Consider the following 72,089-nt stretch of genomic DNA (forward strand, 5'->3'; position numbering starts at 1 on the left):
GAGGTACATAGCTTCAATGCATGTTTTCAGTTGCTTGCCTTCCCTTGCTTCTCTTCCGTTTTTACAAAAATCTATCTATCTGTTACAATGGGTACTACTTTTCAAAGCCAGGGGCTATATATATATATATATATATATATATAGTTTTTTTAGGGGGGGGGGGGGGGGGGGGTAAGAGGACACTTTTTTTTGGGGGGGGGGGGGGTCACAAAATTTGACATTTTACATTTTGCTCCGTTGTGGGGGGGGGGGGGGGGGTAAGGTCACCTTTTTAGGTCAGCCATCTGCATTTAAAAAAAAAAATTAAATTAAAAAAAAATAAAAAATTTGGCCGGGGGGGGGGGGCACGCCCCTGTTTTTCAGTACATTTTGGGCAAATTTAGGGCTGATTTTAACATATTTTTTGGCCGGGGAGGGGGGGGGGGGGGGGGGGGGCACGTGCCCCCTGTGCCCCCCCCCCCCCCCCCTGGATCCGCCGCTGAAAGATATATAATTTCTTTCTAACTCTTCTAAGCTGCGATTCTCTGATCAACCATACATTTCCACTTTTTCTCGTCTTCAACTCTCGCTCTCTTTCTCTATTCTGAAGTAATATTCCTTTCTATTTCAAAATGTGTCTGTTTAATTCCACAGAGAATGCTATTTTTGTCTCTGCATCTCTCTCACTAGCTATCTTCACCTTCGTTACCTTGTTTTATTTCATAAACTTACTCCTTCAATTTCCCTCTTAAATTTTAATCTGTTTAATATGAAGAGCTGCCTTCATTCAACCCTCCACCCTCTCCCTCTTCCATTTTAGAAATTCAACATATTCATCATTATTTTCCTTCTTCCTCATTTTCTTCTTTTTTGTTTTCTTATTATCCTTGTACTTATTATCATTTCTATCATTATTATTTTAATGTTGTTATTATTATCATCATTATTATCTTTAATAAGTTTTTTTTCTTATCTGTCTGTAAATAATACGAGTTTAACTTATTAATTTTGTATACGTATGTCGGGGACCTATTGGAAATGAGCTCTCGAGCTTTCGTGGGTTATCCTGTTGATCTGTTAGTCTTTTATATTGTTGTATGTTGAGGCTTGGCGAATAAAATCAATCAATCAATCAATTCTTTCTGTCTCTGTCTCCGTCTCTCTCTGTCTTTCTCTCTCTCTTACTTCCCCATCTCTCCTATATCTTTCAACTCCACTGTTTGTTTCCTTCTACATTAAACACGAGAGTCAGTTAAAATTGCCATCTTACACAAGATCCATTCACCTAAAATACAACAACACGGCAACGCTCATTTTCAGAAGTCAAACAGAATTTATTATCAATATTTTAACATTTCATTTTTTAGTGTGATTTCATCAGTGCATTATTAACATCACCCTACCATTTACAACTACACAAAGTTCAACTGGACAACAACAAAGCGAGAAACAACTTTCGTGTCAATGGAAAAAAAAATATTGAAGCAGTGACCACAGATAGAGTAAAAGAAAATCTTAAAAACAAAAGTTAATGGCTAAATACTTCATATAAATTTAAAATATGCAGAAGAAAATAGTCTACTATTTCATTCTAGTGCGGACATTTGGTAGGTGTTCATAATAAGTAGAAATCTTAGTGCACAATATTGCAAAAATTGTTTTAAATTACGAAATAGAGAGAGGCTGCCACGATAGAAGCGCCCATTTCACAGCAATCTTACTAGACAACTATTAATTGAATAAATAGTCAAAACAAGCCTATATAAAAAATATGGGCATTATAACACCTTCCTCATATATTATAGTTGGTGCTGTTTTTAGCAGAACAAGACACGACAGTCAACTTAAAAGAGCACATTTCAAGGAAAAAGAAACAAAATAAAACAAAGAACATCTTAAATTTCAAATGTGATTGGTCCATGGACAAGTAAGTCTATACAAGAACGACAAGTTGTAAGGACATATGAACTTGTTCACATGATTGGCAATTGGAATCTCACTGCAAAAAGGTCGTACGTGACAAGAAAGCTGATTCTCCCCATTATGCTAGCTGTTCTTCTTCCCAAAGAGATGTATCATACTCCTTTAATATCGTTCATCATTACAAAAAGAATTCATTGCAGTTTGAAAATGTACATTAAAAATCTTTGCTAAATCTACGACCATTCAAGTTCATCACACCATCCTCCCTCTCTTTGGGAGGAATAACAGCCAACATAATATTGGGTCAGTTGTTGTTTATTTCTTTAAAATCATAATTTCTCTACGAAATAAAAAATGAGAGGAGTAGATAGAACACCTTTTTACTATCTCAATAATTTGTCTATGTTGCACTTTTTTTCAGGGTCTCATAAATATTCCCGCTCACTCTGTTAAAGGACTACACTATTTTCTGTCTATTACTTAGATTGCCGGAGGCATCTCCCTACATCCTATCTGCATGATTAGTCTACATTCCAGCCCTCTGATGAATAAAATGTCAATAATACATTTTTGGTATCTTCTCCATATGTACAATTAGACATAAAATTATTTCATTTCATTTTTTTTTCAAATTTTCATAATATTAAAAAATCCAGTCATCATAGATCACAACATTCATATTTTCCCAGATATGTGATCTCCACTTTTTTATAAATCCCCGTCATTTGTTCGAAAAGCGACACAAAGATGTTTCATGTCTCTGTTTACATTACAGCTTTTCTCACAATATTTGTACAAAATATAAGGATACCCGTGATTTGAAGCTCGTGTCTATGACATCTCAAATAATAAGATTCACAAAGACCTACCAATTTTGGAAACAAAAAAAAAAAGGAGAAAAACTATTAAGGAACCTCCCATAATATCTGATAGAACCTTCCTTCCCTCTCCCATAAAAAATAAATAGAGTTTTACCAAAATAAACAACTAAGAATCGTCTCCTTTTTAAGATGCCTGCTTTTCTAAAACCCTACATGATATCAAGCCGGCACCCTGTGAACAAACCGTGCTCATAGCAACAACCAAAAATGGACTCAATTGTATACCATACAATACGATATATATAATCCACAGTATATGATTGTGTGGATATGTTTCATGAATGACCATATACAAACATGGATGCTATATATACCCAACATTATTGAGAGGGGAAGGCTAGCTCGATAAGCAGAATATAAATATGTACGAAATCAGTTGTCTTGCTAGTGAGCTGCTACATATACAGGCTTCTTGTACAAATTGAGAAAAGCATGTTGATAAAGCAATCAGTGTACACAGTCACCGTAGATGTGGATCAGTGGTTGTCCATCGTATTAATAGTGGCGGAATTGAGGTAGCCACGGTTTTTCTTCTTCTTAATAATGAGGTACATATGATATGGTTGCGCTGCCAGCACTGCTACAAAAACACTTCACCAACTTTCAGTCCCATCCTATATTCCTTTCCACAATATTTCCAGTCCATCCCTACCAGTCTGTCAATCCTGCTTCTTCTTTGGATGTAGAAGACCATTCTTTATTCGACATCCCAGAGACATTTGGATCAAAAAGTTGATTGCTAAATCTCCATCTTTCTATCATAAGGCACGCATGCTACATGATTCACTCTAATGTTAGCCGCTGTGTAACCGCAGCAATGCTTCCTATCATAAATAAATATTCTGGAGATTTGTTATATCATCTCTTATTTTTGGTTTCTATATCCAATCTACAGATACTACACATCTGAGTAAAGATAATAAAAGAGTTATCTCTCACCATGCTTACTCTAAAACACTATTCTTTGACGCATGCACTCTAAACATTTCCAATAAGGATATTTCAAACTTGACCGTTTCATATTATTTTACGTCGACTTGCAAGATTTTCTTCCTCTCAAATCATTTCCGTTCTCTTACAAAACAAGCCCTGCTATCCATGACCTTTGAACTATGACCTTGGTGGCAGTTTCATGTCAAATTTTTCATAAAATAATTCAAGGTCCTGTGCTTCTGTTCCATGTGATGCAAACTAACATGCTGTGAATCGACATGTTAAGTTATCTATGCCATACACAACCTTCGTTGTCATGGCAACTACTGGCAGTCGGAACCATGTCATATGTGCCATATAATTCTTTTTCTCTTGTCTTAGACAAGAGTATAAACAATCTCCACAAGCTAATTAAGATATCTGAAACTGTGCATATATAGAGATATAGACAAAGCAGAGATTTGATATAAACTTTTTTTTCCAGGGAGGAGAACAGGGAGCAAAAGACAATGAAGAAGGGGGGTACGCCCCCAGTCCTATGTCACTTCAAAATCACAAATTTATCAGATTATCTACACTTAATTTCTTACACTGACTTAGACATGGTATACCTACTACTTAGTGCACAATCTACGATCACCACAACCACGTAATTACAAGTACTTCTAATCTACCTTACTACTTCTACCTCCGATACTAGGTGTCATAGCTACAATAACTTACCGATAAATGTACAAGAGAGAGTCAATACACAACCAAGAATAAAATGAATAGCAGAACCTTATTATATGCTTCACAAGTAATTGAGTTATATATATATTTATATATATAAAAAATGAGAGAATAATTTAAAAAGCCATGATACAACACATACGAGCTAACAAAAAAAAATGACCTAAACAAAAGATGTGAAAAGAACAAGACTGAGTGTAAAGAATAAAATCAAATGAAATCAAATCTTAGAATGTTTGTTGATAACAAAATAGGTCAATGAATGACCCTATTTCGGTTAACAATTACGTTGGCACTTCTTAGAATATTGTTTTTGTTGTTGTTGATAGTACAACTAGATTGGATCTTTCTTCCAAGGGGAATTAACGAACCTAGAGGTCAACTCAGAAGAACAGAGTGGAAAGATTTGGCTCCTAAACACGGAAACATAACAACTCCACTACTTAGTCGTAAAATCAGTCTACATTACAATATCATTCATTCCATTTCAAACTTATTATTTCTTATAATTTTTTTAAAACGTTCAGTTGATTTCACCTTTTTTCCAAACATCTTTCATAGAAAACAGAATCAATGCTGAAACCACTGTTAATGTATTTTTTTTTTTTTAAAATATTTTCAACCCTGAGTTGAGAGGAAGGAAGAAAACACACAAAACATACAACAAGAGATATAGCTCCATCGTTACAATGGACAAACAGAGAGGACAAGTCAAAATTCACACATTTACCCAAACACTCTCATACACATTCATCAAATACACGATCATCATTGAAACATCACAGTGGTTACACATCCCTTGGAGTCAGAGGATGGATGCAGAGCCAATTTGGATTCTTCGCCCCATGCCAGATATATTACAGCTATTTCTTCGCACCTCGCGAGTGCAAATTCAAAATTCTGATAAAATTTGTCTCCTGCTTCTTCCTTTCTATCGCATACAACCAGAGTACCGGCCAACCTGAGAATCATTATGTACAGTGATATTTTGAACCCACCCCGGAGCTTCTTTCATCGTTTCATTTGACGTTTCTTACAGCAGCCTAGGTAATAGAAATTTAGTACATGATTCAGGCAAAATCTGTCAAATTTTGGTTAATTTCATGAGTACATTTCAGACAGACACTGTCAAAAAAAGAGAAGAAAATGTATGTTCTTCCACGCTCACTCCAAGAGATTCTCAAATTTCATTATAATCCATGATTTCAATTTTGAAATTGAAAGCAGAAAGCATAAACTGACTCTTTTTCTAAGCATAAAATAGAATGCGGAGTGTATGGTATATACCAAACTCCTGTAATCAACTCATTGTGTATGGCATTTGATTTGCGTCTTCAATTCTTCGAAAAGACAGCCTTGTGAAAAATTTAACTCAGAGAAGTGTTACAAAGAAACAAAGAAAGAAAGAGAGAGAGAGAGAGAGAGATGACTACAACGACGTTTCAAAAATAGTTCTCAATTAAAAAACACATAATCACATAGCTAAGCAAAGGATAATCAATTCACACAAACAAATTTTGGCAATTCAATTCTTTCCTCTTTTTCCTTAAATATTGCTGAGAATTACAAAACTTGTACAGAATTCATAGATTGAGATTGTCAATTAGATGATACAAATATTGATGGAATTGTGCAATTAAGTGAATAAAAATATCTCCAATCTTCCGATTTCATGCACTTTACTACAAGTCACATGCTATAGGCAATGTGGCAAGTTTGTTTATCTTTCTGTTTTACTCTCTCTCTAGCTTCTCCAACAATGGCACATGTTGCTCGAAAAATATTCTGCCTACCCAATTCCTAACTATCCGCCCTTGGCCACCATCAACCTTCACAAGCTAAGAAACAACAATCCATATTCGTAACATCAAAAAGTAAGTAGAAATGTCCGATGAAAATTACCACCATAAGAAGCCAATGCTAGAAATCTGAATTCCTGAATGGATTGTGTTTCTGAGTTGTATGAAAAGGTCTTACATATATCAAAAGCCTCTTTTCTGTGACTTGTGCCCGAATAGCCAAAAGCACCTACGGAGAGAGGACAATCCTCGGAGGTATGTGTTCTTCACAGACACCCTACATGCATGCTGCAAGTTTCAGAGATCCGGATATCAAAAAAAAATTACTGTTTCAAAACGGACTTATCTGAAACCAGACGCATTTTCTGTTCAGAATAAATAATCACATTTAATATACACTGGTTACTCCTTTACCTCCGAAAAACATCTGCATCGGGCGATCGGCTACAATGCGATTTCACAAATATTCCATCTTTAAAATGTCTCGTAACTTATTCTCTTTCATAATTTCATTGCATTGAGTGCAGACTAAATTGGCTGCATAAGTTTTAAAAAAAAACAGATGTGTAAAGAAAGCAAGCAAAACATATTTAAATGCAAGTATTCATAACAAAACTGAACAAGATAATATATATATACACTAATATCACCCTAAATTGCCTTAGATTGCTCAGACCAATGTTATCATTGAGAAAAAAAAGAACGCATCAGCCAAAAAAAAAATGATTGTCGGCTGTGACATATCATAGCAAAGATATAAGAGCCATGCAAAGTGCAAAATTTAAAAAAAAAAGATAAGTATTTAAAGATTTTAAAAAAAAATGATTGAAATAAAAACCATCACATCTTACGATACAGTTCATGAACATATTCCTTTCAAAGTTTAAATTAACAGGATTAAAATTTGGAGAAAAACTTACACTGTAATATTGATAAATAATGCTGGTTTTATGCTAACCAGCTGATAGTATACATAAACCGTTCTTTCTCCACAGTGTGTATCAGCAAAACGTCCATAGAGATAGATGTGTGAATGAGTAGGACCGTTGTTGAAATGAAGCCAGTTGAAGATATCATCCAAGAACTAGACGAAAGGTTTAGTAGTTCCTCCCATGTGAGACTGTGTTATAATGACCAGATCCATACCCTGTCTGTGGAATCAACAACAAAACATCAAAATAAGAACATTCTTGAAATTTGCTTCCCTCTTTCCTTTTCTGTCAAGATTGGTCTATCGAATGGAAAGCATAAATCTTTGCTGAGGGTGTTTCACAAAGACTAAGATCGACTTGAAGTTGGACTATGGCAGGCCGTTCATGCCACCGTTTGCTCTCACCATTATGATCTTTATATAATAATGTTTCCTTCAATAATCATTATAAAAAAAAGTAGATTTGTTACCATGATGTGTACTTCCCTTGAGAAACCAATGCCAGTAAATGATGAGAGCAAACAGTGGCATGAACGGCATGTCATAGTTGAGTCTGACTTAAAATCGACCTTAGTCTTTGTGAAACGCCCCCCCCCCCCCCCCCCCCTGGTCGGTTAGTCATTATTCATCCTGTCTGTATACTCCTTGTATACATAAAAAGGATACAAGGAATCCTCATTTGAAGATCATATCGTCCGATCGGAGCTAGAAGGGCAGTAACTCATATATACTTTAACATAGAGTATATATCCCTTCTGGCTCCAAATGGACAATAACTTTTTGAATAATGATGAAAGGGTACAAATTTAGCATCAGTTTAGACATTATTACAAGCATACTGTAACACATATTTACCATCAATCTAATGTTAAATTCTGCTATCTAAGGATTGTTTGTCATTATTTATTTATATATTTAATTTATTCTTCTTCTTAGGAAGGGGGGGGGGGGGATATTTTCATTACCTATACTTCGGTTACATCAATGAGCCTGACACCATACCAACAATGGACTAAACAAACAATTACATCAGCCCTGTTGACTGTTGTTAATTTTTAACAATTTCTTTTTTTTTGTGAAGAATTTTTTAGCTTGCACCCAGTAGATAAAGATTGCGTGCTCGATCTTGTAGTTGAAAACAAGTCAGAAAAAATCTTGGGAGGAGCAGGATTTGAACCTGCTATCTACTGCTTGCCGGGCAGCGACTCTACCACTAGACCATCACTGGTCCATGGGACAGTCACTATGAACTGGAAACAATTACCTCAAACACATTTTATGAATAATATATCATAAATAATGTTTGGTTGATAATGAATATCAACCTTTTCAAACCTGACCAATAAAATTCAAGAATGTAACTGATGCAAGTTTAAAACCCTTGTGGGCACCCTGCCACTGAAAAGCCACTGAAATAGCTTGATGAATGTTAGTATTAGCATCTGCTATGCAATGAATCTACTTAATAAAAAAAATAGTACTTGCTACAAGGAATTGGAATGATGGATCCCCATGCCAATGAGTCAAATGTAATTAGCATTACCGTTACAAATTGCACAGATGTGTTCGAATAAATGAGAACATACATTTAGTCAAAAGCAAGAACAAGAAATGGTAACATGCTATGGTAGCAGTTCCTTTTGGAGGCATTATGTAATTGAATATTCGCCTCATGAAATCCATTTTATCAAATTGATAGAAACAAAAATGATTGCACCTTATTGAAGCTCGACAGTTATGGATCTCTAATCTGTTTTTGCTGGTATCTCTCCCCCCATAAAATAAGTTTCGCTGAAGAATTATCTATTCACCCGTTTTTTTAGGGGGGGGGGGGGGGGGGGGCTCAGCTTGCGCCCCCCCTCTTCTGAAGAGAAGCTTTGATCTGCCATAGATTCTAAAAAACTCTTTTACCTTTGATATGGAGTGCTCTATGGTATCTTGGTTTCTTAAATCTACAAGGAAAATTATATACTGCACAACTACAAGGATGTTTTGACCCCTCCTTGCATGGCATGTTGGGGCAGGGAACTATTAAAGTAGCTCATGCGTGGGTACGTAGAGGGCAGCACACTGAGCCAACGGGTATTACGCTCTCGCGCGTACTAGCGTCCCTTGATGCGTACGTCCGTACGGGAGCGTAATACCCGTTGGCTCAGTGTGCGCCAAGTTGCCTACTTCACGAACGATTATATAGCCACGCATGAACGTCTTTAAGCCGGAATGACATTAAGAGTTGTGGTGAGAAAAAGGTGTACATAAAACATAATGTGGGTGTTATTACATGAATGCATAGAAAGAAATTATCTGGTATTTTTTTAAAGAGGGAGAGGGGGATGATGAAGAAGAAGTGTTAGTGGTATACCTTGGAGCCGTTTGTGAGTTTTTCAGTTGTAGGGCCCTCTCAGTGAATGTAACCATTGTGGTGATAACTCTGCATCAAACTCTGCACCAGCAAATACACCGCGTAGGAAGAGCAGGGCGGGGCAGGGCGGGGCAAGGCAGGGGAGAGGGTGGTGGAGCCAGGAGGGCAGAAACCGATGTGAAGGGGTATGCAAAAAAGCAGAGGAGGAGGAGAGAGAGATGGTAGGGGAGGGAAGAGAGAAAGAAAAGGAGAGAGAGAGAGAGAGAGAGAGAGAGGGGGAGGGAGATGGAGGAAGAAGTTGCATAGCAAAGGACAATGGAAATAAGAAAGATAAAGTAATAAAGAGTGGAAGAATAAATAGCAAGCGATTGCAAAGGTATAAAGAGAAGCAGATGAGAGAGAGAGAGAGAGAGTGGGGAATGGATGAAGGAAAGAGAAACAGGTTTAATCATTGATGCCATTTTAAAGAGAATATTAATATAATGAATTTCCAAATACAAGCTCAGTCACTGAAATCAATCAGATCTAAATCATTAGTTGAATATCTTGTTTCTTACAGGTACAAAACACCACAATTTTGTAGTGCTTGAGCGATGTAACAACATTATCCAGTATCTAAACTATGCCCCCCCCCCCTATTCCATGAATACAACCCTAACTATTTCTTCATGAAGAATGATTTTGATAGGGGAAATTTGTAATGATAACTAACATGGGAGTAACATTTGCAAATTTCAAATTCAAGATATCTTCATGTGCTTACGATTAGAGTAATGCACAAGTTCTCAAAACATTCCTTGTAAAGAAATGAAAACAAACACACAGTGTAGGGGTGGAATGAGGATATATAAAAAGAGCCTTGTGTAATGGGTTCTTGTGCATCATTAAGTTTAACATCATCATACACAAAGGTGCCAATTTTGCAGGTTTGGTATGCCTTAGGTTGAAAAAACATTGTAGGAATTATTTAATATACATAAGCAGGCATAATAAATTTGATTGCAGCATTTCGTCATTTTTTGAATTCAGGATGGGGTTCACGAAAAATACATCAAAGTTTGAGCATTAAATTGGCAAATTCATTAAATTTCCTCAACGATATTGGCACTGTTTTGCTGCAATGTGTAATTAATTCCTTTTGCTTATAGGTTCTTATAAGAGTTATGACATATCTGTGTCATTATTTTGAGGACAAGCTGATTCGCTCAATTGTTGAGAAATTTCAAAAATGATTTTCCTTAATGATTGGAGAATATCCTAAATGCTACTCTTCACGACTGCTCATGCCCAAATTCACAAAATAACCACTAAATGACAAAACCCTCGGAAAAAAGACACTTCACACAAACGTGGGGGAAAAAACACTTGAAAGTCAACAACACTCAAATGGAATAATAAAGAAACACATAGATTGACCACAAAGCTTGTCTATCTACTACCAGTAGAGGGGGTGATTCAACTTGGGGAAGGGGTGTGATGGGGGAGTTTGTTTGGGGAAATTTTCTGAAGGCTTGTGCATGTATAATGAGGGGGGTAGGTAGGTGAAGGGGAAATGGCTAGTCCTACATATATACCAAAATGCATTTCTTCGTGTTAACAACAATTCTCATCCCACCTTAAAGCAAAATATAAACACCAATTTGAATTTCAAAAATCCATAAAATAAAAACAAAATGTGAACCAGGTGGTTAGTAAACAACTCAACTCTATAAGTTCTATATAGTCATTGGTGTGGCGTGAGGGGGGGGGGGGGGTGTACGACTTAGACAGTGAAGAGGATTGAAGTGCTATACATCTGAACTAACAATCTACGGGTGACGGAATTGGAACAAGGAATACGGAACGTGGGATTTATCATTTGAAATGGTCACAGCTAAGTGCAGACAGTGGAATGATTGGAGTGGGAAAAAAAGAAGATATTTTGGGATATGAATATTTGTAACAAGCTGAATACTACTTGATGCACATAGCTATTTACAAGCACCATTTCAAAATAAAGACTTGAAGTTCATTCAGAAGGACGTTACCTTCTTTTGCAGCAAATGAATACAGCCACGAGTAATACATCCAAATAAAAGAGATAAAATAAATGAATTTGAAAGTAAATGTATGTACAGAATCAAAGCTATAAAAGAAGGAATATATACATGTATACTGTACATGTAACGGGTAATATGGAGACGTATCTCACCCATTAATATTCAGATTCCGTAATGTCATGAACTTCACAAGCACATTGCACTTATTTTCAATTTGTTATCCCCCCAGGAAAAAAAACCTTTCCACTATTGACACTTTCGATATGTTCCAATGATTTAAAAAAAATCAGTTCTCTAAATCAAGCTGAAAAATGAAAACGGTGAATGGAAATATTTTCAATTCAAGGTATTCCTCGCATATACATGTTTTATAAAAAGTACCAATTTAAGTAAAAACAGAGGTTGTTGTCATAAAGAGAGTGCCGTGTGCATACCTCGAAGAACCTGGGGGCCATTTCTCAAAACCGTCATAAGTCCAACTCCCTAGACAATCTATACAATCATGTGTTATAGGATTAACACACGTTTCTAGAGGATGTCCGTGATGGTTTTTATTTGATGGTTTCAAGAAACTGGCCCGTGGTCACTAGGGAAGGACAAAGGGTTCTTTCTATATTCTAAAATGATCTAAAGGGTTGTCGTGTGTTGGATTTTTTTTGACTGATCCTGGATTTATATACAGGTAGGCCTGGTTTGGTTTGAAGACAAATAACGATAACAGAGATAAAGTACAGAACAAAAAACGTAGAAGAAGAAGACGAGAAAGGGCAGAAGAGCATGAAATACCCTGCTTATGATCGAAACTATACCCATAGTAGCAAGCAAAGATATATGGTATGAAGCAGTAAAGATAGTACCAAAACACTCCTGTGAGGAACTATTCCATATATTTCAGTTTCTTTACAATAGTTGGTCCGCACAAATTTCTTTACTAAAATGTTGGAAAACCTGAATTTGGAATGTTTGAAGCAAATTGATTTTATTTAGCATCTATAAGAGAATTTTGTTATCTTTTGAAGTCTTTTTTCTATTCTGTTTGGTAGATAGAAGTGGAATATGCAGGGTGAAAGATGCTGTTGTGTTCTAAGGCTACAAAATCTATAATTCAGAGGAAATTTTTACTCAAGAATCATTTTCTGGATCGGTTTTCTTTTGTCCATTGAAAGTGTGGACAGATATTCATTATGTTATTCTAAAGGGTAGATTAAAGTAGACAGACTAGAGATTAAAGAAAAATGCACAGTGGTGGTTAAGGTCACAGGGGTACAAAATAGATTCCCTTACTTTTTTAATTCTCAGAAACACAGACTAGAACTTTTTTTTTTTTTTTTTTTACTGGACTTACCTGTTGTTTCCTTTATATCTCACAGAGAAAAAAATTGAGGAAAATAGATTTCTCCAACAGAACAAATGGCCCTGATATTTCTTGTCCCCCTTCAGGGTTTACACCTATTATTGTAAAAGAACACTGATTACCAATTTGGTCTTTAGTCATCTACATCTAGTTTGCACCCCAACAATCCAGGCCATTGACCAACACTGTGTATAACCTTTCAAAGAAATTGGATCCCTCCAGTAAACTGGAAAGAAGAATCTCCCTCCCTCGGCAGGAAAAAAATATTTAAAAAATTGGGGGGGGGGGGGGGGGGCTACTTTTCATGCTTGCTTACATGAAAATAACACTCTTTAATTTGTTTTGCATTGAACTCTATGCAAATTTTTGGGGGTTCTTTTATGACTTTCGGGGGCTCTTTTGGGCATTTCGGGGGCTACTTCGCCCTGAGCCCCCATGTATTTTTTTCCCTGTCCCTCGCTTAACTAATGCTCGCCGATAAAGGAGGGTCTATTCAACTTACCGGTTGGGAACCTATGCCGAACGCATGGGTCGGTTGAGGGCTGGCAGCGGGAACGTAGTTACCCCCCATTCCCTGGTCTTGGGAGCCGCCGTAGATGTCCATAGGTCCCGGACTGTTGGTTGTGTTGTAACGGTTATTAACGGGTGAGGGTGACGGTGCATAGCTCTGTTGCTGGTAGCTATTCGGCATGACTGTGGTGGTCGACGATAACGACGATGGCGAGGACGATGGCGAGGACGGTGACGGCAAGGATGAAAACAGAGGTGGATGGAGAATATCACCAACAACAGAACAAAAAAGGAGGTAAAATATCAAATTAGAAATGTGCTACATCAGTGCATAAAGTAACGCCCACACCAAAATGCAATTGGCATGATGCAACATATCATCATATTCCAAACATATATTAAAGATATATATCGTTAATACTACAAAGCATTCTACAAGCTCTTGGGTAGAAACAACAAGCACAAATGGAATAAATGAGGTATTCTATAACTACTGTATATAATCTATTCTATTCTATATACACAAGGGAAGGTGAATATAATACATTGATATGTGATATACCTTTTTGACAATTCTAAAGCTAATTCTACCATGGATTTATACAAGGTTAAGGTTATTTTGTTTATGAAACTACAGGTAACTTCTATCTACGGAGCACACACAGCAAGCTTCGGACCCTCGATGTTGGGGAATGGGTGAAGGAGTTATATAATCATTCTACGTTCAATGGAACATGCCGCTATATGTGTATTTATGTATGCTATCTATTCTACATGACTTGACTTGGAGAGAGGAAGAAGAGAAAAGAATCTATGGGACTCTGTGGAAAGTGCTTTTCAAAGAAATATGTGCGAATCATAACTTTGGGACTTAGCTTCAGGAAAGGGGTGTATGAATGTGTTTGTGTGCTTTACATTATCGCCAGTGCTGATCAAGTAAATTGTTTTCCATTACAACTTCCACTACAAATATTTCATATGAACTCTTTTATTTTGTAAAACTTGATTTTCCCCTTCTTCACCAGACAAAATCATCTCTGTGAAAGAACAGTAACATACAGTGCTATTTCATGATAGCTAGTTGAACCCACTAGAAGTCAATCCTATATAAATATGCAGTAACCTTTAACATTTCAAGTGCTTTTAAATTTAATTAAATTACACAATTATCTAATTAACAAGCTCCACTAGTCAATATACACCAGGCTGATTAAATCCAATTTTCTTCTACCAGTTCAAGGTATTATGTGTTTCCTTTGGCCACCCAGTACAGTTTGTGATTATTTCTTTAGCCACCCTGTAGAGCTAACAATTATTTCTTAACCACCCTATACAGCTAACAATTATTTCTTTAGTCACCCTGTAGAGCTAACAATTATTTCTTTGGCCACCCTGTAGATTTAACAATTATTTTTTTGGCCACCCTGTAGAGCTAACAACCTTATCTTAGCCATCCTATACAGCTAACATTTTTTCTTCCTTCTATTAAAGATTTAAAAAAGTGCAGAAATCTCAATTTTGTTTAAATAGATCGACCTACCAGGAGGCTGGTGAAAGTCCCTCCCATATTCAGGCTGGTGTGACATGGAACTAGGCTCGTTGCGAGGAGGAGGCGGGGCTGAGCGACCCGCGGGGCCGGCAGACCCATAATCAGGGTACGAGTAGGTAATCGGCGTCTGGCCTCGACGGTCGGGCGTGGGAGGGACCCCAGCCGCCGGCATCATTATACCTGGGGCGTATGTCGGAATCCCTGATAGAGGGGGTAACACACAAGGGATAGGTGATCATATACCCTCGGTGTATTTCTTCTACAGCCCTGGTCGGCAAAAGTCCGTCGTAGCATAGGGGACACGGGCCTGGGTCCATAGTGACTATACAATCTCAGGGTGTAACATTACATTAAACTATTCCTAACTATTACATAAGTTTGTCTTCAGCACATGTGAATTATGTCCTAGCCCCACCCACTCTTAAAAGTATGTGCCTTGGATAATTGAGAAAAGGCTTGAGGTAGGGAGGGGAGGGGCAGGGGAAGTTAGTAAATGGTTACGTTTTGTTATGCAAAATCCAGCTCAGGTCTACTCCAAATCTCTCTCTAGAAAGGCAATCCTCTAAAAATCACACTCACAAAATTTGCGAACATAGTAATATACTAGCTATCTGATATAGAAACTATAAAGCATTACAGGAAGTATTATAAGAATGGAAACTTTTACAAAGTCTCTATTGCTAGGTTAACAGTACAACTGAAGAGCACAGCCTCATAATTTGGAAATATCTTTGTTTAAACAATTATTTTGGAGAAATTGGGAATTATATTCCTTTGGTCAATTCCATTGTCAACCACATACTTTCCACAAAAAAAAACTTCAGTATCAAGAGCTAGTAAATGCTTTTATGGGATTTTTTGTTATTGGTTATTTCCAAAGACTTGTACCTTTATGGAGAATGATTAGGAGCAGGCCTGAACGAGATAAAGTAATAGAAATAGGTAGAGAGAGAAGGGGGAGGGGGGAACTAAGATGAAGCATGCATATGGGGAGCTTGATTGCAAAGGTTTAGGTTAGCGTTATTTGGATGGAAAGATTAGTACATATCTTAATAAATAATGTGCACATACACACAGCATGACATAAGTATATTAAATTTCATATTACTGCAGAGAACAAAATGATCTCCCTTCTTATTCTAGCCCCCACCTTTCAACTTCATATATTGAGCTCAGTCTGAGCTCCCTATCTCCATCTCTCTACCCCATTCACTTGTGCTCTCGAACTCCACCCCCCTCTCTCTCTCTCTCCCTCTTTCTCTCCCCCTCTCTATTATCTCTATCTCTCTCTTTTCTTTCTCCATTCAAATAAATCCTTCCTGGAAAGCTAACTTCGCTCAAAAATTCATGAATTCGTCATATATTTTCATTGGTATCTAAAAAATTAATAAGCTGCATCATCTATCAGGCTTTGAAGCCAATGGAATCAGATATACTAATCAGATATATACTCCATGTAGTCACAAAGGATCTTTGGAACTTTGGAACATTGCAAAGACTGATTTTAAAGACTGATTTTAAGCCACTACACAACAACTGGCGCTTTTCAAGACTTTCCATCAAGGGACCAACTAACCAACACAGGTGTGAATAAGATGGGACTGTAGCAGAAAAACGGACCAGTCATGTGCACGTTGTATATATAATATGGAGAACACAACCGACCAACCAACAGACCGACTGAACAGCAAACCTCATGCAAGTGAGATTAAAAACACACCCAGAGTGGAAAATATGGAGTATATTGACATAGGAGCACCTGGGGAAAATCAAGCACAGCAAATACAAACTGCATACATCCATCACTACATGTACATATTGACTTGGATAAATACACATCTGCATAGTCCCATGTGTTAAAAACTTTGTTATATATGATGGCTAATGCTTATTTCCTTTTTAAAAAGTGAGGAGGAGAGCGGTTATTTGCTTTTGTAACATCTGTTTCTCAGTCGGTAAAGTAAAGTCTGATAAATGAATTTTAGAAATGGAATCTAAGCAGAATATAGTGCCTCAGCAGCAACCTCCACCAAAACCACCCTCAAAGTAATCCCAAAAATATATTGAGCTGTTTTTTTTTAATCAGGGAGCACCTCCTGTTACATATGAGCATGTTCTGAGTATATGCCTGTTTTTGCATTATTTCAAATAATAAAATGCATCTATATGGCCCACCAGTGTACCATTTTGCACATAGCCAGTTTAACTTTAAGGGGAGATAGGGATTCTGCCGCAAGCACAAAAGAGAAAATAATAATAAATAAAAATATGTAAAGAGCAGCCATCTACATGTATGCACCGACCACACCCTACAAGAGGAAACCATCCAGGAATTGGGATTAATAGGAATTAAGCGGATGACAATATTTGGAGTTGCTGGTGTCTTTTTTTTTGTTTGATTACCTGAGTGAGGATGCGACGGCATGCCCATAGAGGTGCCTCGAGGGGGTCGACCTCTGTTCCCTGAACCACGCCCCATCCCGCCGCCGCTTCCACACATGGCGAAGGGAGGCTGCTGGTAAGCTAGGGGGGAGGCACGGGAGCACTCCGTTAGATTTTCATGAAGTCCCACCCATTTGATTTTGTGTCACTCTTATTAAACCTTGCATACAGTCCCACATATCTGCTTTTGGGATGTAGACCCAGTCATACCCACATATTTGTGTCATAATCATCCAACTCTCAAATAGGAAATATTTGTTTACATAGTTTACATAGTTTCACCAATAAAATATGATTCTAGTTCATATCTCACATAAGAAGCACAATTTGAATGCTATCTTCATCATACCTTATCTTTGGAAAGGATTTTACAGCGGGATCAACTAGGTTAACAACTAGCCTCTAACTAAAAAGCATGGACAATTAACTTGATTTCTAGAAATGTTGTACACTACATTCCCTGCCCTCACCTTCTATTTTAATAAATCAATCCATATATAACCCTTGATTGAATCGTTTGAACTTTGAAGATTACTATATCTTGAATAAATACACATACGCAGTCCCATACATTATGAAGAATAACTATAGAGAATTTTGGGAGAAGAATTCAAGATGTTTACACCTGAACATATTCTATTTCCACAAAAATAAGGGAATCATGTAGACATTTGAAGAAAATGAATTCAGATAATATTCACAATAATCTTTTGAAATGTAAAAATGTGACATGATAATAACAGAAAAATTAGATAAAAATTCATGCTTTGGGGATACCATAACATCATTAAGATTCTGATGAAATAGTGTTATAAATCATATGAACATGCTTTAATTTTATAACTGGCTTTCAATAATACCATGAGTTAGTATAATTTTAATTAATATTAAGGTCTGCTTTTTAAACAAAATGTCGCTGAATCCTCAAAAGAATAAGAAAGTGGTTTTAAAATCAAAAGGAAGAATAAAATGTACATTTCTTAGCATACACAATTTTGTGAGTATAACCAGATCTATTTCATTCCAAGTTTGGTACGAAAAAAACTCAAGAAAAAACCCCTAAAAATATTGCATCGAAATCTCACTAAAAGAAGAAGAAAAAAGCACAACAAAAAATGCAATCCATATTATACCATCACAGCCACATGTCTTTTATATTTATATAAGGCAGTCCAAATCTCAGAGAGAATAGTTTTCAGGCAATTATTGCCATGGAAACCTCATCACAGCAACCAGTCCAATGAATAAACCTTGCCTGGATGTGCCAATTAAGTGTCTCATTTCAGTATTAAAAGCATAGAGGTACAGTCTCATGACCAAGGTGCACCACCACATAGGCCGCAAATGAAAAGGAAGGCGAAACACTGCTATCAACATCCTTCTCAAAGAGTTAACAAAAGCCAGGTCATTCAAAGCAAAATCGTCAATGCAACAAATTTTAAAAAGATTGTCTCCTTCTCTCATGCCGCAAGCTGCCGGTCTATTTGCTGATGGGGAGGAGGTGTAGAAGAGTCAAGGAAATAGCTGGAAGATGTCGCACTTAAGACTATGTCTTACCACAACTGGAAGTTGCAACAGTCTTGCCGCTTCTCCAAGACAAAAAATGTTTTAAAATATAAGATTATCCTCCAGACAATTGAGCAACTGGAATACAATTACAGCTGCCTTAAATGATTGACAGAGTTTACACATACATGTCTGCCAAAATTTATGGTAGAGGAATAAATCCCGCTGACAAAGTCATGAGCTAAGCTGTAAATTCATCTCAAGCCTTGATGGGTACAAAGGTAAAGGAGAGTTATGTAATATGGTGCAATGTCAGGCAAGTCATCTCTATGATATAAGTTCAGGAATCAATTCAACAAATTAAAACATCTTCATTGCTAGCTTTTAATTAATTGAATAATCAAGGATGACAAATGACAAAGACCAGAAAGAGACGATTCTAAACTATTTCTCTCTGAATCAATGCGTTACCATGGTTATCCAATAATAGCTGGGTGGTAATGAAGCCTATTTCTTACATGAAACAATAATCCATTTCCATAATACTTTGTCATTGTTGAAAGTTAGGTTGAAGTAGCTGCTACATTTCTTTACGAAACAGGATCGAATCCCTAAACAACATCTTTAAATCTATTCTCATATAGAATCCATTAAACTAAAATTTAATCTACAATTCACAACAATTTTATCAATGAACTGAAGCTCTTTCGGTGGGTATATGCCAAGGAAGACAAGTTTCATGAATGAAGGCAGTACGTCACTTCAGTCACAGGATGATGGGAAAGAGGTAGATTTTTGGAAAGTATTAAAGAAAGAAGAGGGCATGCCAGTCATGTCACAGTTAATAACATCGGTGGAGAGTCAGAAAGGCACTGAATCACACGTCTTTTATAGGGTAAATGCCTTTCTTGCACTAAGCAGACGATATGACAATCAGAGCATGAAGTTAATAGATGTTAGAAAGAGCACTCTTTATTTAGAGAGATGTATTCACAAGAAAGGGAGTCACGAACTGTATGGATTAGTCAATTATATCGGTGAATAAAGGGATGTGTGATATTAAGATATAAGGCTTTTAAAGATTTTTTCTTCTGACTTTGTTTTGAAAAAGGTTATCTCTGATCATAATTGTGGGTAGCATGAATATATGCACTATCAGAATGGATCCTAAATGATAATAATAGTTAAAGTTCAATATCATCTTGGAAAGGAAAGTCATTATTTTCCATCATGCAAAAAGAATTCTTCTTGAATGGATGGAAAAAGTCGGAGTAAAATATGTTGCCTTTTAAATCTATTTTGCTATGTTATTGGATCACTGTAAAAGAATTGGTCAATGTTTCGAATCACTACAACCACGACTGCATGCTATAGAAGGGCTGTTATCTAGAAACATACTCATAATGGCACTAAGCTGGGATGAGGGTTGGGGTCACTACAACTAAATCAATGCTTCAAACAACGTTTCATATCATATACCACACCCATTCTACATCTTAGAGGCATGTAAGCCAAAGCTAAAGGCCTTGTTCACACTTGATTTGGTAAACCTTTTTATAACGTTTTGTCCTTCTGCAAGTTTAAGTTTTGTTCAGGCATAAAATGAAAAACTGCCTGGAAAAAAACCCTGCTGCAGATGAATGAAACGATTTACGTTATGAAAACCAAGTGGGTGTTAGACAAAATACCAATGCAACAAAGATACTATTGTTTATGACATTTTATTTTGCCATTGTTCTTTTTTGGGTGTTTACCAGGCCATGTGTCAACAAGACTTTAATGAGATCTTCTTGAGTGTCCCAGTATGCAAGCAAGATCAAGGAAACTTTCCTCACGTCAAAAAAAAAACTTCACACAATCTTTGCAAAATCATGGTCGATCAAACGACTTTCCATGAAAAAAACAAGCGTATGAAACGTTGTTCTGCCTGGTAGATATAATGCACGGCCATACACTCCCTATTGGTTGAATAAGCTATGCAAAAACTGAGAAGAAAAACATACAACCTGACTACACTTACCTGAAAAGAAAGGGGGAAAGGGGGCGTATGTGTAACCCCGCCCAAGTGGCCCTATCGTGAAATTAGGAGCCGCGTATCCTGTGAATGATGATAAAACAAAAGAACACACAGTTTAATAGTTAGCATAAATAAATTTAAAGACAAGCTGGAAATAAGTTATCCGTGTAATGCGTAGGAGTTGGCCAAAATTCCTCAAATCATAAGTTAATAAATCTGACAGTGATTTCATCACTTTAGAAGTCATGTCAAAATTAGAGACCAAGATACACATCAAAACGATGCCAATTTTTAAAAAAAGGTGATACTTTTTGTAAAGACTCCACAAGTACTACAGACAATTTGCTGGATCGAAATAAGGATTAAAAGATATTAAAAGATATGATTAGAGGGCTTGTAAAATGTATTGCAAAAATTAATCAAATAATCAGAGAAGAGAAAAATTAAAAATCAAAATACACAGTGGCTGAGATGATGATAACAAGCTGAAAGAAATTTAAAAGATAAATTAATTCACAAATCTTCAATGTATCTTCAGCGACCGCTGCAAAGGATGAAACTGGTGAAACAAATATATATATACAATACCTGATCACATTGGCTAGACAAATCATAGTAGAGATCTTTTGAAAATACAAAGCTATTATATTTCATGCTTGAAAAGAACACACAAAAAAATCATATATATCAACTACTAGCTACTACTTTTACCACACAAGCCTTTATTTTATACTTTATCCTAACTATCTAAAGTTAGTTTTTTAATTCCATTGAAATGTGCCATATTCACAACATTTATGCAGTCATTTTTCTCAACTTTCAAAAGACCTTACCAACCACAAGAAAATCAAAACGCTAAATTGTAATTTAATTGCTCAAATCAAAAAACTTAAACTAGGAAAATCATAAAAGAAGCGGGAAGATGAATAAGAGCAACTAATTGAAAACGAGAAGATCAAAAAACGACAGGTGTCCAAATTAAAAAAAATAAGAAAAGAAAATGTGAACCAGTGATCATTTGCCTCCCTCCTGCCCGAAACGAGGGTGGACGAAGAAATACGATCAAAGGAAAATAAAACAAATAAAACAGGAATTTGAGTGAGTGTCGACGAGTTTGCGTCGCCGATGTTGGAAACTTGCCTTTGACATTGCCCACCGTGTCCATGATTAGCGGCACCGAGGAAGTAAGACCGGGTTGGACTGAGCACATCGAGGGCGAGTTGTTGTTGTTTGTTTGTTGATGTTGGGCCTGCAATAGTCTCAACTCCAGTAGACTTGTATCTGTGTTGCTGGGGTCTATATATATGTGATATAATATTGGTGCGTTGGGCATGATTTGGTTTGCACTCAATTTCTTTCTTAAAAAAAGCTCACGTAAAAGAGAGGTTAAGACTTTTGTTTGCTATATCAAACAGCAACCAATGTTTAAAGACTTTTGCTTGCTATCAAACAACAACTCTTTGATCAGAATGGTTCTTTCCTAGTCAGTGGAAAGAGAAGAATAGACAGAGATAGTTTATTATGCTTTAAGGTTTAGGAACAGTATTATAACTAACATTCTAATCTCTCAATTAATATTTTATCAAAATTTATGTCTTTAAGAAACAGGGATATAAGATTCTATGATCTTTTATAATTTAACTTCTAGATAATAAAATTATTTGTTCTACATTTATTTCCATTTAAGAGACTCATGTTTATTCTTTAATAAAATAAATCCATCCTTGTCAATGCTTCTGACGGATCTCTTCAAATATTCACTTGTTCAAAAACCTTTATACATTTTAATGAATCTCGTAACAATATCAAATGTGTACTTTACTGTTCAATATAACATTGTTATACATTTACAATTAAATATTTAAAATATACTAATAAAATTACTTGTTTCTCCTTTCAGATTGGTTTTAATTTGTATCATTTATGAACATACATTAACATAACCCTAAGTGACATAATCGCTTTGAAGGGAAACCATTATTCTACGACCTAATGTGAATTATAGGCTACTAATGTTTGTCAAAAATGGCCTTTCCATTTAAAAGACAAGTCATTCTATACAAAAATGAAAAGTGAAAGAGACTTTTCGTATGGAATTTGTTTTCTACAATCTGTAGTTGAAACATCATCTTTAATATCATCCACATATTAACAGTATCCTTTCTAGTGCCCTCCCGGCCCTCACATTCCTGTATCCAGTTCAATGGTGCGTAATAACACTTAGTAGGCATAATATATTACTCGCTATTAAATTATTAGGGGGTAATTAAATTAAAAGGCAAGATGGAATTAATTGGCGGGTGCTAAGTAAGAGTAGCGCATCTCTCCCGTTTTCACAGATAATGCATTTTTCATACCTGGTGCGGTAACAAAATTTGATTTTCTTTCTGACTTTGAAATTTCCTCGACTGTATTAAAAATGGCACATATCAAATGAAATCAATTAAGTGTCTACTGCTAGCTACGAGTCTGCCTACGTCTAATCTACATCTATACAAACCTATGATACACGTGTTAAAACCATGCTTGTACAATGTGTCTACATATATGCTACCTAAATGAGGATGAATTTCTAGTTACTACAGGTAACAGAATAGCTCCAATATGATAACCACTTAAGCCATACTGATATCATCATTGACGACGAGGGATCGACATCATATCTAGCAGAAGTATAGATTTCTCTTATCTATATCTTGACCTCGTAATACTATTCACCTATGATGACGATAAGACACTTAACGTCTGAACTGTTCGCAGGAATGGGGATATTGCGTTTCTTTTTGAGAATGTTGTCAGAACATTCCTTGGCAATCTTGAAATGAACAACATCTCACTCGTTATGGAAGCTTGTCTTTTCAAATGTTGTGCATTACACATACCAAAGTAATTAACCTGAATTGATGATGACTTATGTTGAAACATGCACGACACACATCACTTATTATTATGATGTGATAGTTGCTATTCTTTTTATATGCAGTTCCTAATAATCAGGTGAAATAGTGTTTATTCTTTCAGCATGCCAAGTCAAAATTTAAATTCTTGGAGCCTATTTGCAAATGTTAGCGAGCACAGGCCTTAATAAAATATTAATGAAAACCTTTGAGTGGAAAGAACTTTGCTCCAATTTAACAATCACCCAAATCTACAATCAGTAAATCAAATTTATGATTACACTTCACACGATGTGGAACTTTCAAATTTTAGCACAACTATTAATTCAGCGCCAATAATTAAAGATGGGAAATATTTCTTTCACATATTTTGGATAATTTAAATGAAAAATACTGCAGAGGTTATAACTATGGTCTACTATTGAGCTGTACAACAACAATTGTTCTGTATTCTCTACCTGATTATACAAATTCTACAACCACTGCTGCCCTGTATGTTCCTAATATACACACCTTATGATATATGGATAGAAAGATAAATATGGTAGGATAGACAGATGGATGAATTTGAGTGAAAGGAGGATAGATGAATAGAGAGATAATCGTCGCTGGTTTCCATACTGCTTAAAGACCACGCCTATACTTCCGAGAAACCAGTGACAAAATGGAAGACAAAGAGGGGGTAAACCAATGAATTGATGGCTAGCTAAGTGGAATAGATAGATAGATAGATGGATAGATAGATAGATAGATAGATAGATAGATAGACATATGGACAGAATAGGAAAAAATAGGATAAGTTGATAGACAAGTAGAATAGTAGGTAGATAAGAGATAGATAGATAAATAGATAAGTAGTTGTAAATAAATAGAAAAGGAAGAAGGAAAAAGTGGAGATAGTGATAGGAAGATAGATAGATATGATTGACAGATAGAAAGATAGAAGAACTGATCGATAGATTGGAGGAACAGATGTGTTGATGGATAGATGTTTGGATGGGTGAAGGAGACCCTGTTTACATGAACACATCCCTGTTTTCACAAACACATGGTAGAACCAGCCTTGTAGCCCTTACCATAGATGCCGTATAGATTGCGCATCATTGCCGCTCTGTTCTTTGCTGCATTCTGTGGCATCATCACTTCTTTGGGCTGGGCCTTCTTCACCTCCACCTGGTGATCAACAAAAAAAAAGAAAGAAGAATATATAATTACAAATAATAATAATAATATTTCGCTTTTATATAGCGCTTAATACATCCACGATGTCTCTAAGCGATTTACAGATATACTATTACCCCGGTCATTGGATTCAATGTTTGCCTGCACACAATGTGTGCACAATCTCCACTCCCTAGGGAGCATTCAAGCCAGGCATTACTTGATGCTCAAAAACTGTTTGACCAACAAAGCATCACATTAAAACAATACTTAGTGTATTGGTAGGTTATCACTGAGATTGTTTAAATGTGTTGAATTTGTATTACTTCTTCGAGTCTTTCTTCGTTTACCATGATGGAAAATGAAGGAAATTTATTTCTATATAAGTCATTACAATGAAAGCTGTTTGAATAGGAATGTAACAATTAAAAACTTTCTTAATCAGTTACTTGTCTAAAGATCCTACATCCTTCTTTTTTTCATTAGAGTGAACAGTTATGCAAATTTATCAAACATTTCGTCGCTGTTTTCACGAAGTGACGGTAGTGAAAAAAAATTGCATTCACTTTGCGTGACGATTTGCCTCACTACCGTCACTTCGTGAAAACAAGGACGATTTACATGAATTCATGCAACTATTGTAATCTTTTTTCATTTCTATATCACCTATCTTACCTCTTTCTTCTTTTATTAAAGTGCTTTATGTCTATGCAAGTTTAAAATGTGTTACATGATTATATTAAACTTTTCTGAATTCACCTTTTGTATATTTGAACATCTTACCTTACCCCTTTTTTAAAGCTTGATCTAGTCTACATCAACGAATCATATAGGCCTATATGAATGTCTTTCTCATATATTGTTCAAAATTACTTGCCTTCTACATATATCACAAAAATCATTACACAAATGTCAACAGAATATTTCGGGAAATGTTATGTCATATTGCAAAAAAATGTGAAAATATGAAAGAAGATAAAATAATTTCAACATAAAAATGCTGATAAAAAGTCAAGGAGACTACATGAATTGAAAGAGAAAGGAATCTACCGCTAAAGCTAATGGATTGATTGCTAGGTAAGTGAAGCAATGTTGGGATGAGAACAACTGGTAGACAACAGAGATAAATATGGCAGATAAACATGTAGTATGCGTAGACAGGAAACGAATAGAGGTTAAATATTTAGCTATTCCAGCATTAATTCTCTCAGCACTTTTCCGTTCAGCCATTTGAGAATATAATTTTTAAAAGAAGACCAGTATTGCCTCATTAGTGGGAACAACAGCAGTGCCTACGGCTAAAATCTAGCTCAATTAGTAATAATCCCATCAAATGAATGGTTAACTCATCTTTGAAAAAAGTGAGAAATCAATGCACCTTTAAGAAACATATCCCAAAATAATTGGCATTACCACCTAGGTATCCGTTCGTTAGGATAACCATCTTTGATCTATAATCAGTTAAAGAAGGGGGAAAAACAGTCTGCGTGGGTTGAAAACACACATTTAACAAGGAACAAGCATCATTCCTCTAATCCAGTACTAATTTAATGTGGACATTTCTCGTCTTGCATGAAACAGTGCCTATGGACTACGTTTCATCTCGAAACACAACATTTGATCACTCTAAGGACGAATGGCATTGCTGAGGAAAAATGAAAGATGATATTTCTCGGTCCGCGATGAGTCTCTCTTTGCTAGATCAAGAAGATCTAGTGGGCTAAAGGAAAGGCTCCCCCCCCCCCTATAAGCAGCATGGAGTGCATGCGCCGAGTGGCGGCGAGCGTAAGGTTCTCATGCTACCCTTCTTTCTACCTAGCCAATCCGATGGGGATCATAAAGCGGGTGAGCATGACACAGAGATGAGAAGGAGATTGAGAGATAGAGAGAGATGGATGAAGAGAGATAGAGACAGACAGAGATAGATAGATAGAGAGAGAGAGAGAGAGAGAGAGAGAGAGAGAGAGAGAGAGAGAGAGAAAGAGAGATGGAGAGAGAGAGAGAGAGATGGAGAAAGAGAGAGAGAGATGGAGAGAGAGAGAGAGAGAGAGAGAGAGAGAGATGGAGAGAGACAGAGAGAGACATAGTGGTAGAGAGAGGATATGAGATCTATATTGCTGAACATAGACAAACAGAGAGATGGATCACGGTGGAGAGAGAAAGACAGAGAAAATTAGATGAACAGAGAAAGATAAACAGACACAAAGAGACAGACAGAATGAGATAGAGGTTTAGAGATAAACAGAAGAAAAGAGAGAGAGAGAGAGAGAGAGAGAGAGAGAGAGAGAGAGAGATGTACTGTGGATGCTGGCTAAGCCAAGTCAAAGAAACAGAGAGGAAGGCAAGGAAAGGTAAACAAATAATTGAAAAGTGAGAGAGAAAGAAATACAAAGGAGGAGAGCGAGAGAAGAAGAAAATTACTATTTGACAGAGAAGATATATCCCTGGTGGTATAAATGAACATGATTTTTGAATGACAATATACATGCTGAAGAGTTAATGGTGATTATAATGGAGTTGATACTGATAGCAATTGATAAACAGGTGATTACAAGTGATAATAACTAAGATGACAAGTCAATTCATTTAGCTATGTAAGGGGTTTGTATCATAATTCTTTTCCTTTTATTTTTTTTTTTTGGGGGGGTGGAGCTGCCTTTGTACCTGTGCCTTGCATTATGAAAGACAACTGATAAGGGAGAGAGTGTGAAGTGGGGTAGTATAATCTTCTTGTAACATTTCATTCCCCCCTTCTACCTTTCTTTCTCCCACTCTATCATATCCCCCTCCCCTCCCCTCCCCCTTCCCCTCCCCTTCCCCTCCCCTCCCCTTCCCCTCCCCTCCCCTTCCCCTCCCCTTCCCCTCCCCCTTTATAGGGAAAATCTATGTCACTGCTAGCATTTGAGGGGGGGGGGGGGGGGTTGGAAGGGAGATGTCCCATTTTCTTTTCACATTCGTCCCCCCCCCCCTCCCCCTTCTTTCTCTTCCTTTTCCTTTTTTTTTCAGGGAAATGCTGACATGCCCTGTAGCTATGCCTGCCACTACTTGTATCTATTTTGAATTGTTGAAATTGAAGCATGCTAGCAGCTCTAATCACAAGATGGAGAGGAAGATGATGTAAGCAGACGGGGGAACATGAATGTACATCAACCGGCGGAATGCGACTTTACCAATTTGCCATCTAGTTCATGAAAATGCTCCTCACAGACGCTGTCCACTGTCTTCTCGTTGTCAAATATGACGAAGCCGAAACCTGTGAGATGAGATGAGAAAGGTTGAGAAAGGAAAAGAACTCCATTAGACACAGTCAGAAAAGTATAATACTTCATACATTACATTTACATCATATATTCCCATTTCCCCCCTGAGTATCTCCAAATGTGTTTAGAAAAGATTTAGCATCACAGCAATATACTTGAAGAAATATAAGTTCAGTTAGTTCTTCTAAAAAATTGAAAACTATAAAAAGCACATATCATGGACCCTACAACAGTTCAAATCTAGCTCAATGAGAAAATAAATATAAGAAAGAAAGTCAGAAGTGTGAGGGTTATGAAGCAATGAACATAGTTAAATTTCTCATGAACAATAAATGAAAGTCAAATCAATTCTCATTGCCCCTTTTCTGTCCATCAAAAAGGGCTAAAGTAAAGCTCTCATATAAAAGCACAGCCTGTCGATTGACAAATAACGAAAACCAATCAAAACAAAGAAAACTTGAAAGAAAGAGTCAATTCATGGTAATAGAAATACTAGAAAAATCAATTTCTTAGTTGTACAATTATGTTTCCATTAACTATGATGCCACTTCTCTTGTCATCTTTTGACAACCCATCCATAGACACGTTCATTTAAGATATTAACAATGTGGGTGTTTAAAAGTCCCCTAAGTCAAAGACAATTGTTACACCCTGGAGCCATAATCAATCACCTTCTTGTCCCCTCTCTCCTCTTTCTGCTTTACCTTCCCATAAATACAATTTTTTCCACCCATGCTCTCTCGTTTTTTTTCTCATCCTCTATATTTACTTTTCTTTCTCTCTCTCTCTACTGATATTGTCATTTTACAAGACTCCATCGTCAAATTAAAACTTGAAAACGTTATGTTACATGACACAATATGAATACAATTAAAGTTTTCCTATATTTATGAGAGGTAATCAAAGTTTTATAAGTTCTATTACAGAACCAAAAAAGGTCTTGGCATCATTATGACAAAATATTTGAGATAGAGAATTAGAGTCAATTCATGAAAACCATTCCCTTCTCCAAAACCAACTTCTTTATATTTTCATAATCTTGTGTTAATGACCCTTTGTTATATTTCTTTTTGTAAAAAATGTATTTATACAGCATTTCTTATCTATATATTTCTTTATCTAAATATTTCCTCTTGCATAAAAAAGGACTGTTTACCCCTCTCCATTATATCTACCACCCTCTCCCTCCCGCCATACTACCCCTGAGTTGCCTGGGGAGGTTTTAGTATGAGAATGTCAAGCATCTAGGTCATGACCAAATATTTTCATTCATTAGTATGGCTTCCATGCTTGTATGTCATGTTCTAGCCTAGATCCACACTCACACACACAGACAGACAGAAAGCCAATATCTTTGATGTTGGCAGGTTTGGGGGGCTGGATTGACTAGTGGAATGTGAGATAAAACATCTCGTCCATTTCTTGTAATCCAGAAATGACAGGAATGACAATGATGCCGAGAGGAAGCGTGATTACAGAAGACAACCCCTCCCCCCACCCCCCCCCCAAAATAAAAAACAGAATGCAAGATAGGGAATAGAAATGATGATGAGAAAGGAGGTTGGGTCCGAAAAACTTCCTTTTCATGAGAAAACCTTGGAAATAACTATACCATCTTTCAAATTTCTTTAAAAAACTTGTGGCAAATGCTCATGGCTGATGGGAGCATCTCATCATCTAGCATATTTTCCTCATTATTCTTTTTCAAAATTTCTTCAAAAAACTTGTGGTGGATGCTCATGGCTGATGGGAGCATCTCATCATCTAGCATATTTTCTCTCATTATTCTTTTTCAAAATGGATTCTATGGATCTAGTAGATCCAGTGGAATTATTTTGACGAGGGAAAGTGGTCCAGAGTGAAGGCTCTTGAATCTTTCATCTGTTTGGAGCCAGAAGGGCACTGTAAAATGATGCAAGTTAACGAACGTCTGGCTCCAAAAGACAATTTCAAGAAAGAAAGAAAGAGAAAAGACAATCTAAGACAGTCTTGAGATGCAATGAGTCTATACTGCTCTATCACTACATGAAAGAAAGTCATAACCATCTTTCCACTCGAGAGGCCCTACAGCCTCCCTCCATTTCTTCCATTTCCTCCCACTGTTACCGGAAGCTGGTCTAATAGAGAAGTCGGATAGTCAGCTGTTGTCCCACCATGTCTCAACACCCTTTCTTGATCCTATACCAAACCCAATCTATTCAGGCTACCGCCATTCAATGCTGCACGGTAAGGACACTCACACCTCCCCGAGAACCCCGACACACTGTCAAAAACCGATACCAGACCGACAACAGTCGACCCAATGCTAGACAATCACACCTCGGTCCGAACCCTGTCATACTGACGACACCGATACCAGTCTGTACAAGAGACTGAACAAGAGACTGTACAAAAACACTTCATTTACTCAAAATGGCTGAACTTTTGTTGATTATCGGTTGCTTTGGAGTTGGTTTGGACGTAAATGTGACTGGGCCATTACTGATTCCAGTATCATCAAGTCTAGCCTTGCATTAGTCTCTTTCATCCTTTTCTTTTTATCATTATATTTCACATGCTTTCCATCAAATGAGGAGTATTATAACCACCCAATTCGACTTTTGCATTTCCCCATGTTTTGTTTTCTGTCGCTCTTTTAATGATGTCATTGCTATTATATTCCTCTTTTAAAGTAATAAAACTATCTTCAGCAAGTTTATTATGTCTTTTGAAGGTAAAAGAGGATTTTAATGACATTAATATTCCAATATGAATAAAATACTTCTCCAGGCTTGAAGAAGACTACAGCAGTCGGCTTTCAGCAAAGTGACAAGGCAGCTTCACAATGGTGTGATTCGTCTGACCTAATATCAATAACACCTCCCTCTCTAGGCAACGCCTGCTCAACCTCGTTCCTTTCTTTTGTCAGTACAATATCATAACACGACCAAGGATAGCTCTTATTATCGTTGCAAACCACAAATGGCAAGAGACAGTAGTATCATTAGAACTTGGCTGGTTATTGGTTTACCGTGTAATGAGCAATTATTCTGAAGAGCGGGAAAGAGAAATTGTCAATTTCTCCTAAATGAGCAGAGAATAGATTGAAAATTAGAAGGCTATGCATGTTGTATCAGGTAGGGTAGACCTTAATTTAAAAATGGGATGAAGAAATATTGTTCCTGAATCATTAGATTTAAACCTTAATATGGAAATTTTGTATTCATACTTTTATGAATGTACAATCTCTTCATCCTGGTCGCATATCAGATTGATTAAACAGAAACACAAATGTCTCATTCACATTGTGTTTTCCATACAGATTCATATTTGCTGATAGAGAGATACAATATTGCAATGCATCCTTAACCACAACATGCTATGCATGCAGGGAGGGCCGAGGACACACGATGGCACGGATCGACAAACACCCAACTCTTCCTTTTGCGTCTAGTTTTTGTTTGATTGATTTTCAACACGTCATCAGCTGCCTTCCACATGTAACGGGGCGCCCTCTCACAACCAATTAGTGCAATCCAAAATCAATTAAGAGCTTATTGGCTTTATTAAGCTTCGGCAGCTGTTAGGCTCATTCTCTATCGGCTTGTCCTCACACTGTTGTGTAGAGCGGGGCTGTCGACAAAACTTGGGGCGATCGATATTAGCTCGATTCGCAATATTACATGTGTTTATATAGAGGCTGTTTTAAATTTGTAAACAGTCAGAAATACATGTATCACGCAGCTTCTTCCAAAGGGGGATATCAGTAAGTAACAGGATAACGAACAGAGAAACCAAGGCCAATTACAGTAGGAGCTACTTCCCTGCTCCGAAGTCATCTCTACAAATCTGCAACATGCCTCCTGGTGCCATTATGATACATAAACTCTGTTCTTTCCCCTAAGATTTTTTTAAAAAAAATTATTTTTTATTTATTTTTTTTTTTTTGGGGGGGGGGGGGGGAGGTGGTTTATCAGTTATGGTTCTTTATTAGGAGAAATTATAACAAAAATAAACTGTTAACTCTTTCTCATATGGTAGATTAAAAAATTGATGATTGAATGCAGCACTTGGGGGAATAATGTAGTGCAACATTTCAGGTAATTGTTTTCTACATCTGTGTAGCAAAGGCACACCACTGTCGACATAATTTGTTGAAAATCATTTTCTCATCAACCATACAACTTCGTGGCAAATGTGATTTTTCGCTCGACAGAAATTGGAAAAAACGTCGAGAATCGCAGGTTTCCATGGAAACATCTTCGAAGGTAACCCTGTCTGTCCATGCGACTCCAAATGGACGCCTATAGAGGGCTGCAAAGCAGAAGGATCATTCAACTGGAAATTCCCATGGAAACGGCGCTCTCCCCTGTTTCCTGTTGTTGTGTGATAACGCTTTCTAACCATCTGCATGGATGCTTTCTTTAACTCCGAATAATTACGACGAGATGGGAGGGAAAAACCCCTGCTGCTTCTATACAGCCACACTGCATGGTCCTCCCGATAGCGTTTCACAGAATAACCAGGTACATGTGGCCATTCCAGAGAAAATGGACAAACGATACTTGATAACCATCTTCCAACAAAAAAGCACGCGATTTATCCGCTTTATCCAACCAGTTGACCACTGAATTCCCTCAATCCCCATAGGCTTTTAACACAGTACCATATTACCATTAGATTCATATAGGTGATGGGTCCAGTCTCCAAGTAGGCCTAAATGTTATACAGAGATATTTTCTAATTGCTAATTATGGACACAAACAGTTATACAGGTATGTTATTTACTAGAGTCGCTAGAGTTACTAGCATTTGATAGTAATGCCCATATTATGTTCTACGGGCAACTACCCTGTTACAAAAATAATGTAACGGACAACATAGAAATGTACTTATGACATTCAGCATGTATATTCCTTTCCTGCCAAACCATATTAGAAGAAACACCCATCATTGCACAGGCAGGATACAGAAATACCAACAAAAAAGATTGTGAATGTCAGAGAGATGAAAACATTGAGGGTTCGTGGTGATAATTGAAAGCAATTCAGCTCTCTTTCTTTGCCTTCGTCATAAGTGGAGTGCAAGGCAAATAAACACAGGGTTTTGTTCATTGAGAATGAGAGCCGACGACGTGCAAATACCTGTGTCGCCATGCCAATTGCCGTCTCGACAGGCACAAACGCAGAACATTGTCGTTAATGTTCACTACTTGTCAGCTAGTTGCACGATCATTGCGCCTGTTGAGAGCCAGAAAGGAGTTCCCTTGTATACTTTAACATTGAGTTAACACCCTTCTCGCTCTAAAGCGATAATTCAAAAGAATATTGTTCTTCTCTGATCTTCCTAACTGATAAAATATGGTGATGTGAGAAGTCTGTAATTCACAGTAAAAGGTTTTGCCCTCTGAATGTTTCCTCAAATAAGCAAGTAGATAGAGATTGAGATAAGATGACGTAAAACCGTACCAAATGGACTATCACAAGAGTTTTGCCAAGGAATTTTCAAATCTCTCTCGATCATATTTTGTCTTTGATTAGTGCATTTGTAAGCACACAAGACCATAAATGGACTAGGGTCAATACAAGTATAATGGTTTTCTTGAAAGACATGCATGGAGGGAAGATTGATTTTGTCTTAAGTCCAGTCTCCTGCAGTTATAATCATACTTCAGTATGTTCCTGGCTCCTAGCTATCCTCCATTCCTTGGGTATTCTATTCAGTTGAACTCTACCCCTTCTGAATAGCTAAACACACTATGCACCGCAGCTAGGGACAAAAAGGAATAGGTATTTGCATATAGGAAGCCCCCCGGCATGTTGCGCTGTGAGTATATTTATGTAATTATGAAATCTTTTGGCTGCACTTATTTAGGGGGTTTATGAATTCATTAGGTCCTGACTATACTGCATCAGGTGCAAAATCCAAAGAAGAAGAAATTGTGAGAAAGCAGGTTCATAGGGTACATTTGAATATTAGGAAGGAAGACATAAAGAAAAGAAGAGAGAAAGGAAGAGAGGGGAAATGAATAGGCAGTTACAGTTAAGCACTGCATGCAAGAATCACAAATAGGAGAAACAGAATAACTTATTGAGTAAGATATCTTAGAAGAAAAGCCCTTTACTATGGCATGTCTTATGCCTGGTAAAGACTCCAAGACAGAGGTTTGACCGAACAATCGCTTGACATTTGCATGCTGCATGTATCAAATAATAACAGCCAATTTAGTTAGGTTTACTGTACGTAGAAAAAACAGATTATGCATGATGTGCACAAGTGTGTGTGTGTGATGACAGGAGATGGATTTCAAGTAAGAGGTGGAATAGAGAGAGATATCGTCAGAAGAAAAAAATAGAATAAAAAGACACAGAGAATGAGAGAGAGAGAGAGAGAGAGAGAGAGAGAGAGAGAAAGAGATAGAGAGATGGGGATAGAGAAAAAAAAAGGGGAGATAGAGACAGAGAGAGAGAGAGTGTGTGTGTGTGTGTGCGAGTGAAAGATAAAGAGAGTGAGAAAAGTATAGTATAAAGCAGAGTAAGCAGAGAAAACACAAACATTTATATTTTCAAAGAAACAGGAAGAAAAAGAAACACGTAGAAGAGAACGAGAGGGAGATCAGCTAGAGAGAGAACGAAAGCGAAAATAAATAAGGAGAATATGTGATGGAATCTACCGCCTTGCTAAACACAGCCATCCGTCATCTTAGCGTATCAAGTCACCATTCTTCTGGCTTGAGCTAATATCAAATTTTAAGCGTGATAAAATCTTTCAGATCCTTGCCCGTAGGCAGGCGAACAATTCTTCTCTTCACAACAGAAAAAGGAAGGGGACAAAAAAAGAACCTCTGCCTCAGCTCATCGAATTTCATCTGTCTAAATCAAATGCTTGTGATGCCTCCTTATCATAATGTGTATGATCTGCGACACATTCATGAAATATTGGAAGAGAATAGAAATATGGCCTGCGTAAACACTTGTTATCACGATGCTTTGTCGTGGGTGTTCCGAGCTGTCAGTATCAAATATTTTTGATAGAATGGAATGGAAGCTATGATGATAAGACAGTGATGATGCTGAATTAAATGGAGACAAACTGAAGTACTTTTTCCACTAATCAAAGAGTAACAACATTCTTTCCGGCTATCCATTTCAATACTATTGATGATGATAGTTACAATCATAAAATGCTCTTTTTGGTGGAGGATATGGAACACCGAAATATTATTATTTATTACCCCCGTTTTCAGTTAATAAGAGGCATAAGTATTTAAGGAATTTCTTCCCAATGGATACCCATTTACTTAGCCTGGGTGGAGAATGGCAAATGCAAATTAACCTATTGCCACAGGACATCACCAGACCAAAACACCTCTACAAATTCTTCTACAATTTCAACATCCATCCTTAGACGGTTAAATATGTATTTTGGACTGGAGAGACATTTTCATTCACAAATTTGATAGTTAGAAAATATCTGTTTCATGCTATTATGTACATGTCCCGGTAATTACTTCATACGACATTACAAATCAGCTTCTACACTGTATTTCCACCATTTCCCATACTACGGTATAACATGCCCAGACTGTGTGTTGTATGCTTTATGGTGGTGAACCCTGACATATGTATTTTAACTGGAAATTTTCAAGATAATTCAGCTTAATCATGTCGGCAGGATCTTATAACAAACTTATCAGAGCTGCAATGCATAATGGCGGCTGAAAAATCAATTTTGATCAGTAATAAAGCATTTTTGTGCGTGCGTTTCTATGTCAGCCCTCCCAAATCATAATGCAGCCTGTATGTCTGACAAAGCCTTAGTAAAGATGATATTCTGTTATTTGTCTTTCTCAAAAGGGTACATATATAGCAATCTAGGCGTGCATGGCATGAGATCCGCGCTTAAATGAAGCGAGACGGCATTCTGCCGAGCAGAATCCAGGCAATTTTGATTGAGGGTCTCCCGGTTTTATCCTCTCTCTCCTTGGGTAAAGTATGAAAACATGTTTCATTCCCCCCTACGTAAATCACAATGCACTCTCGGAAAATGACAATGACCGGGATGATCTCGTAACCATGCAGCGCTTGCTCCTGCTTGCTCATTTCATCAAACTTCTCAGCCCTGGATAAGGAAAATATGAGTCATTTTTATTTGAGCACTCTCTCGTTTACCCATCTCTCTTCCCTCTCTCTCTCTCTGTATACACTGCGGGAGGGAAACTGAGATTGCTATATAGCCTGCATAGTGATTAGTGTGCAAGCAGACTTCTAATCAGCAGTCGAATCTGAAATATATATAAATACGGCCATGGAGAAATCATCATTATCACAACTGCCTTTTTTACAACTTGGCTTAATTTTAATGAAACGATGCATCATATGAAGTAGCCAATTTGGGGGTACACGTGTAAGTGTCATTAGATATGTTGTTTGACGTCTCATCTTGCTTCAGCGAAGGTGATCCTACATGATACAAATAATGAAAAATGTTTTTTACACCCTCCTCATATAAGCACAACCACGCGATAAGGCCGGTATGGTCCCCATGAAAGCATGATCATAAGCAAGAACGCAAGCTAAAGTCCACTACAGATTAAAAACCGACATTCATACAAATAACAATAGATTATGAGATCTCTACGATTGAAATATTTCTAATTCAGCGTTTAGACCAAAGTAGAAGTAGCGGCAGGAAAGACGAAACCGAAGCGTTTGTTCTCCTAGAAAACGCCTAGCAAGGTAATTTGATATAATCAATAAATACTCATTTTTCACAAATCAATTCATCCTAAGCCACTTAAGCCCAACTGCTTAAGCTCATAACCCATTTTCCAAAGTTGGATAACACAGTTTCTTCACAGAGTCTCTCTGCCGGATTTCCTAGCTCAGTCTTAAAAGATAAACTTGAGCCATTTCAGACATTCACTGCATTAGATGTTTCATGTCTTCTTTTTTCCCCCGTTAGCAGATCCCCTCTGACATGATTCATGTAAAAACATTCCTGGAATAATACTTAAGGGACACATTTTGTATGAATAATAAGGACAAAATCAGGAAAATGAGTATTTGGTTTCACCCTTTATCTGCATACTGCATATCGGTACTTGTTATATCATACTTGAAATAAATAAAGTAATAAAATGTTACTATAAATTGAATATTTAGAATCAATGTTTGCATGTTTTTGAACAAATCAAGAGTTTGATTACTCAATTCGATTGATTAAGATTTCACAAAAAGAGAAGAAAATCCGAAAATGCACTATACTTATTTCTTAAATCCATATTGTTGAATATGTTCCTTTACATATCATATATAAAATGGCATTTTTGTATTTCTAAGAAAAACCTTTACATTTTTATTCTGAAATAGCTGGAAATATTCTTTTTCTTCATTTGAAATGAATGTTTATGCTGTCAGTAGTGGTTAATAGCAGCCTGTAGATACTATCAACTTTCAGGAATAGCCACAAAAAGGGATTGTGTTTTCAGACAAATCAAATTGTCATGTTAGCAGTGAATAAAACATACCTTTAAAAATAATTGAATTGAAAGATTATCAATTACATTACCACACAATCAGTAAAGTGTCAGTTTTTGGTACATGCAAGAACCTCTTCAATTAAATTGAATTGTAACACCATCAGTTTCATGTAAATTGCAAAAAAAAAATTGTTTTTAATCAAATTGAAATAATATCTATTGGATTAGCAAAATAGCTGTGAATAAATATTTATTCACTTGAATGAAATAATAATCATGTATAGGCTTTGCTCTTTATTTAGGCTCCGAACATAATTCATTGTATTTATATTGCCTTTCGTATCTACCGGTAGTCTTCCCTCAAAACATTTTGCTCATTTACTGTACATCATTTCTACTTCCTTTATGATATGTATCGCTATTGTTTTGTTAATAATCAGTTTGTATGAACCTGAACAGGTTTTAATATTAATGTGGAATGAATCAGACTCAAACTTCAAACTTCAAATCAATGGAAATATAAGATTACCAAGTCCCAACTCTACAACATACAACCATGGACATGATTAAAGCAACCTGTTCCACAGCCCCCTGAATGCTAGCTAGCTAGAAGCAAGCAGGTTAGCTAGGCTGACTATAGCAAGCAAGCCGGAGGTGGATGCACTCTTGTAGAGAACCCCTCAGCATTTGTGGCCCATTAAATGGTGCGAAGATGGGCATCAATCACAGCTAACATCAGTGCCGTATCAATTGATAATGAATTCAAGTCGGCTACCAACGGTTTCTGATTATATCTTAACCACCACCATAACCCACACATTCCTACACATATATAGTTAGGTTTATTATTTGTCTTGCTATAAGTTATAGAATGCTAATGCTCATATCAGAACAAATTACAATTTAAACTTTATAATCATGGCAATTTTTTTACTCTTAACCGCTTCCCATTATACTTTTATGGCCACCATAGCCCACATATTCCCCTTTGGATAAAGCTCAGTAGGATGCTATCTCTTCTAGTAAAAAAATATCAACATCCAAACAATTTACAAATGTATTTTTTTTACCTTTGTTTTAATACAGTAAATGGTTGACTGTTCAAAACACAACTAAATAAAATCATCTGTTGAGCGCTAGAAGAGTGTGATTTCAAAGTAATGATATCCGTAAATGTCTTTCTGGCACAGAATAGACAAAATCCAAATGGTTTTGATGATCTGTATGAGCTGTATATCAGAGTAGCACCTGAACTAATATTCATAGTTTTTGATGATTATTGGACAAATTGAATTGTGAAACTTCGCATTTGTTAAATAAATAGAAACTACATGCATGGTGCACAGGTGATAAAAGAGCCTGGCAATTATAGAAGTGCTCAATGTTGACTTTCAATAATCATCAAACTGAAGTTATAGACTATTTTCATGACTACGAGTGAGAATAATGTCCCACCAGCCCTAAAATAGGATTCAAAACCAAAAGTTACTCATGCAAACTACTGAAATGGCATATTTATCAGTCAGCAAAGTTTAGGATTCGCATGTCTCATAGTTGCACCATTTACAAAATCCCCCACACCATATAATGGTCAGTAAAGGATAAGGAAAACTGAAATCATGAAGTAACTCCAAATGTTATTACTTTTGCCAAGGGTATTGATTGAAACTACAAGCCTGACAAAACACTAAACACCAAATCCACAAAAAGGGCACAATGGAGCTTTTAGCAAAAATTAAAGATAATTAATAATTCAACTTTTTCTTAGAGGCCTACGCAGTCCTTTTGACATGTTTTTCTATCGCAATTCTAGTGGTGAGGACCTTTATTTAGATTTATTTCATATGATATTAAAAATCTGAAAAGCATTGTCATTTGATCCATATACAGCTTTTTCTATCAATAAAGAATTAGGTACATGTATATGGGTTAATAAAGGTCACCAATATATCACTGATCATAAAGACATCATAAATGCAGGTGTTTTTATCTATGGTAGATGGTAAAACATTAAAAAAGATTTGGTACTCTTTTGTAAATATTTGGTATTTTTTGTTTTTAACGACTGATAAAAGGAGTGATAATATTGTATCCATTGATGTAAAGATGACAGGTATTATCAATCAGCTTTCAATACATTATCAAAAGAATTTTTTTTTACAAACTTTCTTTTGTGAACTGTTACTGACTGCTGTTTTTATAGGAAGAACCGTTGGAAATATTGCAAAAAAACAGGTTTCAGGAATGATCTAATTAGAGAAAAAGGTACTTTCATGAATTTCGACTGACCGAAAAATTCTCAAGTTCATGGACACAATTTTTGGGTTTCCCGGTTATTTGGATCCTTAAGAACCATCAGAAGAGTTTAGAAAATGTCTGAAGCAATCTCTTGTCTGGTGAAGATAAAATCAGGATTATTTAAAGCTAGCATGGCCGTGTTTTGAGATGTATGAAGAGGAAAATCATCCACTGGGGAATAGGAAACAGGAGATAATTGGAACGTAACTTGTCCAAGAGCAAAGACCGTGCCATTCGGTGGTAAAAATGTCACTATGTCTTATTCTTATTCATCACTCTTCTTCTTCTTTTCTGTTTTTTACCAGGGATGGTAGGGAAGATAGGATTGAAGGGACAGAGTGATGTGAAATGAGGATTGGAAGGTGAGAGATAGAAAGAGGTAAGGTATGACCGTTAACAGGGCCTCTGGGAAAATGGGAGTTTTGAAGCAATCTAAGTAAATCTGGGGCTGCCTTGTGAAACCAGGCCAGGCAGCTAGGTACTCATCCCGAAGGGGGCCAGGACGGGGGTACGACCCTTAGATGAGGGGGTAGGAAGGGAGAGCTGGTGCATCCCGGAAGGGGGTAGCTTGGGTGGTGTTGGAAGAGGGAAAATGGGGAGGCGCTTGTCCCACAGGAGGAAGGGGCATTCATGGTGGCTAGGGGAGGAGGAGGTGAGAAAGGAGAGGAGGTACGTCCCAAATGGGGGTAACTGGGATGATATTGTAAAGGAGAAGAGGTAGGTAGGGAGTAGAGGTGAATCCCATTGCTGAGATGGGATTGAAAAGGTGAAGGGGGTAGGAAGGGATGCATCTAAAAGGGGCTGTGTACAGGTGAGGGGTGTGCGTGGGAGTGGGAGGGGGGAGAGAGGGGTGGAAGTCTCATTCCAAAGCAGGCCTTGCTAGCAACACGATGCAAGGGTGAAGGCTGGCAGGGAGAGTAGTATCACCCCAGTGGGGCTTGGTCCAGCCTACAGGTATCAAGGAGGGAGTGGATGGGGTCCCACCCCAAAAAAGATACTCTGCTCAGGTGATGAGGTTAGGATAAAGGGTAAACGAGGTTAAGGGAGAAGGGAAAATTTCATCCCGACTGGGATTCTTCTTGAGGTGACAAGGCGGGGGTGAATGATGAAAAAGAAACCTGTTAGAAAAGAGGTATTCGACCTCACAAGTAATCACACCTCTTACAAATACATTCCCGTTGTTGGTTTCTTAATGAATCTTCTCTAGCGAGGGTTGTTTCCAGAGCAATGAATTCATCGCGCTGTGATGCCTCACTCGCGTGTGATCTATGATACTAATCACCCTCCTAGCATCACTAACCCACACTATCTAGAGTCAGGTTAGGTCATCATTACACCATGGCTCTCTTAGGAGCTACATCAGGGCCATTTCTCACTGCACTATACTTTCATCATTTGATTCACCTTCCCTACTGCCAAGGGTGCAGGAGAGGGGATATTTGTTTAGATGATTGTGTCAGTGAGGAGGTTCCTAAGGCATACTTGAGGGATTTGGGGGATAGAGAGCAGGCAAGCAGGGAAGGGATTGCCTGCATGTTTCCAACCCTGTCCAGGGCCTCCTGACACCTCCATGTTTTTCCCACTGCAGAAATTTAATTTCATGAGGGAGGCAAGTGAGATTGGGAGGCCCTAGGGCTAGCTGCTCATCGCATGGCGGTCCTTAGGCAACCTGGACGACATCATCGCCTCCTCTTGCCATTGAGTATAGCCCTCAGAGTCCCTGCCTGCACGCTGCCTCACAGCTAGCCAAGGCCATGCATATCATTACAGCCCCGGCCGCATGTACTTTGAGGAGCGGTTCATACCGGGGCATTGAACGGCCTGGTCGGCCAAGCCATGCGCACAGCTAATTATCAGTCCGACCGGACCGCTGACCCGCACCAGGCATTGATTTGCAGGGCCCCTGCTCGTACACGGGTCGTGACAGCGTGTGCACATAGAAGGCTAATTAGGCTACTCAAGGGGGCATTGATTTCTGTGTGCACTCGAATGGAATGGAGAGGGATGGAAGATTCCATCAAACATGATGCACTAAATACGTGATTCTTTACCTCTCCCGAGATACGGCCGCTCCTCCAGAGACGGACATAACGGAACAAATCAGCATTCATGTATTCAAAATCAGATGACGATGTAAAGAGATTCAAATCCCTGAAGCTATGGAGGCCTAAGCTGAGCTGACGTAGCATATCGTGTGTTTGGACACACTGATTCATGGTTTCTGAGGCAAGACTGCCTGCATGCCTAGCTGCCATCTCGGAAATGCAGCGAAAATGCAGCAAGCAGCAACTTGGGCGTCAAATCCGGCAATCTTTTCCGCTTGGCAGAGCACAGAAACTGGCTCACCTTGTGAACGAGGGGCGAGCGAGGGAGCCCCAGTTTGGTCGGTCAAGAACCCCCCACTGTTCTAGTTGTCTAATAAAGCAGAAAGAGCTTGCAGCAAAGGTCTAATCAACGCTGACAAGATTAGCACCGGGCTAACCCAACCATTTCAGGCAGCCCTCCGTCATAGGCATATAGAAAATCCTACCAACTAGCAGGCTCTGTACAAGTAAAGTCCACATAAATTTAATAAAATCATGTCTGACATTATTTGATATTGGCTTTCATCAGTTTTATATTCTGCAAGATAATCCAGCCTATCCCGTGGTATCCAATAATTAGCATGAGGTTACTGAACGCACATGAATTCTTTACTTTTCTAAATGAAACATGCCTCATTTCTGAAAGCCATTGTTTATCTTCACTGTATACATTTTTTAAACATATTACTATAGCTTATCAGTGTTAATTTTTTTTACAGAGTCTATCCATTCCAAATTCCATTTTCTTTAATCCTACCTACTTTATGACAAATCTATTACAGGGAACATTTTGGGGGAATCACTCAGGCAATAGCTGTTTAAAAAGAAAAAAGAATAAATCTCCGTCTTATCATTAAAAATAATAAAAATTGATTAAAAACCTTTTCCTTCCAATTATCAATCATGGACGCAACATTATGAAATCATGTTACAAAAAAATGTATCTCTCTCTTAATATGACTCCTGTTAGCTTTAGCATACAGGACATCCTGTATTAAAACCCAATTCCTTCATCACATACGTGTGTACTAGGTACTCCACCTAACACACTATCCCGTCCCTTTCTCTATCAGTTGGTTCAATCTCTGTGTTATGAAATTAAAAAGCCCTGCGGGTTTGGTGTTCTACGGTTTCCAGAAATATTAGTTTGGTTGCATCTTGTGCCGATTCGGGTGACATGGTGATCTCCAGCGGCAGGTGATGAAGAACAGGAAACGAGGCCTGGTGGATGATGGGATAGCCCCCCAATGCATGATGGGTCAATAAACCGGGCGGTAGCCGTAACATCAAAGATAACGCATCTATAACATGTCTTTAATGGGAGATGGGGATTGAATGACCCACGATGGTATATGTAACGATGATAAACTAGATTCATATTTTAAGTCCGTTTGTGCATTATTTAGAAAGCTACCACAAAATGCCTACCAGTGTTCATCAAATATGTAAACAAAAGCATACATCACTGTTTAGAAATCCTTTTGTAAGGTACTTTTAATTTGCAGCAGAAAATTTAAACAAGCTCTTTATCTCTTTAAATATCCTTGAATACCTCTTACTGGAAAAATAAATCATTGAGTTTTGGAAAGGACCTGTTTAATCGCAACTATCTTATTGTTCAAAAGCACAACAAAATGCAAATGAAATTGAATATATTGGTACTGAACTACACCAAGCTTCTGTATATCAAATATTGAGTGATTTGAAGCATTTTTTTCACAAATGTTGTAAAATTAGAATTTTCAGCAGTTTCATCTCATATGAACAAAAGAATACCGGTATATTGAATGAAAAGATGCAGAGAGACAACATTGCTGAAGTGGACACAATATGTTTCTAGTGTACCTTTAGACTTGGTATGAAAGCAAAAGGGACGGGAAAAATCATCCGAAAAACACATCCTTTATCCTCCATTTATAGAAGTGGGGCATGCGAGTGAGGTTTATCCACACGCCCGAGCATGCATGCAGCCTGCTAGCTCCAAGTCACGCAAGGGCTATTACATTTCATTAATAAACCACAATGCATATACAACGCATGCATGAACAAAAACTGTTGTTGCTCAAACAAAACGGTGCGTTCTATTAGCATTTTTCATGAATTCCTGAGCACACTGTGGTTAAACGATACGATACGCCGTTGTCGTACAAAGTCATAACAATTATTGAAACAATATCACCTTACTGTTTATAGCTATTGTATAGAGACCTTGGTTTTAATCAAATCTACACTAAAACTAATTACCGGTAAAAGAAAGGTACATAAGCAGCACATTCAATCAATTTGTATTGAAAAGATAACTTCTAGTGTCAACAAGGTCAAAATATTGCATCGGGTTAAATTACCTCAGAAACAACAGGGAAAAGTAACACAACCGCAACTATTTGCAAGAAAATCAACTCAGTGACGATTTCAATATCTAGTGTACATTCCATGATAAAGTCATGTTCTGATTACGCAATACATCATTTTCAAGCTCGCACATTTCAGTAGGTGACACACGAGGCTATTGAAACGGCGTTAATTTAATTTCTCGAAAGCAGTTGCGATCGTGTTAAACGCAATTTTTACTGTCCTAGCTATCTTTCCAATGAAGATTGATTTAGTATGTTGCTCATGTACCGTTCCTTTCCCTGTAATTCATTTTTCTACGAATCCACTTTTATAAATTAAGGAGAACGATTAAAACTACTGCGTTCATATCGAGAAGGAAGTCATGTTTCGGGGGCGTTATCGTAATATCAAATCCGAATCGTATCACCAGGCAAACAATTACAGAGACGGGTGATGAATCCGAGAGCTCTTAAACGTGGCAGGTAATAATAGGGTCTGAGACTTTTATCCACGTACCCAAGCTGTATAATCTAACCGAGATGTAAGGCTGGCTCACGCTATCCACAAATAAATTGTTCAAATTGAGTATGCATTACGGGCTAATTAAGTATTCATAGTGTGCACAGGATCCAGGGGTGAGTCATGTGTCACTGCTAAGCTTTGTCTTTGACTCGATTCACTTAGTGCTTGCAGGGGGTTAATGAATTATTGTTAGGTGAGGGGTAAGGAGATGATGTGAGTTGAGGCTACATCTAGAATTGGCAAGCAATCAATGAAGATTTCTAATGATGGCATTGGCAATGACTGAGCAGGAGCATTCTCCGACATAGGGAGCATTACTCCTTCGGGTACCGGTATCTAGCCATGGTGGTGACCTAATTTTGTAGGTTTGGAGCTGGAAAGACATCAACTTAGTTTATTCAACACAGAGATAATGCTCTTCTTGCCCTAAATGGACCATTCAAAAACATACATTTAGAAGAGAATGTGAAAGAAAAAAAGGAAAAAAAGTAATGATGTGTTAAGGCTGAAAACCATTAAGCATGTTTATTTGTCATTTTGAACATTTATTGCTACAAAAAAGTACAAAATACCAAATTTACAACCGTTTCATTAACCTGTAATAATTTCCTTCAATTCAATCCAATCAAAGCATGATCAAACTAGATCTTATATTTAAGCTGACATTTACTTTGACTAGCTCATGAAAAACAACTGCATCTAAATGATTTTCTCTCCTCTACCCTAACTGGAGACAACTAAATACCGGTACTAAGAATACCAATTATGAGAAGAGGTTCTTAAAGAAGCTCCATTAAGACCATTCAAGCAGTCAACCTTATTTCTAAAAAATCAATACAAATTTTGTCTGCTGAGCCAGAAGGGCAGTGACTATAGCGCTTTGGTTGAGAGTTAACATCCTTCTTCCTCTACACAGATTTCAAAGGGTCGCGTAAGACTGTTGACAAATCTTGCATCGGTAAAATTGTCATCATGTTCTTGGGCCTCCAAAGGAATAAAGAATATGAAGATTGGTGAGCGGAAGACGAGGATGAGGCAAGAATGAGAGAAAAGGAAGAGAAAACCGTGATCAATATAATTCAAGATGGATTCAAAGCTATCCAATTATAAGGTAGCTTGAGGGCCCAACTTTACATGGTAGGGGTCAGGGAATTTCATATGAACCTCTCCCAGGCTTATTCTTCATCTCCTTCCTTGCCAGCGAGGGAGGGAGGGGATGCCGACAAAGAGAGGGGCATTCTATGACTGGGTTACGCCCGCCGCAGCATCAGCGTTTATACCTCCAAGAAAATTGGGAAGGAGATGGGGAGGGAGAAGAGGAGAGGAGGAGGAGGGAGTGGAGGAGAGGAGGAGGAGGGAGTGGAGGAGGGAGAAAAGGAGGAGGGAGAGGAGGAGAGAGGGAAGGAGGGAGAGGAGGAGGAAGAGGAGGAGGGTCAGTGGACGAACAGAGCGAATCAAAAATGAGGGCAAGATGGAATGGTAGATAAGAGAGCAGTCATGTACAATTAATGGGAGAGAAGAAGAAAAGGACGATGAGAAAAAGAGACGAGAAAAGAGGGAGGGATGAAGGAAGATGAGAGAATCAACAATGGAGAGACACAGAACATAAAAGGTGGAGAAAGAGAAAGGGAGGGTGTGAGGGAGCTTTCTTCTCTCTCTCATTTTTAAAGGTACATGTCAATTCAAATTGATCTCTTTCTTTAAATTACACAAGTACCTTCCCGTTAAAATTGTGTAGGATCTGACAGCTTTTAAAGCCAGTGGCTTGAGATTCATGAATTCTTAGAATACAATGATGAAATTTTAAAAAAACATGAAGGAAATTCTATTCTGAGACGTGAACTTTAACAGCATACATCAAAGACCATGGACATGATAGTATCCAAGAAGAGAGATGGGAAGAGGATGGTGGAATGAAGGCATTGATGAGGACCATCCTGCCAGAGACAGAAGAAATAGGATGACAGAAAATGGGAGTGTGAGAGGACTGGAGGCGCTAATGGGAGTTTGAAGCCAATATAATTGCTCCCTTTGGGAACAAACAACTCTTCGCTGGTCTACATCCTTCAGAATTCTTGGGATCCATTCTTCATTATCATCCTCTCCAGGTCCCAGAAGAAGGTCCGTTCTCGATACACGTGGAAGCATCAGGTGAGAGCCGATAGGGGGTTACCTCCTACGCTTCAACACAGACTTAATGCCTTCTGGGTCTCACCTCAGCACACTGAATGCTCTTACTTTCTATCCTCTTTCCTTCTTTAAGCATGGAATCCATTTCCCTTCTCTTTTAGCTATTAATCTTTGTCCTGCCTTTTGTGTAGGTCAAAGGGATCCACGTGGACTTGGTACTTTGCCTATTTCCCTCCTTACATTATTAATATTTCTGCCTTGCTTTCAATTTCTAGCAGGATCTAGGCTGAAGTACCGGTATCAGTTTACAGGGACATTCATCTTATCTCCAAGATTTCCTAGCATGTATCCTTGCAGAATACAATGTAATACAATTTATTCTTCTTTTTGTCTGTTAACCTATTCCATTATGCACATAATCCAACGAATATGATTGAAATAGTTGCTGCAATCAATTCTCAATGGGTTGTATTTAATGTAATTCCTATTCATCCAACTTTGATCAAAGAACCTTTTAATGACAACATTTAATATGTATTACTCATACCGGTACACATTCTTAATTGTGAGAAGGGTTTTACTACCTCCAAACCCCTTTTACATAAAGAGAAGATACATTTCAAGAATCAATAACAGCTATTGAGGCTTCCCTATTCAAGCCTTGAAGACCATAATAAACCAACACACTTTTGATGGTCGATGACATTATCTCATCACATCTATTCCTTTCATTGTACGAGCTATAAAGCCCAAATCCTTGAAGACGGGATCAAAAAGTACACAGAGATTTCCTGCAAGGCTAGGCTCCGTCATTTTTCCTTTCCATCTGTCCTATTTATGACTACCATAGCTCAGTGAGATTTATCCCATGGAAATCTCTCTGAATACACAGGTAGATCGAGATCGAGAGATAGAGAGAGCCCCCTCTTGTTCAGGGCTCCTATTACACGCAAGGTACATGTAGGGTGTAGGATATCACAAGGGCCTTCCGCTGGCTTAGCATGGCACCGGAAACTCCTCCACAAACCACTCTTCAAGAGGACATCGGTTATTAGCACTACAACAACCATACCACCATGTATATTATATATATACCCAATATTGTTGGATATATGAAGCACCAGCATACAACACTCAACAGCAATGATATAGGGTAGTTTTTCACATACCACACTACAGTGAAAAAGAACACAAACTTTGGTTATTAGCAATACAACAACTATACAACTGTGTAGTGCGTACCCAATATTATTGGGTAGGGATACCCAATATTATTGGGTAGGGAGCATCAGCATACAACAGCAATGATATAGGAAAGTTTTCTGATACCACACTAATAGGAAGACCAGAAACTCTTGTGACACAAGACTTCACCAATATAAAAAAAATCTCCCATCTCCGAATCGCGGCCTTTTTGAGGCAATATTTTGTTTACGATTTCACAAAATCTAATGTTTTGTTATACTGGTAACACATTATCTCTTTTATGGTATGAAATTTTATGAATCTTTTTTAAATTCATCAAGAGAAGACATTTTCCAATTACTACACTCCTTTTCATAGAGCATATGCTTTGTCAGTCTCCTTTAGCAGACATTATATGAGAGGGAAAACAAAACACCCAGTCACGTCACGTGATGGAACCAGTTTGCACTGTGTAATGAAAGAGATCTGTGAAGGGAGGGATGCTTGTCAGAAAACAGATTAATTCATAATTGAAAACAAATAGACTTTGATGGATGGGTTAAGATTAAACACAAATGTTTTGCTGGGGTGAACAAAAAAAAACGTTTGGCTCAACAAAACATTGCTCAGATTGTCTTCATTTAAAGGAAAATGAAAGCTCAGGATGAAAATTCTTGCCTCTTTTGACCGTCCCAATGCTTCAACAATGCTCAAAATATGTTGGTATTTGGAAAGACCTAAAATTACATTGAGATAATACATGAATATGCTAAAATCATCATTTTCCCTGGCTTAATCAAAACAAACCCAAACAGGATATAAAATTGAATATTAATAATAATATATCTACTATCTTTTGTTTATATTAATCTTAATTCATCATCAACTAATTGTGTCTTATGTCTATATTTTATTGTTAAGAGGAATACAATAAAGGAACATACTATTGTGTACCGTATGCATTCCTTTTTTCTTAAACATGCCTATTGCAGGTCATGTTTTTTTCTCTATGTTCTTCTCACATTATTTATAAAATAAAACATATTTTACATATTTCTTCAACACTCTCTCTCTCTCTCTCTCTCTCTCTCATTTACCAATGCATGCACACACCCACACAGGCTTTCTCAGATGTAACCCAAATTTAAGCTGTCACTGCTATTACAGTTCTCCTACCAAATCTCCAGAGTCCACAGGCATAATCTCTGCATTCTCCTCCCATCTTCCATCCCCTATCCAGCCCTTCCTCCCCTCGTCCCATACTCCCTCGCTCTCTCTATTGGAACGGATGCCATAAATAACAATGACAATCTCCCCAAACAATCCCGTTCTTGCAAATAGTTGTTGGATGACTTGCCGATGCGATATGAAAACCTAATCTACGAGCAGGCTTTTCTATAAATCAAAACACGTTTTGTCCGCCCCGTGTTGCATCCTATTTTCGTCAGGAATTTTATCGGCTCCAGCAAATGTCACGCAAGGACACCGTGATTCCATCTTGGAGTTCCATGGATGTTCTCCTCCCTGCTCTACTGATGCTATCTGTCTAATCCTCCCGGCTTAAGTCTTCCTCAAAATCCAACTAAATACCATCTTAGCTCAGTTTTTAATCTCAAGGTGACCACCAGTGTCCATTAAGAAACATTGGTTTCATTAGAAATCCCGCTATCTCTCCATGATGGCAATTTCATATCAGTCACATAGTTTTCCATCTATTCCCAACATTGCTCCAATTAGATTTTAATTCCCCTATTATTAAACAAATATCTTTATGATGCTGATTTAAAATTGGATCCAAAGTCATCTGTCATCTGATTTCATTACTCATGCTCCATTTTTCTTCAGATTCCAAAGACAAGATTGCCAGATTGATTTTCAAGATTGAGAATATTAATCTTTAAAATATCTGGAGAATGATATTACTTAATTAAGTATGAAAATATGCTCTTACCTCTGTGTCTGTTTGTAGTACGGTCAAACATAAGAGTTACTTCTTCAACCTAAAATATAATCAGAAAGACAAAGAGAAAAGGAAGGGAATTCATTAGATATGATATACAACACACATTTCATTTTAATATTGAAATATCCAATACATTCAATTTCAACAATAGATTTTCAATCACTGTTCTTTTATTTATTTTAAAGAAATCTATTTGGGATTGGTATTGGAAAGTAAGAGAAAATTGGGTTAACTCTCACTGCGGTACGACAGAGTGCGGTAGTATTTGCTCTTAATAATCTTAAATTTATTTGTGATACTATTTGGTAACTGGCTCTCTTGGAGACATGCATTTAAAGCATTCCATTCAGGCATTCCACGGGCAGCAGTCCCACATATTCACTTTGAGAGAGGCTAAACAAATATGTAGCTAAGTGCAAGAAGCCTTAGTGCACATAATCCAGGCCAGTTTCGTTCCAACTTGAGGGCTTAGCTGGGTAAATGAAGTGACGTGACCCAAGACTCCCCGTAGTGAGCTAGCCTGGATGTTTGTCCCAGCTACGATGGGGGCTTCTACGGTTCCCAAACAACGTTTTTTAATTGCACAGGGAAATACGACGGGAGGCACAGGGTGATAGGGACGGTGGGGAGCGGAGGGACAAACTCGACGTGATTCTTTTCTCGAATTTCAAACTCTTCCCTAACTTTTTCCCCCCGAATATCAGGCTTCGCTCTTCCTGTCTCTCCTCCACGCATCCAGGCCACCATATTGGCATGTCCCACAAATCATTTCCTCTCGCCTTCTTGTTTAATTCCTTCCTTTATTCTTTCTTTTAATCCTTCTATTATTCCTTCCTCTTGTCCATAATTTATCACATCATTCTTATCACCTCTCGTATCTATCACGTGCACTCTCGCTCTCTCCATGTTGCCCAATTATTTCTATTAAATAGCAATTGATTCCTTACCCCCCCCCCTCCCCCTCCCCCATCTCGCTCTCTCTATCTCTCTCTTTCTCTCTCTCTCTCTCTGCTGTATATCTCCCTTTTCTTCTCCACCTCTGTCTTTCTATCCCTTTCACTTCAAACCCTTTCTACACACACACACACACACATTTCATAAATTGTAATACAAAACACGCCAAATAACAATTTCCCCTGATTTAGGCAGGAATATATATGTACTTTTCTCAGAAACCGACATCTATAATCTCATCAAATCACACACAAGTGCATTCATTCCACATACCCATCTTGTGCAAGCAACTGAACATGTGATCTACACAACGACCCATACACTAAGAAGCTGTAGCTCGCACACAAACACATCCTCACTCTGACCAGAAACTGAAGGGCCCTGTGTAATTTGAGGTGACAATTTGAAATGACGCGGTAGGATTCGTTCCCCGAAGATGGGACGCACCGAGAGGAAGAGTGCAATCCCAGAGATGCAAAGATAGACGCTGATATGCGACCTTCGACCCCTCGCCTCTCCGAAGGCCCATTGTCCAGCGTGCTATCTTAATTACATCATGCCTCTACAGAGTGTACCATGACTGTAATATACATTTAAAGGCAATTTATAAAGCAGACTTGATGCATCTTTAACCGATGTCCTTTATCACGGAGAGTGTCCAGTATATAGGAGATACATTTAAGATTAACATACAGAGATAGAGGTCAAGGAGTGACCTTCGACCTTGCCCCCTCTCTCTCTCTTAACACGATCTCTCATTTAAATTTTTATTTAAGAGGGGGAGTAGGGTAAATCAAATTGCAAGCTAAAAGAAAAGAGCTGTTGTTTACAAAAGACAAAGAAGTTTTGAGAGAAAGAAGAGAAGGAGATACTGATTTTCTCTGAATAATAAACCATACTAAGCACATAAGCTGTACTTGAAGCATGTCAAAATACTGTGTACGTGTATTAATCCGGTGGTGCCATGGCACTGCAGAGAATATTTTTGATATCTCTTTTAAATATATGCAAGCACTTGAAGCGCTCCATTCAAATGCGAGTCTTTATTCAATGCCTGCATACTTACAGCATACCAGGCCCCCATGGACATAGTGATCTCTCACACGCGATACCATGCATGGGACATCTTGTTTAGATATGAACATGGCAAGATAAGAGTTCACATCAACAGACCTGAGGTCACATACACAATCAGTCCAGAGGATTAGAGGTAAAGTCCTACTCCTTCATTCATCATGCAAGATCTGATATTAGGGAATCCTATTTGATAAACAAGTAACAAGTTCAGAGCCAGAAAAGCGTTAACTCTGTTAGAGTAGGAGAGTTAGCGTCCTTCTGTCTCCACACAGATGAAGCATTGACCTATTCCTACCCCTGTGTAGCCATTTGATTTCCTCATAGTATTGAGAGGGAAAAAAATAGCCTGTCCCCCCTAAATCCCTCATCTTTGCGCTGCTCCCTCAAGTGCCCGTAATCTATACACAGAGAGGCCATAAATGAAGCACAGCTAAACAATGTAACCCTCCCACATAAACAACTCTTCTGCACTTAAAGGCCCCGTTCATACTAGACCCCTTTCCATGAACTACACGGCACATAATACACATGATCGAGATAGCCAGAGGGGACAGTGTGAATGGGACCACCCTTAACAGCATTATTAGACTACACTGACACAAAACAAGGTGGCGCAGATAAGCCCCATAGGCCTAGGAATCTGCGAGGGAAATTATGCATATGCGCTCTTGAAAAATGACACAAGATTATGAACAGGGCATGAGGGGAGAGACAATCTAATGGAATTACCAACAGCTGGTGGAAAGACTAATGAGTGGGGAAAAAGAAGAATGAAGGAAAATTGAAGAGAGAGAGTGACATAATGAGAAAAGAAGGAGGGATGATTAGAAGGCCTTATAACAAGTAATCAATACCAAGGAAAATCCAAAATATTACAGAGAAAAGAAAATGTAATGAAAGACACTTACTTGTATCTTTGTCAATCATGACTTGTCTTCTACTAGACATCCATTAAACAAAATTAAAAAAAGGGAATCATATTTAAACAAATACAGCTTAAGTACAATGTTAAGAAACAAAGACATGGTTACTGAGGAGGAAGGAAGGCAGAGAAAAGGTGATGGAAAGAGAGCAACAGAGAGAGAGAAGAGAAAGAGAAGAGAGAGAGAAGAGAGAGAAGCGAGATGGAGAGAGAGGGAGAGACGAGAAGAGAGAGGGAGAGGGAGGAAGAGAAGAGAGAGAGAGGGGGAGAGAAGAGAGAGAAGAGAGAGGGAGAGAGAGAAGAGGAAGAGAGAGAAGGAGCAAAGAAAGAGAGAAGACTATGACAGAGAGAGAGAAAGGAAACAGAGAGAGAGAAGACCAAGAGAGAGAGAGAAAAAAAAGAGAAAAAAGAGAGAAAGAGAGAGAGAGAGATAAAGAGAGAGAGAGAGAGAGAGAGCAAGAGAGAGATAAAGAGAGAGAGAGAGAGAGAGAGAGAGAGAGCAAGAGAGAGAGAGAGAGAGAGCACCAGAATGAGAAGGAAATGGAAAGAGAAAGAGGGAGGAGCAGGAACAGGATTTCAGGAAAGTTTACATATTGAGGTACACATGCAATATCAGCAGAAGAGAAACAAACCCTAAAACTGCCTGTAGTTTAATCTTGTTTTGGCGGTGAGGCCGAAGCAAACTGACTTGTTCATTCAAACGAAATTGAAAAATGAAATCCTATTAAAAAGATTAAAGTAATTTCAAGTGGAACCTAATGGCGGGGGACCTGCAATGTACAATATGAGTGGGAGAAAAAAATTGCAGGCATTCTGACAGACAATGAGCGTCCTAAATGTTTTGGCTTCATGTTAGCGGGGGCTCGTTGATAGCACGCAGGGAAGTAATTGTGCCTTGCTGTAGCAGACATTTCAACAATGTTGCTGGATTTGATTCTTTCTGTAGACGATAGAACACTTAAAGCATGTGGGGCAGCTCGTGCAACAATATATTATATGTCAAACAACCAATGACAAATGAGATCACCTCTACAGACACGTAACCTTGCAGTAGCTCTACCAATAGATTATAACATTGTCTGTTGATGCAATATAGCTTTTTCCTTAAAAAGGGCATTGAAGTGCCAATCTGATATCATGGTCATGTCTTGTGAAGCTTTTTCAATGAAATGCCCTTGATGAAAAGTTCTCACTCGATTAAAAACCTTCTTACCCATCGATAAGTGAGAGAGGCTGATAAGCGAGGGAGGCTGACCAGCCAAAGAATCTAACCCCTCTTGATGATCTAATGCAGTCACAGCATCCAACTCTGACAGGGGCCTGCCTACACATGTCTACAAACAAACAGGCCAGTCAGACAGACAGACAGACCGACAGACAAAGGTAGCCAAAACTGCTGGTTTGGCCGAGACCTTTCATCAACCAGGGGTGGTGGTAGGATATCCTTCGGAGGGAGGGAGGGAGGGGGGGGGGGATGGAGTCATCAGAATTTAGGGGCTGTTGAATTCACCCAAAAATATTTGACTTGAGCAAGATGAAAACAAGTTGGGGAGGGGTCCACTTGTGCAATACAGGAGGAGGGGGGGGGGGGGTTGGGTGATACTAATTTTGCAATGAAAAGTAATAGAATGGGGTGCAGACCCCCTCCCCAACCCACACTTGATCAAAGTCCATCTTCTACCCAATCAAGCATCAACCTCCTCTTCCTTCTCCTCCCTCACCTCTCTCCTCCAACTCTTGGCCTTATTTGGTAAGACGGCTTTGGCTATTTCTGGAGGACTTCTAACTTTTAGCCCATAAGAACTTAAGACACAAATGGATCCACGAGTGAGAAAGCTTAGCGGAGAGGGGAGATGCCGAGATGCGTTTTTGGGCCGAGAGGACCGCCTCTCCCAATGCCAGGTAAATCTCAGAGTAAGCTAGCTGGCTGTCGGCCTCTCACACTTTGCAAAAATCTCTTTCCAGAAAGCCCCGTCCCAGTGGAGCAACAGGAATCTAGCCTAGCTTGTCTAACCCCTTAGATACCATTTGATTTAGTATGAAACATACATTTCCTCAAGCTCAAGCCTGGGTTATCTCAAGGCTCAGGCTTTGTACACGTGTATACAAGGGTTTCAGATAATTTTCTTGTCTATGTCTTCACAGCATTCTCACAACTTATGATCTACATTTGAATCAGATATGCCGAAAATGTCAAGAGTAGTAAAACATACATAATGCATTCTGCAAGTGATATTCAGGCGATAGCTTTGTTGTCAGAAAAAAAGGCAGTATTGGGTATTGGTGTTATACAAACAGCTTTACTTCATTAGAAAATACAATTTCAAAATAATGTTCAATTGGTTCTAAATATAGCTATACCTACTATTCAATATAAAGCCTTAAATACAATTTGATGGAGAAAAAAAATCTTTAAAATACCCTTCATTTTTAAAAAAAGTCCCTACTGAATCTTGAAAAATGTTGATGTTCTCAGATAACTTTAAATCTTTGATACTTTATCTTGTGCATTAGCTCCCTAATCTAACCCTGAAGAAAATGATTTATGTCTTCACAACTGGTTGTAATTACAAATGATAGACACACTTTCTTTGTCTATGACATGATACTTTGTAAGCAAGTTATACTGCCATATCTATCAGACTTCATAAATCACCTCAGATTGTATGTGACATAAAATGTCAAAGGTCACTTCCTGTGATGGAGCACTTGGCTGTGACCTCGAGGTCATTCACACTGCAAGATAGATGAACTCTCACAATCCAATAGATGTCACATCCATTCTGACTCATACCTTATACAATGGCACAACATGCCCTAGAGGGGGAGGGTGGCCCTTGTCATAATTATTTTCTTACTTGTGCCCCCCCACCCCTGTCCCACTTTATTCTTAGGACATGACTTGAATATATTTATAAGCAGCTCTTGAAATATAAGAAGAATTTGGATATTGATTATAGGGAACCGTTCTTGTGAATAATGTTCATAGTATAATGGAACAGTGCAAAATCCTCTTGATTACTACGTTTCATAACTTGAATAAGTGATGGAATTGGATGGGAATGGAGTTGAAAGACTTGGATATCAGGTAATCATGAAGTTTGATCTCTATGTATCACCTGCACCCTACCCCGTACAGGTCAATCTCATATTAGAATGTCCGGAGTTCAATCAACCTCACACGCCTCAAAAATCCAACAACCTTCATGCAGAAATAAAAATCCATGTAAACAAAATCCATGTCTTCCTCACAGCAATTTCTGCTCCATCTCCATTAATAAGTGTTTGGCACTTGCAAGGGGGCCACAAAGTGATTGGGAGTAAATAAACGGTTAGTTGCCAGGGCAACCCAGTTCATTGACTCCTGGATGACGGAGTTGCATGGTGCTGGAGGGCAAGATGCCAGCGCCAAGATTCCAGCACCTGATTCTATTTCAGGTTCTAGCGTCACGTCGGAACAGCCGTGGTAGTAAATGGAGAAAGTCTTCAGCAATACCCGATCTCATAGTACCATTGCCCTGCGTTGCCCTGTAGAGGGCCTGTGACATAATTCAATCTGGGCTAATGTTGTAATGGTGTCATGGTCTTAGTGGTTGAACACCGGTATCAACAGTTTCAAACCTCAGCCAATATCCTTTAGCAAAACATTAACCAAAGAGTACCCATGGTTGCAGAAAGACCTGGCAACGTTTGTCAAGGGTTTATTGGTCAAAGTTATAAGGTTATGATTGTAATATGTTCTGAGGTTAGGGTTAATGGTATTAAGCCTTAGATAGGGTTGGGGTTAGTTACATTGTTTGGTCAAGGGTTAGAATTTAGAGTGGGAAATTGAACGTGGAGCATTTGTTGCCTTACACGTGTCATAGCAGGGCTAATAGAGATAGCCAATGCTGCACACGTGTGTTTACGTATATTGAGAACTAAACCGGAACCTGGAAAACTGAAGAGCCATGTGTTATAATCAATACACAGATCAATTATTCTGATTTAGAAAAAAACATAAGCTACCATCCGCTGAATACAAGCCTGGAAATAAATCAGAATATCCTGGTATTTAGTTTCAGTCATGCATTCTCAATCAGCTGTGTCAATAAACGTTCAAATCTGGGACGCGGCAGCAATAAGAGCCTCGTACACGAGAAATAAACACTCGAGCATGTACTACGCAACATGCCAGCATACACATCCACCCTAAAACTTGTCCATTTGTATTCAAATGAGAAATCTCAAATGAAACTTGTTGCCTCCGATCATGGAAATAAAAGGAAAAGAAAAATGAATGACATTGATTGGAAACAGCTACGATGATCCACTTCTTCTATCTGGGGAGCCGGCACTTTCCAGCTGCACGCGAAATGGACTCAATGCTGCAATATTCAAAGTGTCAAATTGCTCACTTTCATTGCATCAGGAGCTTTCAACGATTTTCGGCAGCATCCATCACGGGAGGCTCTCTCTCTTTCATCAATCACGAGAGCATGTTCAAGTACATCTGGTTCCATCTGACAGAGTGTGATGTCTTAGGTAACACAGAGGGGGCCATTTCAAACTTGTGATATCTGGCAGCAATAATTGGGCCAACTGGAGCAAACCAAACCCTCCAAACTGGGTCAGGAATTAGTGTTCGCACTCTCTATCGATTCCATTCTCTATCAATCAAAGCGTGTTATATACCCACCAAAATCGCTAAACCCATATGCGGGCTTTGTGTAACAACTAGGCATTCACATCATATCCCAATATAATATGCAATTATGTAGGCCTTCAACGTAACTGAAGCGTGAAACAGCATATCAAGGTTTTTTCGTAACTCATTATTAGCTTCGGGATGTAGAAGTATGCAAGCCCTAATCAACTACATGTATATCTTCAAACTATGCAACAATAACCCTCCTTACATAAAGGAGATTTTCATCACAACGATTTCTACTATAAATGACCTTTCTATACAGGTGGAACCATTATAGTATAATGCTGACCATCTAGCTATACAGGTACCGGTACGCATTCCACACAAGCGGTTCAACCAAGGTACAACCTGCCATTAATCTGTGTACAGTGACCTTTCTATACAGGTGGAACCATTATAGTATTATGCTCACCATCAAGCTATACAGGTACGCTTTCCACACAAGCGGTTCAACCAAGGTACAACCTGCCATTAATCTGTGTATAGTGACCTTTCTATTCAGGTGGAACCATTATAGTATTATGCTCACCATCAAGCTATACAGGTACGCTTTCCATACAAGCGGTACTACCCAGGTACAACCTACCATTAATCTGTGTATAGTGACCTTTCTATACAGGTCGACCCATTATAGTATAATGGTCCCATCAAGCTATACAGGTACGCTTTCCACACAAGTAGTACTACCAAGGTACAACCAACCATTAATCTGTGTATAGTGACCTTTCTATACAGGTGGACCCATTATAGTATAATGGTCCCATCAAGCTGTACAGGTATGCTTTCTACACAAGCGGTACTACCAAGGTACAACCTAACATTAATCTGTGTACAGTGACCTTTCTGTACAGGTGGAACCATTATATGCTCACCATCAAGCTATACAGGTACGCTTTCCACACAAGGGGTACTACCAAAGGTACAACCTACCATTAATCTGTGTACAGTGACCTTTCTATACAGGTGGAACCATTATAGTATGATGCTCACCATCTAGCTATACAGGTACGCTTTCCACACAATCAGTACTACCAAGATCCAACCTACCATTAATCTGTGTATAGTGACCTTTCTATACAGGTGGAACCATTATAGTATTATGCTCACCATCAAGTTATACAGGTACGCTTTCCACACAAGCGGTACTACCAAGGTACAACCTACCATTAATCTGTGTAAAGTGACCTTTCTGTACAGGTGCTATACCACAAAGTCATACATTCTTCTCACAGGACAATTCAGATCAATTGTATATAAATGCATTTCCACTCCTGTATCACTCCTTTCCTGATTGGTATAATTGGGAGGGGGAGGGAGCGGTAGAGGTGGAATCTTTGCTAATCAGGGCTTTCGCTTTCAATTGGCAGCTCAAGAGCACCTAGTGAAGAGACGGTAACCATGGCGATGGTCATGGATGATGATGATGATGCTAATTGCACAATCATGGTCAGCGTGGAGGCGACAAATCAGGACAGGGCTATTGAATACCAGAAATCAGGGTCCACACAATTCCGGTCACATGCCCTTTTACCCTTTGGATACCGAGATCACAACTGATACAATCAGAGACACACAGAGAGGTATACTATAAATGGGTTCATAATGATCATTAAAGGTCATTACAAAAAGATGGTCTTCAAAGTAAAGGTTGATCAAAAGCAGGTTTTAATGTTAAACACAAGGGAACAAAAACAAAATAGGAGGTTGTTCCATAAAGGTGGTTGCTAAAGCAGGTTTCAATGTAGGCCTGCATATGGAATATCTGCACTTTACAATGGCAACTCCTTATTTAATAGCTCATTACCATATGTGACAAAATAGAAAAGACAAAGGCAGACAAGAAGTTGAAAAAGATGTAGTAGCTTGGGGAAAAAAGGTGTCAATGGCTTGAATAAAAGAATAAAATTGACCTTCTGTTTATACATAGATCACTTGACCACTGCACTGAGTGGTCATTCTTCTTCTTGATGAGGAGAGAGAGGGTCAGAAAAGGTATATACGTCTTGAGCTTCCCCCTGATGTTGCCCTCACTGGAGACACAAGTCTGCCGCTACAAGTGCACTGCTCTACTCCCAATGCTAAACCACTTCGTGATGGAATACAAATTTGGGGCACACACGTTGCTACGACCGGACGACCGTGTTAGCAGCAGTTAAAACCTTAACGTTCACAGCTACTGGGCATCCTTTTATCGTCTGTTGGATGGAGTCTTAGTTGGGGTTATGCATGCTATAAATCAAATGAAATGTACTGGACGACATTTTGCCAAAATAAATAAACATGAAGATGAATAATGAGCAGAGTTCATGTACAAGTCAAGAGGCATTGTTTGGTGTTAAACTCCTCAAAAAGAAGTTGTGAAATCCTATTTCACCACTTGAATAGATCCTTTAATTCATTCCATAAATAATTGAAATTGAATTGAAACAACAACAACAGTTTATCATTGATGAAGAGATATGATGTGTCATCTTATCTATTGACGATTTTGATTTACCTCGCATCTTGTTTCACTTTCAACAAGAAAACAAAGAATTTAATGTGACCGCGTAACCACAAAAGGGCATTAATTCATTTAGTTTTCATAGAGTTAAAAGACCTTCTGCCTCTGAACAGACATAATCTTAATTCCTCAGGTAGACTGAGCGTGATATCATCCATGTTTTATGGCACATCGAATCCGAGAAGGCTTCTGGGTAATAATGAAGGATTGTCTTGGACATGATTCACATGACACAAACAGACCTGTAAATCAGAGATCTGCCAATTAGGCCCACACAAACGAGACAAAGAGATAGACCAAGGGAATTCAACTACAGTAATTGCCATCAAAACATAGTGTGAATAATGAGGTATTGTTAATTGTCATGGTGATCAATTAGAAAGGATTTGGCGACTCTTCATGGTCGTGATTGGAGGGAACTCTTATCCAAGGAGGATGGAAATTGAAATTTTGAAATCATAATGATAAATGAACTTTCACTCTCACTCAATAATTTACCCATCTAACAAAATTCATATATTAATACCTTGATAACATATAGCAGAGCTTTCATTTGCAGGACTGTTAACTGATGAAAATATCAAATGTATTCCTTAACAATACAATCTTTCTGTTTAAAAAAAAAAAAAACTGCACGGCATACATACGAATCTACATCTGATCTGTAAGCATATTCTACACTAAAAGTGTAAAGATTTGACTGATTTATCATTAAACAGCATTGAAGTTATGCTACAGAATGACAACAACAAATCTTGTGAAATACTTGTATCAAGTATCACTTTTAAAAAGGTCACTTTCAAAAGGGTTAGTTTTTAATGCCTGGCCTGATTTTAAGATCTCACATGTACAGCGTTACTGACCACCATCCAACAACTTCTACTCCGTGGAAAAGCTCAAGTTTTAGCCCTCCTCCCAGACCCCTCATCTTTGTCAGGAGATGACATTTTGGATTACAGAGGGGGCGGAGGAGGGGGTGCGCGCACGCGCCCTTGCATGCTTACATAAGACCGAGAGGAGCTGATGAAGGGTATAATACGGTTGCCATGGTTATTGGAGCATGAAACCTACAAGCTAGGTGATGCAGAGATGATGTATGGATGATCAATCAATTCTACCGCTGTCCTGCCACAAGATTCTCTCCGAATCCCCCAACCATCTCTTCTGCTACTGTTCCAATAATAAGGGTTGTATGCAGTGATTTATTCTGCATCCTGCAATACCATTTCTTCTTTATTTATCTTGGTTTCCAAAACTTTGGAATGAATTAGCCACACCACATCATACGTCAATCAAATTCTACAGCCAGATATATTCAACAATACCACAAATTTGTTAGTTCTTTTTCTCTTTCCTCTCTCTCAATGCCCACCCTATTTCATGAAACATAATCATTTGTTCTCCTCTATAATCTTTCACCTCTCTAATTGCCAATTACGTCTTGCTTGTTGTAAATATTAATGTGGCTGCCAATCATCTTCACCTCAAGGTTGTTTCTGTACCTTCATGCTAAACATATTGTTTTTAATCTTATTGCAGCAGAATTTAATCCTTTACATACTCGTATCATTTTCCTTGTATTACGTAGTATTTATTGGGATCTCTATCTCACACAAACCATGCACAAACTCACTCACTCACACTCACATTCTCTTTCTATATTTCTTTCTCTATCTCTTTCTCTCTCTGCCCATTGGTCAATGAAATAAATATCTGGTCAAGATCGCTCTTATTGATTTTTTACCCTCCTCATAAGTGGACATTGCGCTCTTCCATCTGGCATCTCCTTCCGATCTCTCTCCTTCAGGACTCTCAATTCCATCGTCTCTCTCTCTCTCTCTCTACTTCTCTCTTTCTCCCTCTCTCTCTCTGTCTCTATCATGCTCTCTCTCTCTCTCTTTCCTGTCACAACGTATAGGCTGGTCAACGAAGCACTCACTTATTAAAACCCCTCACGCTGTTTCCTACCTGGAAACCAATCTTGGAGGCCCCTTCACGACAAATAAGGTGATTACAGGACACAGAGAAGCAAACAACTACTCTAAAGGTGAAGGTTTTCCACCATCTTAAACCATCCTCCTCTTCTCCTAAAGACAAAGTTGAGTTCTTGCGATGAGCTTATATGTAAGGCCTGTTTACATCGAACCGAAGTTGCAAAATAACCTTTTTTTTTTCAGACTCTGGATATTTTCCCGAAGCTTGAAATCGCGCCTTCACCACACCGATATGCTCATCACAAGCTAGCTTGAACGGGCACAAAATAGCCCCCTTTTTCCCAATAGCAGGCTACTTTGGAAACAAGACCAATATTTCTTGGGATAGTTTCTCGACCAAATAACCCGCTAATTGCAACTGCTGGCTGATGAAGATGCTGTTTCTCATCATATTTTTTAAATGAGGGCATTTCAAGAGTAATATACTTTCCAGGGGCATTTATACTAAATCATTCTCCCAAGGTGACATTTAAAATGAGAATGAGACAACTTACAAATGATTTGGTCATCTTTACAAGTACTCGACTTCCCCTTCAACCAAGCCTGCACTCTTCTCTTAAAGATAAAGTTGAGTTCTAGTCATGAGATTGCATTGTGAAAGAAACGGTGTGGAATCGACCAGAAAAGGTTGATCATCTAGCATATAAGAATTTGTGTGTATTGCAAGGTTGTGGAATCATCAAAATGATAAGAAATTTGGCCAAGTCTTGGTAAAGTTACAAACACTCTACACGGAAAGATGTATATGGGACTACACGAACACTAGGTGCAAAAATCCTACCCTGGATTTTTACGATGTTACAAGACATATTTAGAATATGAAGGCATTTGAAGAGCCATGCTTTTCAGGGAACATGTCTTTAAATATCTGATGTTCTTCCACACTTGCATAATAAGAATGATAACGCTCACAAATTATATTTCACCTCTTTCCAGAACTCAACCTTCTCTTTAAAGCCTAACATAAATCCATCCTAATTATCATGACTATGGAATGAGCCTGTGATTAGAGCTTTAATTGGTGTATCAAATGCCATCTCACGAGATAGGGGAGGTTAGCACTCGGCTTCCAAACCTAACGTAGGGTTCATAATTCCATATATCCATCATTCATGTGATGTCTGCTGTTGCCTAGCGCTAATTTTTCCTTGAAAAATAATTGCAAGCTTCATTTCTAAACACAAGGGATTACTATATTCATACAGCTATTGTCTATTCGGAACCAGTAGTGCGTAAACTCAGTTTAAAGCACGAGTTAATACCAATCTGGGTAGAAGCAGAAGCTACTTAAAACAAACAAGCTCAGTGTATGAAAATGAAGTAGATTTCATATACAATTTAGAAGAAAAAGCAACTTTCATAATAAATTCATCTTATAAACAATGGTTTAAAGTGATCCAATTATTCAGGACACAACTGGCTCTACTAATGAAAACCAAATAGAGGGTACATAATATACTTTGTCAGAAAATGCAATTTTCATAACCAATCCCTTCCATTGCCCTGGTGCTTGTGCGCTGCAAATAGACTAGAAAAAACAAATCAGATGAAATATGGAAAACTAGACGTGGAAATTGAGCCCAAAGTGGGTCAGGTATAGAAACGACAGGCAATTTAATAAAGCCTCCCTCAATCGAGAAAGGGGTAAATAACTCTTGCTTTATTGTTATTATGATGCAATGACAGACAGACACAAGGCAATATGGCCAATATTTGTCAGGAATCTTTCCATATGTAGCAAGGCATGTACTCTCTCTCCCTCTCTCTCTTTTCTTCCTCCTGTCTCCCTTTCCCCCTGGACGAAGGCCTCTCACAAAGTGCACAGAGAGTCAATGGCACACGAGTGCAGTGTGCTAACCTGACAAGCCAATCAGAATGCTTGTTTGGTCAAGGTCAAAGCTTAACGGCCCTGCCCACTCCAAGCTCAATACCATCCTCTCTTTCACTCCTTCTCTCTCTTTCCATCTTTATATCATCTATTCCTTGCTGTGTTTCTCCTCTCTCTCTCTCTCTCTCTCTCTTCCTCTTTCACATCTTTATGTTATCCTCATCTTGCTCGCTTTCTTCTCTATCTCTCTCTCTCTTTCACACACGCACATGCAGGGCCGTTTCGTTTCTTTCTCGGAAAGCACGGCACAACAACCGTGCTTTTTCAGCAATGTGCGTAACTTGTTTGACACCATGGCTAATATGTACATGATAAAAGGCAAGCAGAGAAGGAGAGGGAGGGGAATGGGCGAGAGAGAGAGAGAGAGAGAGAGAGAGAGAGAGAGAGAGAGGGAGAGGAGAGGAAGAGAGAGGATGAAAAAGGGGAGAATGAGAACAGGGAAACACAAAGAAAAAACAGAGAGAGAGAGAGAGAGCTGAAAAGAGAAGGGAAAGGGGGAGGAGGGGGAAAATAGGGAGAAGTCTTTCTTTAGGTTTGTCAGAGTTTGTGCGGCCAAGCTTGCATTCATCCATGCATGCAAAATAGCAGGCGCAGAAAACCGCACGAACCCAGCAAGCTTCAGGTCAGCGGTTTCCAACTCACAATTGACACAAATAATTTGCCGGGCTACGACACAAATGCAATTTCACACAATATAGGAGAGAAATACATGTTGCCATGGCAATATCTCTTATCCATGACAGGCACTTTCTCATGTTAATTACTCCTCTATCTTTTCCACTCGCGATACGACACTAACATAATAGCAAGCTACAGATAACTATCCACAACCATCAGAGAGATAGGGGGAAAGATTCAACCGGCACCGCGGCGGTATATAATCAGCCAAACAAACACCCACTTCCGCGTGCAATCGTGGGAGACACTCTTCGCTTTCCTATCCCCCAGATTAACACTCCAAAAGCCCTGTTATTTAGCAAATAATCAAATTTTGACTCATACACGCAGGTGCATCTTTAGATTCGAATTGGCATTAGATCCGACCACAGGACATTTCAGTAATACAATATATTCAACTCTTTATTTGATCATCCATTTCCCGCGGAGCACTCCCTCTGCCTATAATGACATGTATTGATGAAAGCTCCTCTCTTTCTCGTGTATGAGAAAAGGCAACCTCTCCACTCTGACGCTATAGGCATGGTTGTGTCATATTGAAATACAGCTTGGCTTTGTTTGGAAAATCATTTGAGAATTGAATATTATGAGTTCTCAATTATTATATTTTTAATGAATATTTAATAGCTTCTCTTGGAAGTATCATCTGTACAGTAAAAATGAGATGGAAGCCAAGTAAAGCATGAAAACATAAAATATGCTTTGCTGATGGCTTTATTTTTCGAAACCTTGTTGGCATTTTGGAGGATTCTTTTCTACTGAAGTATGGAAATAAATTGATTCTATGATTATCTCTGTAATAGCTAAGATAACTCCATGGTGCTAATGAACTGAAACAGGTGGAAAATATGAAAGAGAGAGCGAGGGATAGTAAAGAAAAAGCAGTAAGCCCATAAAAGCCCCGGATAATGAACTTGTAAAGACACACTGTCTAGGGTTAAAGAGTCTTTATGACTTGATTAAACCAGATCATTGTGTGCCAGCAGAAAAACACAAATGCTATCACTTTTTGTCTTCATTTTTCTTAGTTTCATAGTGCAATTAAGTGAAATCAAGTGAAATTAATCTGTGATTAAGATATAATGTAGAAAATCTTGTAACGTATTACTGCTGGCAAGTTGGACAATGAGAAAGGTCACAACTATTAAAGAAAAAATGTATTTTGAGAAACATTCCTCTGCTGGTTCTGTTTCTATTCACATATTTCACGTTTCATGTAAATAAATAACAAAGAAACAAATACACATCAGTGCATATTTCATCCCGTTAATAACTGCATTAAACTGTGATTAAACTATTGTGGTATTTCGTACTATGCATATTTCTGAGCACGGGTAGATGCACACAATTTTTTGTGCATGACGAAGTATAAAAGTGCTTTCACGTTTTATGGAAGCGCTTAGTATACCAGCGAGACGATTTCCCCACAAGAAACACAACCCTCTAGCCGCAAGCCTTCCCCTATTTACACGGCAAGAGCTCCCAATTCGGATCGATCCAGTCATAATTTTGACCCCCGTAACAGCAATTGACAAATTGGCAATATTTCACTCTGGGGAGTTCATCCGATCGGAGGCAAAGTTTGTTGTGCCATTGGAGCGGCCAGCGTAGGGAGCCGGAGAAAAAACGGGGGGTTTGGTGTCTGCGCTGGAATCGAGGAAGACGGCGAATCCGACCAACCTCATCAGAGTAATTGCGCTTCATGTTTCATCGCTATGTCAACTTTCCATACTCAGAGAATTACTCCCAGAGCTACACGAAACATAGCTCCATTCAACTTCTATTCCTATCTTATTCCCACATGCCCTCATCTTTATCTCATCCAACCTCTTCTTCTTCTTCTTCTTCTATCCTCCATTTTCTTTCTTCTTTCTTCTTCGATCTCCACCTTGCACTTTTTCCCCCTCATCTTATTTCCTCTTTAACTTGCATCTCCTTTTCCTTTTTCTAGAGTGAATAAGAAAGTGCAGGCATTCTGCGTGAACTAATTCAGAATCCTTGCCGTTGGGACTCGTACAGGCAGCTGTTTAATTCACAAACCACTTTCCCCTCAACTCCTTGTTTCTTAGAGCTCCGAGTGAGAAGAAGGTGATGATGATGATGATGTAGATGATAAAGAGAAGGAAAGCAGAGGACTACATTCATACCATCATCATGAACAGCTATCCAAAGAATAACAAAAAGCACACTCTCACACAGGGATCAGAAAGCAGCGTTTTACACATCTACTAGCGGTATTCTACAAAAATAATTGAGAAGCCAGTCTTACGCCCACCAATGAAACGTTTTATCGACTAAATATATTGTCACACTTATTGATTAAATAATGTTACAAATGTAAGTCACACTGAAAGTTACTTTCCAAGAAATTGTGAACAAAGCGATGATTGATTTCAGAAAGGGCAAGTAGCATGGAATAAGGAATAACCCAAGCATCGAATATCAATTGACACAATCTGCAAGGCAAATTGTTTTCTGCAAGGAGTTTCTGGTTGTAAACCACGATGTCATTTGGGATATTCTGTATAGCTACTCCACACAGGTCTCGCCATTGAAGCAGGGATAACAGAACAACACTGTACCACACTGCAAAAAAAGGCATTCCCCTCACCTATTCCTAGGGTAAATAAAGACCGGCAGAAATGACACCTTATTTTCAGAGTTCCCTTGACCTTGTTCCCAGTCAAGTAAGAAATACCCCGAGGGGTTATGAATGCCACGCTCGAATTCGCCCACACAAACACCGCCCTCTGCTATCACAACATTGCACAAACAAGCCCATGTCTAACAAGGGCAAATTCATGAATATCTTTTCGTTACAACACGGTGTAGTTTTGCGACGTGTAATACATGTTTTGTTAGTTACCTTGCAAGTAATAGAATAGAGACTTCAACCTAAGGTTTTGAGAATTCAAGCTCTCATAATTTCTCTCTGTATGATTATAATTCAAAAGGTGAACAGAGTATGGACATGAATATCTTTTGTTACAGCACGGTGTAGTTTTGCTACGTGTAATACATGTTTTGTTAGTTACCTTGCAAGTAATAGAATAGAGACTTTAACCTAAGGTTTTGAGAATTCAAGCTCTCATAATTTCTCTCTGTACGACTGTAATTCAAAAGGTGAACAGAGTATGGACATGAATATCTTTCGTTACAACATGATGTAGTTTGCTACGTGTAATACATGTTTTGTTAGTTACCTTGCAAGTAATAAAATAGAGACTCTAACCAAAGGTTTTGAGAATTCAAGCTTTCATAATTTATTTCTGTAAGAAATCTCAAGAATTTCTGTACGACTGTAATTCACTTGGTGAACAGAGTATGGACTCAAATATCTAAGATCATATCATGATTGATGCATTTGCCCTGAATTTGGTACGAGACCACACACTGGAAGTAATACTTCCTGTATCTTCTAAAGTATCTTCACAATAAGCAAAGACTAGCATTGGGGAAATGGATTAGAGTATCATATTGTAATTTCTAATTTGATTTCATCAAAAGCTTTGACTGGCAAATGCAGTTATATCTTATAAGGTTTGTCTAATAGGATTAAAGATGCAAACTCTCTCTGCTTGATTTTATTAGATTATTTGCAAGGGGAAGATACAAGGTAGCATGTATACTTTTGTTAGAATGTGTGGCCAATTAACAATGTGAAGATATAGCGACATATGACTTCATGCACACACAAAAAGATGTATGTGGGACCAATCACTTTCCCAAAATACACAGCTCATTCCCACCACTTCTCAAAAGGCACATTTCAGTGTGTATGTCCTTTGTTAGATAGCTTGACAGACACGCAACCAACGTAGGGATTATTTCTTTCCCCCATCTCATATCTTTCTCAGTAAATGGAAGCTTTTTTTTTTGTCCCTCTTTTATCCAAGGTCAAGTCCAACTTTTATGCAAAACCACAATGCAGGCATAGACGGAGATAGATCGAGGTACAACCGTATGCATAATGTACAGCTCCGTGGGGAGCTGAGGCAGAAGCCATCATGTCACTCACTCAACCCGACCCTTTTGTCTCCCTCTAACAATCCATCTTATCTACCTCTATCTAGATCAACCCCTCCCCCTCCCCCGTTCTCCCCCTAATCGTTTATCACTTAATTCCTGTATATTTTCAATCAGCTAATGTGCATGTATCATTTTAATATCGTCCATCTCATCATCTTTTTAGGGCTTTCAATTTTCAAATCATCAATATTACTCAGCAAACATCTTCTTAACAAATTACTGCATAATGCTGAATCAACTTACGAGGATGGGAAAACAAAAATAAATGGGAAAACAAAAATAAGCACATCACTTCATATAAGATAATCCACAACAGTGCTTCTTTGGTAACTTGTATATTTGCTGTTCAATGTGGAATTAATTTTTATTGAAATTACTGGGAGATATATCTAATTAGATCTGCACTGAACTGATCAGGCATAAAATAATTGTGTATAGCTTTGATATGTATTCACTGAATTTCCTGCTTAAAATGGCATTAAAAGTTAATCTTCTCTACAAATGACTACTGTGGCAGGATAATCATACTCCGTTGTATAATTCATTTCATTTCTTTTACACAAATCCCCCTAGCACATACACAATCAATTCATGCATGAGACTTTATATGCCGTAAGCAATTTGGAAAATTACTACCTCTGAGAGTACAACAAAAGCATCATTTGAACAGTTTTATTGGAGGAAAAAAACCCAAGTATGATAATAGACATGGTTATTTGGCCAAACCTATCAGGATTTAAAGGAAATATTGAGTTAATACGTGCAGAGAAAATTACTTTTGAGCGAAAGACATTTGTTGCAGATTAATGATTGATCATGAAGTATGTCAAGGGGAATTCCGTTATAAATCATTAAGCATTTAACGATTGAAAATGACCATGAGACTATAAATTGATTCATTTCTTGTGTGCTACTGTATGTAACATGATTTCAATACCATGCCTGACAAGCAACATTCTTTGGTGCAAGACATAATGCAGTACGTGTACAGATAAATTGCTGCGATCAAACTATCAAACATATCTCATAATCTTTCTTTTGATATGAGCCTTGATCTTCCCATGATGGCATAGCGGGAAATGATTAGCTTGACATTGACCTCTGACCTTGTTTTCATAACGGCTGTGGAGGAAAACACATGTGCGTCGTCGTCGTTCGTGGTAAACGAGATGCACATGTTATACAAACCGCTTCCTTGTCAGTCAGCCCACAGATAGACCCCATCTAACCAATCAAAATAAATACAGTGCAATTCAGCTCCCCAGTCCCATATTGCAGGCATATTGAATACTTCTGGTTCGTCAGAATGAGAACAGATTTATATTTGGATTTCTCGAGCTCATCTCAACGGGACATATTCTGCCAGGAGGATTCAGAAGCAGGGCGGCCATGTTGGACTCTATCGAGTGTGTTACCAGAATTTTCCAAAGGAAGTGGAGAGGGGAAGGGATTTGACTTTTTAAGCCGACATGTTTCTGCTTTATAAACAAAGAAAGGGTGATTTCATTTACTCAATGGCTGAACGAGTTATAAATACTTTATGCACCATCAAGAGAGTTTTAAATAGAAATAAATAAGAAGCATTATGAAAAGGAGGAGGATTATTGCATCATAAAGCATCTCTGTGTCACATCCATCTTCCATTCTTACGTCAATATTTCTTTAATTTTTATTTCATTTCTCTCTATTGAGCATCACTTTTTTCTCTTATCTCCAAAATGCCATGAAAAATAAAACCGAAGAATGAAGACCGCTTCCCCGGATATGATTGAGACAGGGTTCGGTGAAATTCAATAAAGACAGCACTAAATATGCCCCTTAATCACATCATCTGTCCATCAAATAAGAAATTTGTTCTTATTACTGTCACCCCCAACCATAAGGATGAAAATGACAGCCGCATACCTCAAAAACATGTCATGGTAACCGTGGTGGAAACTCAAGTTTCTCGGTAATGTTCTCAGGTTGACCTATGACCTACAGCATGTTGCTCGGATTGTGTTCAATAGCATATAATTGGGCTTGGGTTACTACCCGGAAGGGAGGCCTACAATGTTCTCTCTAGTCCCACATAGTAACATTTCTGTAGGGTCTGACACCGTATCCTTGTATATAGCTAACATACTGCATTAATTTTGCTACCCACGGACAGAATCAATTTGGTGCTACTGGGCACGCGCACTTTGCCGGGTATCGCATTACCTGGGACAAACACACATATTTGCTCACTTCAAATATGAAAAAAGAGGCCCCGTTGGAGTATCCGTTGCAGCCAAAGAGGAAATATTCCACTCACGTGATGAGGAGTATGGGCCTCAATATGGGAGAACAACAAATGCTCTCAAAGGATCTACACTAAATGACCACCCCCCCCCCTTCCTCCCCTCCCTCTCTCTCTTTTCCAGCACGAAATATTATTTGTGAATTATTTCCTGGCTGTCATGAGTCCCATGTAATTCTTATGACGTAAGTGTCAATTTCAGTTCCAACCCACAATTCACTTGGGCTAATTCACCTAACCACGCCTATCAACTTTCTTGTATTTTAGGTCTTTTACAGTATGTTTCAAAGGTAGGAGGAGTGGGAAAAGGTTGTGATCTCATGATCACTAATGTGAGAAACAGCTTGTGGCACATTCAATCAACAAACATCTAACAAACTCACGCAACAGGGGGCCCGGCTCAATCCATGCTACCATGTTTCTGCCATCACTGCACCCAATTGCAGCAAATTACAACGCACCTCATTTACATTCTCAACCCAGATATTTCTCTCATCAGTCCACCATATGTCGTTCAAAATGCCTGCCCTCAATCGGCTACAACTAGGAGAATACATCACCCGTCCCCAAAAGCTAAGGACGGTCTCTGAACGCTAGCAAAGTAATATTGGGCATTTCCAAAGCCCCCTAAAATGAGGCGAGGACTGGGGTAACGGATTCATGAAATCTGAAGAATCATTCATGTTATTTGCCTTCCATCTTGGCGCAGATATTTGTCTATTCTGGGGTATACCTTGGAGAACAGGTAACATTTTCACAGGAAGGTTAGATTACCATGATAAAGTGCAGCGACACGGTCCAACATACAACTGCAATGCATTT

At 38.3% G+C, this 72,089-nt stretch overlaps 1 protein-coding gene across 7 annotated transcripts; it reads right to left on the minus strand.

The window, feature by feature from the left end:
- Positions 1 to 1,292: 1,292 nt before the first annotated feature.
- On the minus strand, positions 1,293 to 50,311 carry LOC115918360 (RNA-binding protein Musashi homolog Rbp6-like). Of its 7 annotated transcripts, XM_030975115.1 has the most exons (11): positions 50,240 to 50,310; positions 28,186 to 28,268; positions 24,931 to 25,027; positions 22,098 to 22,253; positions 20,961 to 21,038; positions 17,396 to 17,515; positions 14,984 to 15,193; positions 13,436 to 13,626; positions 11,568 to 11,570; positions 9,541 to 9,621; positions 1,293 to 7,398 (listed from the first exon to the last, which is right to left on the minus strand). In XM_030975115.1, the coding sequence occupies exons 1-10, from the start codon at positions 50,268 to 50,270 to the stop codon at positions 9,580 to 9,582; spliced, it is 1,011 nt and encodes a 336-aa protein (XP_030830975.1). In that variant the 5' UTR covers positions 50,271 to 50,310; the 3' UTR covers positions 1,293 to 7,398; positions 9,541 to 9,579. The 7 variants fall into 7 exon arrangements, with proteins under 7 accessions (XP_030830975.1, XP_030830980.1, XP_030830962.1 ...); XM_030975120.1 differs by lacking the exon at positions 11,568 to 11,570; XM_030975102.1 differs by lacking the exon at positions 9,541 to 9,621.
- Between the last annotated feature and the right edge of the window lie 21,778 nt (positions 50,312 to 72,089).

The sequence above is a fragment of the Strongylocentrotus purpuratus genome, unplaced genomic scaffold (genome assembly GCF_000002235.5).
Source record: "Strongylocentrotus purpuratus isolate Spur 01 unplaced genomic scaffold, Spur_5.0 spur5_contig_867, whole genome shotgun sequence".
In the NCBI taxonomy this organism is placed as follows: Eukaryota; Metazoa; Echinodermata; class Echinoidea; order Camarodonta; family Strongylocentrotidae; genus Strongylocentrotus; species Strongylocentrotus purpuratus.

Bases quoted from the DNA above. Each gene is read 5' to 3' on its own strand.
- LOC115918360 (XM_030975102.1), bottom strand. From the start codon at position 50,270: ATGTTTGACCGTACTACAAACAGACACAGAG. The intron at 21,039-22,097 runs GCAAGTTTCCAA...CATCATTCACAG, and splicing joins CACGGTGGGCAATGTCAAAG to GATACGCGGCTCCTAATTTC. The intron at 13,627-14,983 runs GTAGGTCGATCT...CGACCACCACAG, and splicing joins GGACTTTCACCAGCCTCCTG to TCATGCCGAATAGCTACCAG.